Consider the following 72,089-nt stretch of genomic DNA (forward strand, 5'->3'; position numbering starts at 1 on the left):
CATCGTGTTTACGTAAGATCTTCTAAACACTATTCCATGACAGCAATAAGGCTAAACAGCATTGTACATGTTATATAAACATCTTTACACAATATGTTTTTGTCAATTACCGTTCGCTTTCAATAACTGAACAATGTAGAACATAATTATAAACATTACATATTTATTAATATTAAAGCAAAGTTGATGAATCATGTCAGGGCCACACAACATTTTGAAAGAAAACTTGTCTTTATGAAGTTTCACTATTATGAAGAGTTACTAGTTACTACCTGTCATCAGTTTTAACCTTTAATATACAGAATGCATGCGATTGGCTAATATGGCTTCAATGTAAAGGTTATGTCGCCATCTGCTGTTTTAGCAGGGGATCAACAGCCAGCCGATGGATTCTCATTTAAACGTCCCAAAGAAATGTTCACAGTTCCAAGCCACACAACCATAAATGTAAACCAAAACTGTCTACAGTGATTGTGTACGCTTTTGGCTTTGACTTTTGACTTGAAGTCAGGTGACTTGCGTGCGCTCTTGCGTGTTTGTGCAGTAGCAGACATGTGCGACATAGACGTATCGCCTACAACCTGATATTTTCGTTCCGAAAAAAACTGATGCCATCTTACCGTTTTGAAATAAAAATGATAATGTAACACTTTTGCAACACTGCTAAGAGTTTAGGGTTGTATTGCATAGATAACTGATAAATATTCCTAAGAAATACATAACTAGTGATGGAAAGTTAATACTTGGTTGTTGAGTACAGTGTAATACTTCAAGTAGTCCTAAAAATAAGATTAGATTATAAAAAGGCTTCTTTCAGTTGAGTGCAAAACTTGTCATGCACGTTCCCGTGGTGGCTGAAAAGTTAATAGTTGGTTGTTGAGTACAGTGTAATACTTCAAGTAGTCCTAAAAATAAGATTAGATTATAAAAAGGCTTCTTCCAGTTGAGTGCAAAACTTGTCATGCACGGTTCCCGTGGTGGCACAGAAGTGGGTCGGTTTAACAACATACTCCGTACAGTAGATGGCATCCTAGCTTTGCATCAATACAGTGATGTATTAGATGTACATGGGATTAAATGATATTAGATGTATAGCTTTTGCCCAACAGCAGTAATTGAAACATCCCTGCAGAATGATCACACATGAACTCTATGCTATCTGTACACGACTGAAACATGACAAATAAATAGAAAAAACATGAAAAAGGAATATTATAATAGTATTTGAACTGATACTGACATTTTGCCCGGCGTTACCCTTGACCTGCACCCGTTTACCTGGACCTCGACCGAGAACTGGAGCTGGATGAGCGCGAGGACGAGCGGGAACGGGACGACGCCGAGCGGCTGCCCGCCGCCTTCTTGGCCTGCTCATTTTCCTCATCGCTGGCGTCCAGGTCGTACTTGGACAGGTCACCGTCCTCGTCATCTTCGTCATCATCCTGTGTGGATTTTCAAAACATCGTGCTACAAAGAAATAACATTTGATTTTTTGTGATGGCAGAAGGAGAAAGAAGCGGATTCTTACGTCTAGTTTATACTTGGACAGATCGCCGTCTTCTTCATCCTCATCCTCTTCTTCCACCTCTACCTTTTTTGCCACTTCTTTCTTTTCGCTTCCTTTTGAGGACGACGTGCTGCTGCTCTTCCCGCGATACTTTTTCTTTTTCCTGCCAAACTGTATCAGAAACAGAAACACAGGAAATGTTTATTCTACAGTGTTAGCATGTGTCCACAACCGGGCCTAAAACGAACGATTATTTTCTTACTCGATTAATCTGAGGCTTGCTGTTTTGAGTAATCGGTTAGGCCTATATATATATATATATATATATATATATATATATATATATATATATATATATATAATAAATATTCCCATACTATTTTGACTCCATTCCCATACTATTTTGACTCTATCCTTGTCACATTATTAAGGGAAAAAAAGGCCCAAATAATAAAGTAAAAATATATTTAAAAAAAACAATAAATGTTATGAGAATGTGCCATTTTAAGGAAAACACATAATTTGCGTTTATGGTTCAAAGGAGGATTAACACACCTCATCGTATTCACCGTCAGATTCCTCACGTTCAATGTACTCCACATTTTCCCTTTCATTAAAACCTCCACCGTATCCTGAAAGAGCATTGCAGAGAAAATGACAACAATGCATTCCATAACAGAACACGGCATCAAACATTACCTGTTCTCTCTTCTAGCTTGGCATACTTTGGAGTGTTACACATGTTGCACTCTGACCTCCGCGCCCAGTTAACGTTACCGCATCTTCACGAGGAGCACAGAAAAGAAAAACAAACATTTATGACATGATATACAACATAAGGTGGCCAGAAATATTTCGATATTGAACAAAGCAAAATATGTTCAGTCAGAAATCACTCCACACTCTTTTACTCTCTGCTTATACCATATCTTACTTATTGTGTGGAAATATGGGCTAATAACTATAAAAGCAATCTTCACTCGCTAAATGTACTGCAAAAAAGGTCAGTAAGGATAATTCATAATGCCGCCTACAGAGAACATACTAACTCCTTATTTCTAAAATCACAAATACTTCAACTTGCTGATATAGTTCATCTTCTAACAGCTAAAATAATGCATAAGGCTAAAAATAACCAATTAGCTAAAAATGTCATCCAATACTTCTCTACAAGAGAGGAGAAATATGATCTCAGGGAAGAAGTACATTTGAAACACTTCTATGCTAGGACTACGTTATGCTAACCATAGCATTTCAGTATGTGGAATCAAACTATGGAATGGATTGAGTAAGGAAATCAAACAATGCACAACGATGAGCCAATTCAAGAAACAATACAAGCAGTTGATGTTTGCTAAATACAAGGATGAAGAGTCTTGAACCAGTCATGATGTGCTATATATATCACTATATTGACGGTTACTATGGTACCCATTATGGCATTGGATGCTCATATCACCTCCTACTTTGGTACGGGTCAAAAAATGTAAAAACAAAACAAAACCCTAAACTATATTAGGAAAGCAGGAAGTGAACAAATGTAACAGTTACTGATTGTAAAAGTACCAGATGGAGGGGTAGGATTTAATAAGCTTTGCTTCTTCCTACTCCTTTCAGACATGTGGAACTGGGAACTGATTATGGCATGCACTCAATTGTAATCTGATGCATGTTCAAATTTAAAATTAAACCATTACCATAACAAAAATTCGTGGGTATTTTATGATGTGATGGACCTACGTTTTACACTGCCAATCGTTTGCGCTGAAAAGGCCTCGGCTCTTCTCCGCCAGCGTCTTCCCAATCTCTGTTCCTCCTGCTTTCATCATCTTGGCCTCGGTGGTTTTCTCTGTAGAAAAAAAAAAAAAATTGTTCAATAATCTGATCTGCTTTTACCATATCAACTCTCGCGAACCCTGCGGTCCTCCGGCACTAGCGTTTTAACTATACCAAAACCCAGAACAAAAACCCACGATGAGGCAGCATTTAGCCACTATGCCCCCCCCCCCCTGTGGAACAGCCTGCCGGAGAGCCTCAGGACTGCAGAGACTGTTGACATTTTTAAAAGAATATTAAAGACACACTTTTTTTAATCAGGCTTTTAACTCATACGTATTTTAAACTCTTCTTAGGTTTTTATCTTTTTAGTTCTATTTTATGCTTTTAGTCTTTAGCTTTTAACTCCAGGGTTTCCTCAAGGGGGGGGTCCTCCACACTGGGGGCTGTGTCGGGTCTGCTGATGTGGGTGCCGTCATTGGGTCCCTTCGACCCGGCCGGCTGGGGGTTCCTCCCTTTGATGTGGGGGTCCGCCTGTCTGTCGGAGTCAGGGGCCACGGCCTGCGGCTCCTCCCAGTGTGGACGGCCCCAAAGGTGGCGTTTCCTTGATCCTCAGTGCCATACCATGTCTCCCCCTACTGTGTGTGATTGTGTGTGTGTGTAGTATGGAGGGAGGGGCATTCTTTGTAATCGTTTTCTTTTTAATTGAGGTAATTGTTTTTAATTCTGTAAAGCACTTTGCACGTTGCATGTCATTGCAGGAAAAGTGCTCTATAAATAAAGTTGATTTGATTTGAATAATGCAATGAGATCAGCAGCGGTCTCACCTCTTCCACATCTATTACAGCTTGTTCTCCTTGCAAAGTTGACATTTCCACACCTGAAAGAGCAGCAGATGCAATGCAAATACTTGAATGCTACAACAGAGGTGACTTTGTGCAACACCGTGAGATCTTTCATTCGACGACAGCCAGTAGCAGAGCTGGGGAATAGTAGTGCAGTTGTCTGTCACTTGAGAAGGTTCAAAAGCGTCTGACTTGCATACTTTGGGCATGCCGCTTGTGTCCTGAGGTTCACTCCCACGACACTTTAGCCTCCACGCCATAAAAAGCACGACCTACTACTGCGAGCTAACGACAGCTACCTTGCAAATTTGACCACATAAACAAACAGTCACACTATTAAACATTCCGCTACCTTTCAAAAGTATATTTCATAAGTCATTTGTCATTCGGCGCCTTCATTTAATAACTTGAATGACACAACCTAGCTCGCAAGCTAGCTAATTGCTAGCGGCGGAGGGCCTAGCAAGCTAAAGAAAGTTGACCTGTTAGCACAAGCAGGCAGCGTCTTTAAGATATACTCTAACAAACAAATACGTCATACATTGCTTTTATTCGAGTGTTTGATGACTTACTTTTTATCAGGACATATCCAGTCCCCGTCGCTTACCCGAAAGCTCTTCCCCGACATAATGGTGCGCGTTAACGCCGAGTGGCTAGCTAGTCAAATGCGCACAATGTTGATGACGCGGCCGCCCACCCCGATGCTGCCTTCACGGGCTGTTCGCTATCTGTATACTCCAATTGGATCACTCTTCTGATGACGGCAACATACATTTTATAAACATTTAGTGTAAATTAAAGTTACTACATTACGAAGACAATATTTATATATATTTCATACTAGTAATTTCCAGGGAACCTGAAGTGCATATAGGTTCTTACACAAACTGTTTTAGAAATGTCTTAAAACACGTGAATACATCATTATAATACTAATAAACACTATATTTAACTTTTAATTAATAGCGATTTTTAAATATTTATTTTACACCATAGAATGAAAATTGAATAAAATATATGTCGTGTCTCCTCAATTTGATGATAAAAAAACACTTTCACAATTGTCCACTAGATGTCACGTGATGCTCACATTTTCACATTATCATCATTGTTGTGTTGAGATAATTGGTAACTAAATCCCCCAAAATGTTTTTAGTCCTTATTGCAGTCACAGCACATGTTGGGAGTTTTTGACCAAGGTACTGCTAGTCGTCTCTACAATACCTGACATTTTCAGGTTGTATCAACCCTGAAAACAAAAGTTTTAGGCATAAAATATTCTCCCCAAATTATAATAATCATGAAAAACTCTTTCATTGTGCAAATACACATCGATCGATGTATGAGGTGATGTGTAGTGCTGCCTAAACAAGGTCATTGACCTACTACTTTTCTATAAGAAAATAACATATATAAGAAATATATATGTATACATATATAAGAAAATAACATGCAATAGAAGAAGAAAATTGCAAGAGCTAAAGACATTAATAGTACTATAATAGTACAATAAGACATACTTCGATTTTGAATGATTCCGGTTCCGATTTATCGTTTCGATTCCAGTTCAGTGTGTATGTGCATAGTTGGACGTGTTTTGCCTTAAACATTCCTGTGTCAGCTAACATGCAGTGTCTGTCACTCACACATGTCAAACCATACTATTATCATACCGATGGTGAGTCACACCTTTTTGGACTTGGACTTTGATGTTGTGTTTTTCTTCTTACATATATCAACAGATTACTAGCATGACATTATTATTGAAGATGCACAATATCCTTTTTATATCTTTGGCAACAGTGTTAATAACAATAAGAACTACAAGATGCAAAAGCAAGAAGGGGCAGTGTACAAAAAGGAATTTACTGAAAACAGTAATTAAAGTGAAATAGGCTGTTTAACATTGAAAGGGTGAATGAAAATGCATTTCTGGGGATCACAATGAATGAAAATATGAAGTGTAAACCTCATATTACAAATATAGTACAGTACATATAATACAGTAAGGATAATTCATAATGCCGCCTACAGAGAACATACTAACTCCTTATTTCTAAAATCACAAATACTCCAACTTGCTGATATAGTTCATCTTCAAACAGCTAAAATAATGCATAAGGCTAAAAATAAGCAATGAGCTAAAAATGTCATCCAATACTATATTTCAAACACTTATATGCTAGGACTCCATTAAAAAGCCATTGACTAAAACTAAAACTAAAACTAAAACTAAAACTAAAACTAAAACTAAAACTAAAACTAAAACTAAAACTAAAACTAAAACTAAAAATAAAAATAAAAATAAAAATAAAAATAAAAATAAAAATAAAAATAAAAATTACAAAAAAAACCCAACTTAAACTATATTAGGAAAGCAGGAAGTGAACAAATGTAACAGTTACTGTGGACATGTGGAACTGTGAACTGATTATGTGATGCACTCAATTGTAATCTGATGCATATTCAAATGAAATAAAACCATTACCATTACCATTACCATCATCTGATCAAAAGTTGAAGACCATCGTTCCAAAAATAACAAAAAACTCCGCAAACCAGAACAAAAACATTCTCAGGATGAATGAGTAGCTTTACCATTCTTGTTAATCGCTTCAAAAATTTATTTGGACATGCTTGAGTGTTTCCAGGACGATGGGCATCAAGTGTCTGGAACTGATGGCTATTTTTATCAACATCCCTTGCCATCAATCCCCAAATGTTCTTTGTGGTATTGAAATCAGGGGAACATGCATGATGGCCCAAAAGAGTGATGTCATTCTCCCTGAAGAAGTCCTTGGTCAAGCCAGCATTGTGATGAAAATGGCCACCATTTGACACCTGAAGTTCTAGTGTGCCACTGAATGAAAAAGCACCACGGATCATAATGGACCCCTCTCTACTGTGCCAGGTAGAAAACATCTCAGATGGGATCGCCTTGTCATGCCAGTAAGGTTGGAAGCCAGTAAGATTGGACCGTCAAGGTGACATTTTTTTCTCATCGGAGAATCAAACTTTTTTCCACCTTTCAATGTCCCGCAGACAGTTTTGTGGCGTTGAAGGAGACCAGGTCTTTGAATTTGTTTTTTGATTTTGAAACCCTTTTTTTGCCCAGATGCCAACTGTTGGTTAGTCGGCAGTCTGCATCAGTAAGGTCCTTCATTTGGGTCCAGGACCACCCTGTGTCTTGAAGGACAGCCAATTGGATCATCCGGCTGAGTGTGATTTTTGTGGCTCTACCATTTGACTTTTTGTTCCGTAATGCTCAGGATCTTTCCAAAAATGTAGAATGACTTGTCTTACGTGTCCAACCGCCGCGGCAGACCCTTCTTATGCAGTTCCACCAAAATGAAAATAAAAACAAAAATGAAAGTTTTAAGCAGATTTTTGGCATTTTTAGCCTGTGGTCTTAAACTTTTGATCAGGCAATTTCTTAGTTGGTCTTAAGATTTTGATCAGGCTATATTTAAAAATAAAGATTGATGCAACTCATTGACCTTGTTTTTTTTAATCCATCATTTGTGTCTGATTTTGGTGTTGTCTTGGTACATGAAGGTTATTTCTTTCACGCTGACCATTAATGGGGATGAGGCAATGTTTATGCTCTCACATACCTGGGGCTTCTCCACTGGCGACCATTGAGTGGCAGTGGGCGTGGTTGATTGACTGGGTTGGCCACGCCTTGGTAGTCCAACAGATAAGCGACACTTCCTGAACTGACCGGGTGACACTTCTGAGGAAAACTGCAAGGCCAAAACATGTCCAGGTAAACACCATCTAATTTAACTAAATACCAGTCTATGTATAAGATGCTTAGTATATTAATAAGAAGGTGTGATATTGACTGTGTCAACTAAAGGGCTCTTAGGTTATTTGAAAATAATTCAAATAGTTCAACAGACCACTGCCTTTTTGGAGCATTTTTTTGCGATTCTAAATGCATATAAGCACCTATAAATCAGGGGTCTCAAACACGTGGCCCGCGGGCCAACTATGGCCCGCAGGACACTACTTTGAGGCCCCCGCCTTGATATGAAAGTTTAATGTTAGTGCGGCCCGCGCAAGTTTGATATGGATGCTGTATGGTATTATTAAGTACCATACCGTATTATTAAGTTTGATTAATGTTCATGTTAAAGGTTAAATAACTGCTAATAGTTATCCTCCCTGTCCGTGTGGAAGTGGTAAGTTTTTGGCTATTTAAGTTTAAAGGAAATAACTTGAAGGCTACCGTTTAGGTCGCTAGCTCTCTAGTTTGCGAGTTAGCATGTGTCTCAAGACCCTGCAGTTGTGCAATATGTTGTAAATAAAAAGAGTATAAATGTGACTATAGTCGTGTTTTGTCATGTCTACAGGGCTCTAATAATGCTTTGTTCATTTTAATTTGAAAAAAATAATTTGTCTACTCACCAACTATATGTGGTTTCTTAAGTTTTTATTTTTGCTGTTTTATTATTATATTTGTTTTGTTTGATTTGTTTATTTATTTTTCATCTTACTTTGTGTAGAAAAATAAATAGTAAGATATTTGAGAACAGTGCAATGATGAAACCAAACCAAAGCAAAGTTTATTCATTTTTCTGTTTTTAATAAATGCGTTTTTTTTTTTTGAAAACCTGATGCGGCCCAGTCTCGCCCAGACCTTAGCTCCAGTGGCCCCCAAGTAAATTGAGTTTCACTAATTAACCTAGCATGTTTTTGGAATGTGGGAGGAAACCGGAGTACTTGGAGAAAACCCACGGCTGGGATTGAACTTGGGTCTCAGAGCAGTGAGGCGCGCTAACCACTCAACTGCCGTGCAGCCCCTATCAAGCATGTCCAAATATATTTTTGAAGCGATTAACAAGAATGGTAAAGCTACTCATGACTGAGTCCTCCTGAGAATGTTTTTGTTCTGGTTTGCGGAGTTTTTTGTTATTTTTGGAACGATGGTCTTAAACTTTTGATCAGATGATGGAAATGGTAATGGTTTTATTTCATTTGAACATGCATCAGATTACAATTGAGTGCATCCCATAATCAGTTCACATGTCCAAAAAGAGTAGGGAAGTAGCAGTTAGAGTCACGGCGTGTAGTAATAACGCAACATATTGTACACTATCCAGAAAAATGTACTTAAACCAAGGCAAAATGTTGGTTAACCAAAAAAACAACACTAATCAGGTCATCCACAAACCGAGGTACCATTGTATTTATTTTTGACTTGTTTATTGTAGACTATTCGAGTTCTCACGGTGAAATAATGTGGACAGAATGAAACAACCATAACAATAAACATAAATCCCCCATCAAAATAGCCTCCACAAACCATAACCTATAACCATAATCCCTTGTTTGGTATTCAGTATTGCCCAAAATGAAATGGATTTTTTTTTTTAAAGCATTTTACAATACCTGATACCCGGGTATACCCAGATGTGACTTGATATATACCACATACCAAAGAAGTACTAGCATGACCGTAATGATCCATAATAAATCCTAAAACTAATCAAATATGATTACCGATGACGTGTCTTGTTCTTTTTCAGCAACTTCCCACTGAAGCCCACCAAGCCCAAACTCAGCCAGTCTCAGGCTGAAGAACTTTTGAAGAAACACTACAACCTGACGCCCTCTGAAATTCACCATCTGCCCAGTTGGGGGGACCAGAACATTTATTTTAGGGCCGTGGAAGGGGGCCAGTACGTGCTGAAGATTATGAACTCAGAGGACAGTAAGAACCCCACCGTGGCTGATGTGCAGACTTGTGCCATGACCTTCCTGCAGGAGAATGGACTCCCAACCCCAAAAGCCCTGAAAACAACCACGGGACAGGTCATGTTCCTGGAAGGAGTTGGTAGGATACTTAAGACGTCTTTGCATTTGTCAATCATGAGCATGAGCATCGGTTTTGTGTGCGAACCTGAAAACTCCAAGTCAAATCATCTCTATATACGTATTTAGAACCAACTCACAACAGAACTATGCCCCCGAAAGGTGGGGTACACCATGGGCTGGTTGCCAGTCAATCACAGGGCACATTACAGTATTCACAAAAATCATCATACTGTACCTATGGACAATTTAGAGTCAACAATTAACTTATGTACGTTCTTAGAAAGTGGCAGGAAACTGGAGTACCCGGAGAAAAAAGATGCCCAACGGAGATTCAAACCCAGATATTCCAGATCTCCTTAATGTGGCCAACATGCTACCCACTAGACCACCGACCCTAATGTTTTCATATATTTATGCTAACAATGCTAACATTATTAGTAGTCGCAGGCAAAGGCCAATATATTGAAATTGTTGGCTTATTGTCTTTGGTAGAGTGTGGCCATGGTTTACAGAAGTTCCTGGTGCGCCTGTTGACTTACTTGCCAGGGATCCCCATCGCCAGCGCTCCCCTCTCACTGGAGCTGCTGTATGACGTTGGCCAGATGGCGGCCAGAATGGACAACATCCTCGGAAAGGTAGAAAGAATTCTATTGGTCAGCTTTTACATTCTTCTCCAGCCACACAATTCAACAACTTTTTCTGTCTGTCTGGTTACTTCCATCCGTCCATCCATCCATGCATCCATCCATCCAATTCAACAATTTTTTTTGTCTGGTTAATTCCATCTGTCCATCCATCCATGCATCCATCCGTCCAATTCAACAACTTTTTTGTCCGGTTACTACCATCCATGCATCCATTCATCCATCCATCCATCCATCTATCCAATTCAACAACTTTTTTGTTTGGTTACTACCATCCATCCATCCATCCATCCAATTCAACAACTTTTTCTGTTTGGTTACTTCCATCTGTCCGCCCATCCATCCATCCATCCATCCATCCATCCATCCACCCACCCATCCAATTCAACAACTTTTTTGTCAGGTTACTACCATCCATCCATCCATCCATCCATCCATCCAATTCAACAACTTTTTCTGTCTGGTTACTTCCATCCGTCCATCCATCCATCCATCCATCCAATTCAACAACTTTTTTGTCCGGTTACTACCATCCATCCATCCATCCATCCATCCATCCAATTCAACAACTTTTTTGTCTGATTACTACCATCCATGCATCCATTCATCCATTCATCCATCCATCCATCCATCCAATTCAACAACTTTTTTGTCCGGTTACTACCATCCATCCATCCATCCATCCATCCATCCATCCATCCATCCATCCAATTCAACAACTTTTTTGTCTGATTACTACCATCCATGCATCCATTCATCCATCCATCCATCCATCCATCCATCCATCCATCCATCCATCCATCTATCCAATTCAACAACTTTTTCCGTCTGGTTACTTCCATCCGTCCATCCATCCATCCATCCATCCATCCATCCATGCATCCATCCATCCATCCATCCATCCATCCATCCATCCATCCATCCATCCATCCATCCATCCAATTCAACAACCTTTTTGTCCGGTTACTACCATCCACCCATCCATCCATCCATCCAATTCAACAACTTTTTCTGTTTGGTTACTTCCATCTGTCCGCCCATCCATCCATCCATCCATCCATCCATCTCAACAACTTTTTTGTCCGGTTTCTACCATCCATCCACCCATCCATCCAATTCAACAACTTTTTTGTCCGGTTACTACCATCCATCCATCCATCCATCCATCTATCCAATTCAACAACTTTTTCTGTCTGGTTACTTCCATCCGTCCATCCATCCATCCATCCATCCATCCATCCAATTCAACAACTATTTTGTCCGGTTACTACCATCCGTCCATCCATCCATCCATCCAATTCAACAACTATTTTGTCCGGTTACTACCATCCATCCATCCATCCATCCAATTCAACAACTTTTTTGTCTGATTACTACCATCCATCCATCCATCCATTCATCCAATTCAACAAATTTTTTGTCCGGTTACTACCATCCATCCATCCATCCATCCATCCATCCAATTCAACAACTTTTTTGTCTGGTTACTACCATGCATCTATCGATCCATCCAATTCAACAACTTTTTTGTCCGATTACTACCATCCATCCATCCATTCATCCATCCATCCAATTCAACAACTTTTTTGTCTGGTTACTACCATGCATCTATCGATCCATCCAATTCAACAACTTTTTTGTCCGATTACTACCATCCATCCATCCATCCAATTCAACAACTTTTTTGTCCGGTTACTTCCATCCATCCATCCATCCATCCATCCCATACTGAAGTGTGTTTTGTTTTTTCCAAGATGAAACATCCTCAACTGTCAGCATTGCAGAGGGAGGAGTTTATGTGGAGTTTGTCAAAAGTTCTTCTTCTGGAAGAATACATGAGCGTCCTTGATGGACACCCCCTCCAGGAGGATGTGAGGTCTGTCCTCCAGCAGTACAAAACCTATGTGGCACCCAGATACTCCAGCTTCCGCAAATGTAAGTATGGCGTTGATCTTGCCATCAGTTCATTGTAAGTTCACTCTATCACAGAAATATGATTATTTCTATTATTATTATGAATATTATTCGTATAAGAATTGATGAATAATACGGCATATGACTGGTAAAAAATGTTTTGCCTAAAGGGCTGTAATAATTTAAATAACAATAAAAAAAGTTTTCTAAACGTTTCTAAAATGTTCCATTTACATATGGAATACTAAATTACAAATAAAGAATCACAAGTTTAAATGTGACTATAGGGGTGTTATTCTATGTCTGGAGGGCTCTAATAATGTAAAAAAAGCATAAATAAAGAATCCTACTTTGATTCTGGAACCAATATAAACAAGGGTTTACTGTATATCATTTTGCCGTGACTATAGGGGTGTTATTCCATATCTGGTGGGCTCTAATAATGTAAAAAAAACAAAAAAAAAAACAAACATAAATAAAGAATCCTACTTTGTGGAAATCACAGTTGAGTTTGGAACCAATATAAACAAGGGTTTACTGTATATCGTTTTGACGTGACTATAGGGGTGTTATTCCATGTCTGGAGGGCTCTAATAATGTCAAACAAAAGTATAAATAAAGAATCCTACTTTGTGGAAATCGCAGTTGAGTCCGGAACCAACATAAACAAGGGTTTACTGTATATCATTTTGACGTGACTATAGGGGTGTTATTTCATGTCTGGAGGGCTCTAATAATGTAAAAAAAACATAAATAAAGAATCCTACTTTGTGGAAATCGCAGTTGAGTCTGGAACCAATAGAAACACGAGTTTACTGTATATCATCTTGACGTGACTATAGGGGTGTTATTTCATGTCTGGAGGGCTCTAATAATGTAAAAAAGCATAAATAAAGAATCCTACTTTGAGTCCGGAACCAATATAAACAAGGGTTTACTGTATATCATTTTGACATGATTATAGGGGTGTTATTCCATGTCTGGAGGGCTCTAATAATGTAAAAAAGCATAAATAAAGAATCCTGCTATTTTTACATAAAAAAATGTAAAAAAAAGCATGAACAAAGAATCCTACTTTTTTTTTTTTACATTATTAGAGCCCTCCAGACATGGAATAACACCCCTATAGTCACGTCAAAATGATATACAGTAAACCCTTGTTTATTTTGCTGAGTGGTTCATGCTGGGGAAGGTTGTTACATTGTGTTGTACTTTTGTCCCTCTGCAGGCCTTGTTCATGGGGACTTAAACCATCTCAATGTGCTTGTGCAAGCTAACGGGCGCAATGGCTACAGCATTTCTGGTATCATTGACTTTGGGGATATGAACCTTGGTTATTACGTACATGAGCTGGCCATCAACATCACGCACATGATGCTTGCCTATCCCAACCACATTGAGGTGGGCGGAGCTATCCTAGCAGGCTGGGAAAGCATCTTTCCACTCAGCGAGGCGGAGAAAGATTGTCTCTTTTGGTTGGTCCTGTCACGCTTCTGCCAGACGTTGGTGCTCTGCAGGCACACTTTGGCTTTTCTTCCTGAAAATGAAGAATATCTCATGCATGCAACCAAAAACGACAGTGTGATTTTCTGTAAACTTTGCAAAATGGGAAAGCAGCAAGTAGAGAAGGTGTGGTTCCAAACTGCTGCTCGCTTCAATCGTGCTGTACAAAGTGAGAAGGAAAGTAGAAGTAGTGTATGACCTCCATGTGCTTAAACTCACTTAGTTTATTAGTTTAGGTTATTACATATTAAATATTTGGTGGTGACCATTTGTGTTTGATTCTTTTTTGATAATGAATGGGTGTGTAGCTTGTAAACTTGTCTGCATAACATTCAGTCTAAAATAGTAAAACATGGCAAAATATACAAAAATTATTTCAATTTGTCTAATCAAAATATGAATTATTGGGTATTAAATGCCAAACCATACTGAAACATAAAAGCGTTGCAATGTTGATATTATGTAAGACAACATGTAGATAGTTAGTTATATATTTCAAGAAAAAAATGCATCTCAGTTACCAATTAGTATCAATTTCAGTCCCATTTTTTCTTTTTGTTCTTAATTTCACAAAATTTCAACTATTCTTGAATCTCAAGTTTTGAATAAATTATTTTCCTCATATTATTATTTATTGTTAAAGTGCAAATTTTTTTCTTGTTGGAATATTTTTTTTCTCTTAATATTTTGATTTTATTCTCATCATATTACAGTTATACAGTTATATAACTATTTTTTTAAATTTTTCTCTTGCAATTATGAATGTTTTCCCATATTTTTACTTTATTCCTGTAATATAACTTTTCCTCCAAGCTAATGTTCAGACCACTACTACTTTATTTGTCGTTTTGTTTGTTCCTCATAATTGTTAGGGTTGGCCACAGCTAAAAACACTGGATCCCAAGATGCAGAGGCGAGGCAGTTCGTGGTAAGCACTGAGCGAACAAGATGCTGAGAGGAGCGGGGAACAATCTGGCAATGAGGACAGCTTAAGAGCTGGGCTAGGTGCTAATTGCTAACAAGTAGATTCAAACAGCACACAAATCACAACAATATTATTAATGAAAAAAAACATCTCTTTTCTTTAAAGGTAAAAAAATGTCTTCATTACAATTGATTATTTTCAAGAAATTAAGACTTTTACTAAATTATGAAATCATTAGTAATTTCATAATAATTATTATATAATAAATTTATATAATAATAATAATTATTATTAACATTATTCCTTTGCAATTAATAATAATAATTATGATTCTAATAATAATAATAATAATAATAATAATAATAATAATACTAATAATTATTATAATAATAATAATAATAATTATTATTATTATTATTATTATTAAATTAAAATGTTATGTAACAAAAATTATTCATTATTTTACATTGATTATTATTAATAATAACAATAATAATAATGATTAAATTGTTATTGTTATTAAATTAAAATTTTATAATAATAATAATAATAATAATAATAATAATAATAATAATAATAATAATAATAATAATAAATTACAATTTTAAACTTTATTTCAAATATTGTTTTCTTAATATTTTGACTTTATTCTTGTATAATAATTTTTTTCCAATTATAAATTTTCCAATTATTTGTTGTCCAGTTGTTTTCTTTTCTTTCTATTTGACACGTACACAATGTTTGAATTCATATTACCATTATTTATGTATTACCAATTTATTCATGGGGTTTAAACTTTGGAAATACTTATTTGGTGTTTGTGTCTTCATAGGTTTTGTCACCTTTAATTATAAAAAGAAGGAAAATCAGTTGAAGCCTCCTTAGGTAGGCTGGGTGAGGACTAATAATGTCATCCATTGGGTGGCTGGTGTGTAGGTTCACTTTAAAGTGGAGTAATACTGCCCTCATGTGGTGTACCGTAAGTACTGCTTGGTGCCTGAAGTTCGAGGTGGTCTTCTACATGGACACCCTCTGCAGGACGATGTGAATTTCTGTCTTTTTGGGGTTAAATGTTGAATTCTATTTTACTTTTGTCTTTCCACACATCCACGTTGAGGTAGGTGGAGTTATGCTATCAGAACGATTGTCGCTGGTTACCCTTTGACCTTGCATCCTGAACATGGCACCAACAGCCAAGCGTGAACCGCAGCATGTCCTGTCTGTCTTGGACAAGGTAGTTCAGTTTAATTGAGTGCACTCAAGATGAATTGAACAGGAATTTTTAATCATACATTGTTTTAATCATCGTGTATCTGTTAGGGAGACGTTGGCTTGATTTATGAGGCCTGCATGAGGTTTATTAGGACAAGGGGGCTAGCAGAGATGGTATCGGAGGCACATTTTATGATGCCGCCTCTTTCTGTTGAAGGAAATGACTCCTGGACCGTCATTCTTCACATCTTTCACATCCTTCACCAATATCAGTCTGCAATAAAAACGATCCTTTTGTTTACGTCAGGAGTGCAAACGGAGTAAAATCAAAGGATACAGTGGCCATGTTGATATTTTACATTTTCTAAACCAAGCCATGTAGACATACTAACATGTTATATATATTTGTCCACTTTTGCTGTTGTCAATTTTATACATATTTCAACATACAGTGGTACCTCAGTTAAAGTCCTTTCCGGTTAGTGTGTTTTAGTTATCATCAACATTTTTGCAAACATTTTGCCTTTGTTTACAAAATACTGTCCAGTTTGTTTACACTGGATGCTTTGCTTTGGTTAGAGTCCGTCTTGGTTTGAGTTGGACATTTTGGAACAAATTGATGATCTTAACCAAGGCACTACTAATCTTCTTATAGGGCTGCAGCTATTGAATGTTATAGTAATTGAGTATTCTATTGCAAATTTTGTCAATTAATTGAATCTGAAAAAAAAACACAATGTGGGAGGAAACCGGAGTACCCGGAGAAAACCCACGCATGCACGGGGAGAACATGCAAACTCCACACAGAGATGGCCAAGAGTGGAATTGAACTCAGGTCTCCTAGGTGCGAGGCCTGCGTTCTCACCACTCACACGCCGTGCAGCTCCTTTGCTTACATTCGTCCCAAAATACTGTCCGGTTTGTTTACACTGGAATATTTGCTTTGGTTAGAGTCCGTCTTGGTTTGATTTGTACATTCTGGAAGAAATTGATGATCTTAACCAAGGCACTACTAATCTTCTTGTAGGGCTGCAGCAATTGGATATTATAGTAATTGAATATTCTACTGGAAATGTTGTCAATTAATTGAGTCTGGAAAATCTGGAAAAAAAACACAATTTTGCTTGGTAAAGAGCAATAATACATTCACAAAAAGAAAACATTTCTCTAAATAATGAACAACCAATTGGTTTCATGTAGGGATACAGAAATGGCCAAGGGTGGAATTGGACCCAGGTCTCCTAGCTGTGAGGTGTGCGCGCTAACCACTCGACCGCCATGCTGCCCCTTCGCTTACATTCGCTTACATTCACCCCAAAATATTCTCCGGTTTGTTTACACTGGAAAATGTGCTTTGGTTAGAGTCCGTCTTGGTTTGAGTTGGACATTCTGGAACAAATTGATGATCTTAACCAAGGCACTACTAATCTTCTTGTAGAGCTGCAGCTATTGAATATTATAGTAATTGAATATTCTACCAAACATTTTGTCAATTAATTGAGAAATCTGAAAAAAAAAACACAATTTTACTTGGTTAAAGAGCAATAATACATTCAAAATAGAAAACATTTCACTAAATGCCCCTTCGCTTACATTCGCTTACATTTGCTTACATTCACCCCAAAATACTCTCCGGTTTGTTTACACTGCAAAATTTGCTTTGGTTAGAGTCCGTCTTGGTTTGAGTTGGACAAATTAATGATTCAATTAATGATTAATCATTAAATTGACATTGCGCATAGTTTACCTAGTGGTCATTTTTTAAGGCTATATTTTTATACAGTACCGCTCAAAAGTTTGGGATCACTTGGAAATTTTTGGGGCTTTTTCTTGGCAGTCCTGCTATGAAGTCCAGCATCCTGAAGTGGCCGCTTCACTGTTGACACTGACACTGGTGTTTGACGGCTACTATTTAGTGCAGCTGCCAGGTGACGACCTGTGAGGCGTCTTTGTCTTAAACTACACACTCTCACATATTTGTCTGCATCGTTTTTCTGTCCTTGCTAGACCCAGTTTGTGCTATTGTTGAAGATTTTTTTGTCTTTCATGATTACAGTCACCCCTGGTTTAATTAATTGGTTACAGAGCTGACAGCAATCAATTAATTTCCACGATATAGGATTCCAAGTCAATAAATGGAATATTTTTGTAGTTGGAGCACGGAAAATCTGTTTGTGACTTTGCAAATACGAGGGATTTATGTTGCCGATTTTGATACCAATCATCCATGAGGGAAATTGACCGATTCCGACACCGATCATATGGAATAATTCTTGTTTGTTTCTTTGTTTCTTCTTGCACAGTTGTGCAGCGTTTTTCTGTCCTTGTTAGACCCAGTTTGTGCTGCTCTCTGAAGGGAGTAGTTAACAGCATGGTAAGAGATTTTAGTTTTAGTTAGGATTTTTAGATGGCTTTTCTAATCATCTATTAGCCTTATAAAATGATGAATGTTTATGAAATGCATGAAAATGTGTTTTTCTTTGGAAAACAAAGAAATTTGCAAGTGATCCCAAACTTTTGAGCAGTAGCGTACACTATATGAAATTTGACTGCATGCAGACGAAAGGAGTCAAACTGGGGTGTTTTCTCTAGCTCATTCAATCTTCCCGTGTCTTCAAACACATCAAATATTGTTTGAAATCCGGGTACTCAAATTTGAATAATCGATGTGTTTTCCCCCTCATGGTATTACCATGTTATGCAGGGAAATTAGTGATTTTTTTTTTTTTATTTACTCGGATCTTCCAGAATGTGCACCTATACCAGCAGTATATCCTTGGATTTCCGAAATGCTCTATTTTAATTTAGTCCACCCATGGAAACCGACCTGAACCCAGACTTATCCTTTTCACGGCCGTCTGCGTTTCAAAGACAGGCCTCGCTACCTTTATCTCAGCAGAATACACGCAACTCGACAAGCCTTGCTGCCTTTAAAAAAAAACAAAAAAAACGGAAAAAACAGCATGTGAGCCCTTTGACAAATGGACAAGCTGCCATCTGGTTAGGTCCATTGTCAATACCGCGGCTGTCGAGCAAGGTGCTTCATGGGTGTCAATGAGGCTTTGGCTGAGCTGATGCTGTTCTGGAGTGCAGTGGTGGGTGATGCCTTTGGGGTCATGGACGGCAGTCATGGATGGTGGTAGGTCGGTGAACCACCAGGGCTTTGCTATTACTGAGACATGGCAAGGATCTGCACTGAAGGCATCATGGTAGATGTCGGTGGTACATTTTTTTAAACGATTTTTCATCTTTCAAGGCACACAGAATATTGTGTTTTTGGGTTATAGAAACATGGAAAATACCAAAAAAGCAAGATTAGACTCTTAAAGTTATTTTCTACCTTTTTCCATTTTTTTGTAATCAGCAGTGCATAGGTTAGTTTCTGGAAAATATCAGTTCCCGACTAAAACAGGGTTGTTTTGCATCAAAAATAATAATTTACAAATATTACACCATAAACTACTTTGTGAGACTGCATGTGTTAATATTTCCTTACAGTGCGGAGCCTTCTGCACGCTTCACTCCTGGTTAAGATCATCACTTCCTGTCATGTGTGATTTTTTTCCATGTATGATCTCTGCCGAGCTGTTAAATGCACTTCGGCCACCTTGTGGCCCTTTTTATGGCTTAAAGTGGGCCCTTTATGCTCTTTATGGGCCCTTAATATTGAGTTATGGACTCCTATAGAGCAGCTACACATAATAACCACACATACTGTATTCTGTATATTTTGTATTTTCATTTTGTATTTTCATTTTTTAATAGATGTCTGCACCTACTTCACCAAAACAAATTCCTAGTATGTGTTTGATCATACCTGGCAATAAAACCATTTCTGATTCTGATTCTGAAAGCTTTCTAGGTCTTGTAAAGTCTGCACCTATTCCAGCTGTATAGTATATCCTTGGATTTCCGGCCCACTTCTGGGCACACCTACTCCTCTGTGGTTGGTCACACTGCGTGTTATCACTTCAAAATGGGCAAACCTCATTAACTGAAACTTTGGCATCGTTTAACACAAGAATGCAACAACTTGCTCTGAAAGTGATATGCATTAGTGGAGAGTTGCATCATCACCTCTTTTTGCTTCTTGCGCACAAAAAGGTGAAAGACGTACTCTACCGCTCAGAAGTTTGGGATCACTTTGAAATTTTTTTGTTTTACAAAGAAAAACACATTTTTATGCATTTCACAAACTTTTTTTCAGAAACTTCTTTTTTTAAATCAATTTCATCATTTTAGATCATTCGCAAACTCTATGTCGCACCGTCCGACCCAGCTACACTACCGCTCAAACGTGCAAATTTTTTGGTTTTCCAAAGAAAGACAAATTTTCCTGCATTTCACAAACATTTGTATCCATTTCACAAACAACTAAAATGAATGAGATGATTTTCATTTTTGCATAGAGGCCTACTATCAACAACTGTCAGTCCTCTGCATCAATCTCCTGGTATGGCTGCTAATCCAAGTTCATCATTTTATAAGGCTAATAGATGATTAGAAAAGCCATCTAATAATCTAAACTAAAACTAAAATCTCTTACCATGCTGTTAACTACTCCCTTCAGAGAGCAGCACAAACTGGGTCTAACAAGGACAGAAAAACGCTGCACAACTGTGCAAGAAGAAACAAAGAAACAAACAAGAATTATTCCATATTATCAGTGTTGGAATTAGTCAATTTCACTCATGGATGATTGGTATCAAAATCAGCAACATAAATCCCTCGTATTTACAAAGTCATAAACAGATTTTCCAACTACAAAAATATTCCATTTATTGACTTGAAATCCTATATCGTGGAAATTAATTTATCGCTGGCATGTCTGTAACCAATTAATTAAACCAGGGGTGACTGTAATCATGAAAGACAAAAAAAATCCTGAGCAATAGCACAAACTGGGTCTAACAAGGACAGAAAAACGATGCAGACAAATATCTGAGAGTGTGTAGTTTCAGACAAAGACCTGGCACCTGCACTAAATAGTAGCTGTCAAACACCAGTGTCAGTATCAACAGTGAAGCGGCCACTTCAGGATGCTGGACTTCATAGCCGGACTGCCAAGAAAAAGCCCCAAAAGTTTCCAAGTGATCCCAAACTTTTGAGCGGTAGTGTATAAATACCTTGTTGGGATTGGGCAGGCATTTTATTGAATGAGTTAATGAAAATCAAACATTCTATGACAACAAGCCATATCCTGGCAAAGCAGGACGTTTTTGGTCACCATGTTTTACATCCGCGCCGTCTTTATTTTCATGCACATTTTTAGAGGACACCGTGACATTTTCCGGCCATGGTAGGTGGAGCCGCAAGGTGCGAGTCGACCCCATCAGAGTTCCATAATGCAGACGAGTGCACAGCGAAACAGCTTGCGCTGGCAGATGTGCTGCTGCATTGTGCCGTATCTTTCGCTCCTCTCATCCGGTCCTTATCGCAGAAGCACATTCATTTGGGAAACCAGAGTGCTCATGGTGCTTTCTTTTAAAAAAATGCAGTCCACAAAGCGTAAGCATAAAAGTGAATCCTCCTGCAGTGTTAAAAGTCACACATGTAAGATGAATTGAGTCATTGTGATGATCGTTTTTTTTTCTATTGGCGCCGCAAATTTGAATTGATCACCTCTCATCTGCTTGTAATAATAAGTTATAGGCGTTCATATCCAGCGCTCTCGCTTCACCCACCTCAAAGTGATTTGTAATGCTGTAAGTCCACACTTTATAATGCAGGTAATGTTGGGCTGACATAGCAATACGTCCAACCCGGCCGGTCTTCACTGGGAAGTGATGCTCTGATCAGACGCTTTTAATAAGTCAGAAAAATCCACAAAAAATAGTGTTTGGTGCTGGGAGAAAAATCACTGATGATGACCCCTGTGTGTTATGAAATTACCGTATTTTCCGGACTATAAGTTGCACTGTTTCTCACAGGTTGGCTGTTCCTGTGACTTATACTCCAGAGCGACTTATAAATGAAAAAAGTGTTTATGTTACATAAACACTGGACACCTTTTCTGTTCATGTTTATTTTTTGTGTAGCTGAATAAGCATTGTGTTAGCATATCTTACACCTATTCAGCCTGTTCTCTATTCTTTTATTGGTAGAACTTGCCTTCCAAGAGGATGTAATGTCTGTTTTGGTTAAGTAGTTTGGAAAATTAATCACCCGCAAAAAATGCGACTTATACTCAAGTGCGATATATGTATGTTTTTTTCTACCAAATTATGCATTTTTGGCATTGTGCGGCTTATACTCCAGAGCGACTTATAGTCCAGAAAATACGGTAAATTACCCTCAAAAAATGCAACTTATACTCGGGTGCGATTTATGTATGTTTTTATCTACCAAATTATGCATTTTTGGCCTTGTGCGACTTATACTCCGGAGCGACTTATAGTTCAGAAAATACAGTAAATTACCCACAAAAAATGTGACTTATACTCTAGTGCGACTTATGTATGTTTTTTTCTACCTGATGATGCATTTTTGGCCTTGTGCGACTTATACTCCGAGCGACTTATAGTACAGAAAATACGGTAAATTACCCGCAAAAAATGTGACTTATACTCCAGTGCGATTTATGTATGTTTTTTTCTACCAAATTATGCATTTTTGGCCTTGTGTGACTTAAACTCTGGAGCGACTTATAGTCCAGAAAATACAGTAAATTACCCCCCAAAAATGTGACTTATGCTCCAGTGCAACTGATGTATGTTTTTTTTTCCACCGAATTATGCATTTTTGGCATTGTGCGACTTGTACTCTGGAGCGACTTATAGTCCAAAAAATACAGTAAATTACCGCCCAAAATGTGACTTATGCTCCAGTGCAACTGATGTATGTTTTTTTTCCACCGAATTATGCATTTTTGGCATTGTGCGACTTATACTCTGGAGCGACTTATAGTCCAGAAAATACGGTAAATTACTCGCAAAAAATGCGACTTATACTCCAGTGCAACTTATGTATGTTTTTTTCTACCTGATGATGCATTTTTGGCCTTGTGCGACTTATACTCCGAGCGACTTATAGTCCAGAAAATATGGTAAATTACCCGCAAAAAATGTGACTTATACTCCAGTGTGATTTATGTATGTTTTTTTCTACCAAATTATGCATTTTTGGGCTTGTGCGACTTAAACTCTGGAGCGACTTATAGTCCAGAAAATACAGTAAATTACCCACAAAAAATGTGACTTATACTCCAGTGCCACTTATGTATATTTTTTTTCTACCTGATGATGCATTTTTGGGCTTGTGCGACTCATACCCCAGAGCGACTTATAGTCCAAAAAATACAGTAAATTACCCCCAAAAAATGTGACTTATGCTCCAGTGCAACTGATGTATGTTTTTTTTCCACCAAATTATGCATTTTTGGCATTGTGCGACTTATACTCTGGAGCGACTTATAGTCCAGAAAATACAGCAATTTTCACAAATCACCATATGGAATGGGATGGAAAGGGAAAAAATAAAATCAAAGTTCATTAACCACCGGTAGCCAGAACAGGAAGTACCTTCTGCCAACCTCTTTGTACCTCTACATGAAATAACCAGTTCAAATTCCCAAATCCCAAAACTTGTGTGAAGACATTGCGTGTGAAGAGATGAAGGGAAAACAGAAATGAGCAGGAAAGGCGTGAGTGTCAAAAATAGTATGAAAATGTCTAAAAATGTGAAAAAAATGTCATGTGAAAAACAGGTAGCCTGAAAGCATTCGACAGCTGGACAACGGAATGGCTTGACCCCGGGCTCGGAAGTAATACAAGTAATTGATAATAGTTTTCGTGACGATTTGGACGATATCCAACATTGGACCCTCAAAGAACAAACAACAATTTGAAGTAATTAATGGTATTAAATAATAAAAATATGAAAAAAGATACATGTTTGTACTTACTTGTTGTATAAAGTAAAAAGGCAACAACCCCCCCCACAAAAATCACAGACACCATGCTTATGCAGGTAAACTCGACTATTTTTTACAAGAACTTCCTGTATGCAGGGCGAGTTACCGCGTGAACATCAGCTCTTGCGTGTATTCCTTCTGGAGCCGGAAAACTTTTTAAATTCCCATCTATTTCAACTTTGTAATTATGACTTGATTCCCATAATATTTTCACTTTTTTCATGTTTTTTTACTTCCCACAACCTGATGACAATTTTGTTTTGTTTTTTTCTCTTTGTTTCATAACTTAAAATTGTTTTGTTTAATTTTTTCCCACTAAAATATTTAACATATTTAACATATTTTTTCTTATTAAATTGCAGTTTTATTCTTGTACAATTAGTAGTACAAAGTTTTCTTGTTAGATTGCAACTTTTTCTCCTAATAATTTGACTTCTTCTTTATTAGTGTTGATTTTCCTTTTTTTTTTTTTAAGTTTTTTTGGTGAAAAAAACAACTGCTGCTGAGAGAGAAGCAGGATTGGGATGCTGAGCCGTGAATGAGTGTGTCATCAGCATAGAAGTGCAATTTTTTTTTTGGGGGGGGTGTTATTATTATTATCAATACCTCAATGGAAGTGTGTTTTTTTTGCCATTAATATTCATCCGATGCGTCGTGCTGTATCAGCCACAGCGATCAAACATCATTTATCCAGCAAGCCATTTTGTTGATTATATGTGATCAAGAACAACCCAACTGTATGTATTCTCAAATCCACGGGGGGGCTATTTACGGTAAACAATGCACAGAATGTAATTGAGCTCCCTGGATTCAATTGGATGCGCTTTTACACACGTGATGCCAAGGTTCTTTACCTAACCTCCCATAACTCCTCTTGATTTATCTCCCCTCACACCCTCACTGCTAACTATTCCCGAGGCGCTATTTGGATTCCTATATAACGGTGGCTAATGCAAGTAAATGGGAAGCGGCTTCCTTGCAGCCCGCTCTATTTGTCACCACGCTGTGCTCCTGGCAGTGACACAGTCCTGGCAATAAGGTGATTAATGTGATAGGTGGAATTTGTCTCGTTATGTTGACGGCGGCTAATAAATGTCTTGTAAACAGCCGGTCACAGCTGTTAATGCATCATCATAATCCTGGATTAGGCGGTGCCAGGAATGACCAATCAATGCAATTAGTTAGGCAGTGACAAAATGGATTCGCCCGTGCTCTTGACTTTCCTGCATTATTTCAGTCTATTCGCAAACTCTTGTGTCGCACCGTCCGACTCAGGTACACTCCCGCTCAAACATGCACATTTTTTTGTTTTCCAAAAAAATTAAAATTTTCCTGCATTTCACAAACTATTTTTTTCAATTTCACAACCAATGAAAATGAATGAGATGATTTTCAAAGAAGGATGTACATTTTTGCATAGAGGCCTACTATCAACAACTGTCAGTCCTCTGCATCAATCTCCTGGTATGGCTGCTAATCCAAGTTCATCATTTTATAAGGCTAATAGATGATTAGAAAAGACATCTAAAAATCCTAACTAAAACTAAAATCTCTTACCATGCTGTTAACTACTCCCTTCAGAGAGCAGCACAAACTGGGTCTAACAAGGACAGAAAAACAATGCACAACTGTGCAAGAAGAAACAAAGAAACAAACAAGAATTATTCCATATGATCGGTGTCGGAATCGGTCAATTTCACTCATGGATGATTGGTATCAAAATCGGCAACGTAAATTTCTCTTATTTGCCAAGTCATAAACAGATTTTCCGTGCTCCAATTACAAAAATATTCCATTTATTGACTTGGAATCCTATATTGTGGAAATTAATTTATCGCTGGCAGGTCTGTAACCAATTAATTAAACCAGGGGTGACTGTAATCATGACAAAAATCAAGACAAAAAAATCCTTAACAATAGCACAAACTGGGTCTAACAAGGACAGAAAAACAATGCAAAATCTATTAATAAATCATGCTGGAAAAGCCATCTAAAAATCGCAACTAAAACTAAAATCGCTTACCATGCTGTCAACTTCTCCCTTCAGAAAGCAGCACAAACTGGGTCTAACAAGGACAGAAAAACGATACACAACTCTGCTGATGATGGATGACTAAGGATCGGTTTTAAAATAAAAAAACATTAATCAAATACCATACACTACCGCTCAAAAGTTTTGGATCACTTGCAAATTTCTTTGTTTTCCAAACAAAAACACATTTTCATGCATTTCACAAACATTTTTTATTGACAATGAAAATGAATGAGATGATTTTCAAAGAAGGATGTACATTTTTGCATAGAGGCCTACTATCAACAACTGTCAGTCCTCTGCATCAATCTCCTGGTATGGCTGCTAATCCAAGTTCATCATTTTATAAGGCTAATAGATGATTAGAAAAGCCATCTAAAAATCCTAACTAAAACTAAAATCTCTTACCATGCTGTTAACTACTCCCTAGCCAGTATATCCAAATAATTATTATTTTATTTTGGGGTTCAAATTAAAATTTGGGGTTCCTACCTCCGACTTGATATTATAAGTCCCAACATGGATGTTGGCGTGCCTTCGTCCTCCAACTGGGGTTAGGGTTTCTGAATATGGTTCGCGTTAGAACAGCTAATTAAGGTTAGGGCTACAAATTCCAATTGTGTTTAGGGGGGTCCCTGGTTAGGGTTAGGGCTGGGCCCAGGCTAGGGTTAGGGTTTAAGCTGGCTAGGGCTAGGGTTAGGGTTAGGTTTAGAGACAGCTACTTCCCCCTGGCCATCAGACTGCTGAATGTCAAATAAGACCCTCTACCTGCCCACACGCAAACGCAAAACTTTAAATTCATTCATTCATTCATTTTCTACACATTACTATTCTTATTATTTATACGGGAGCCAGGCGACGACATTTCGTTGGCAATTTCACTGCTATGTTATTGTGTAATGACAAAAAATGACAAAAAAAAATATTCAGAGAGCAGCACAAAAGAGGGTTTAACAAGGACAGAAAAATGCTGCACAACTGTGCAAGAAGACAAATATCTGAGAGTGTGTAGTTTAAGACAAAGACGCCTCACAGGTCGTCACCTGGCAGCGATAATCGGTATCGAAATGGGCAGCATAAAACCCTGATGGGAGTATTTAAGGTACTTAAATCGAGTCCAAGTCGGGTTCCGACAGCTGGGAAAATGAAAGAAAGTGTGATTCTTCAACTATGCTTTCATCGCAAACCCGAGTAAAAAATGCAGAACGACCGTCGAGCTAAAAGTCACGATGTAAATGCTGCTTTTTTATTCCTACTTCCAGTGTCTCGGCGAGAAAAGACGGGTGACTTTTAAATGTGAGCGCTAAGTAAGGAGGTCGCCAAGCAAGCCATTAACATGCTGTCACTTCCCTCATCTTCATAATGCCTGGCTGGTGCAAGCTTGCATGCGTTTCTTCTATTTCCAGCACCTGTGCTTAAAACGTTTTTGTACATATTCTTAAACCCGGAGCATCCTGTCAGCTCATCCTATTACCAAAGTGACGGTCATTGGAGATGATCAATTTGCATAATGGAGCATTAAATTGGCGCCCATCAAAGCCACCTCTCAGCAGTTTGCTGGCATGGAAAGCTCCCTCAGACTGGCAATTTCGACTTGAAGGGGTGACATGAATCCTCCTTACTGGAGTATCCTTAAACTACACAGACGGGAAGCATTTGACTGCTTGAAAAACACGCCGCCTTAGCTGGTATTTGTGAGTAAACTTTTTAATGTTGCTGAACAGAAACATGAAGGCAAACTGAGAATAAACACAGTTCTGTACCGGGATTTACTGTATTAATACTACTTTATGGTTTATTTGCAGTGCAACTCCTGTGACATTCATTGTACTGTATGACCGTGTATGTGTACGCCTCCTGGGATGAGACCCACTTGCTCCAACTGTGCCATAACCAGAGGGTTTTACTGCGATTATGCAGAGACACAAGCAGTGTTGGGCATGTTACTTTAAAAAAACGTAATTACTTACGTAGTTTCTAGTTACTTAAAAAAAAAACGGAGTTACTCCACTAAAAAGCCATAGCATTTCAGTATGTGGAATCAAACTATGGAATGGATTGAGTAAGGAAACCAAACAATGCACAACGATGAGCCAATTCAAGAAACAATACAAGCAGTTGATGTTTGCTAAATACAAGGATGAAGAGTCTTGAACCAGTCATGATGTGCTATATATATCACTATATTGACACTTACTATGGTACCCATTATGGCATTGGATGGTCATATCACCTCCTACTTTGGTACGTGACAAAAAAATTAAAATTAAAATTAAAATTAAAATTAAAATTAAAATTAAAATTAAAATTAAAATTAAAATTAAAATTAAAATTAAAATTAAAATTAAATAATTATTTATTTATTAATTAGTTATTTTTTTAATTATCAAAAAAAAATAACTTCATGTACTATATTAGGAAAGCAGGAAGTGAACAAATGTAACAGTTACTGATTGTAAAACCAGATGGAGGGGTAGGATTTAATAAGCTTTGCTTCTTCCTACTCCTTTTGGACATGTGGAACTGTGAACTGATTATGGGATGTACTCAATTGTAGTCTGATGCATGTTCAAATGAAATTAAACCATTACCATTTCCAACTAGTTACCAACCAGTAAAAGTAACTATTGCCCCCCTCCCCAAAAAAAAAAGACTGGGACCATAACAGACGTTTGCATTTATTGCAGTCGACAGATGTTTCTGTGGGTTTCAGTTGCTCACACAAGACGTGGACAAAGTTTTTTTTTCGAGGACATAATGTACATTTTACCCGCCCACTCAAGTTCTCTGATTGGCTGAAAACGCAATTTTATGAAACCTAGCCAACCCTCATTGCTTATGTGCTCTAAACACCCACCCACTCAGGTTCTCTGATTGGCTGAAAATGCAATTTTACTAAACCTTAGCCAATCCTTGTTGCTTACACTACCGCTCAAAAGTTTTGGATCACTTGGAAATGTTTTTGGAGCAGTCTGAGACATGGCTTTTTCTTGGCAGTCCTGCTATGAAGTCCAGCATCCTGAAGTCACCGCTTCACTGTTGATACTGACACTGGTGTTTGACGGCTACTATTTAGTGCAGCTGCCAGGTGACGACCTGTGAGGCGTCTTTGTCTTAAACTACAAAAAAAAACTGCAGTGTTTTTCTGTCCTTGTTAGACCCAGTTTGTGCTGCTCTCTGAAGGGAGTAGTTAACAGCATGGTTAAGAGATTTTAGTTTTAGTTAGGATTTTTAGATGGCTTTTCTAATCATCTATTAGCCTTATAAAATGATGAACTTGGATTAGCAGCCATACCAGGAGATTGATGCAGAGGACTGACAGTTGTTGATAGTAGGCCTCTATGCAAAAATGGACATCCTTCTCATTCAATAATTAGTTAGATTACCTGTTACTGAAAAAAGTAACGGTTTTGTAATGAAAATAACGGCAAAGCCTTTGGGATCTGTAGCCAATTGCGTGTGACGAGGCGCCGAGATGCGAGGCAGGCGGGCCTGTGATTGATGTGTGCTGTTGTGTGAGTGGCAGGGGGAGAAGGAGACAGAGCCATCATGGCCTTCTCCTTCCACCATGTTGCCTTTGTGCCATTCTCTTTCTCTGGGGAGAATGCTGTCAAGAGGACAATGGTCCTTGCTGTGCGGGTTTTGTTAACTGGACGCTTTAGGAAGCCATATTTGAGTCAAGCTGGAAGCAAAAGCACATTCACCAGACCTGAAAGATGGATGGATAAGCCAGACAATTTGAAGTTATGATGGTGTGTAGGTCCGCATCCGTGCTTCTAAGAAAAAGACAAAACAATAGATAAATAGCGATAGAACAAATATTGGTGAATAACATTCAAATTCATGCAAAAAATACCACTGAAGGCCTGTATTATTTTATAAGTATAATTACACAAGTACGACTGTATGATTTTACACGATTACCGTATTTTCCGGACTATAAGTCGCACTTTTTTTCATTGGTTGGCTGTTCCTGTGACTTATACTCCAGAGCGACATTGAAATGAACATAAACACTGGACATCTTTTCTGTTCATGTTTATTTTTTGTGTAGCTGAATAAGCATTGTGTTAGCATATCTTACACTTATTCAGCCTGTTCTCTATTCTTTTATTGTTAGAATAAATTACCCGCAAAAAGTGTGACCTATGTATGTTTTTTTCTACCTAATTATGCATTTTTGGTCTTGTGCGACTTATACTCTGGAGCAACTTATAGTCCAGAAAATACGGTATATACACTATATATGGCAACTGGACTGTTTAGGTTGCCTTGGAAGCCATTTCCATCGCTGCCCCCACCCACTGGAATTATTTGCCCCATTCACTCCGTCCTTGCCCCGACCATCACGCCTTCAAAAACCAACTAAAAAAATCTGGTTTTGATGTCTAACTTTGGCAACTGCTGTGCGCCACTTTTAGCTTTGTTTTTAGCTCTGAATGAATGTATGAATGTTGTATTTTAATACATCTTTGCAACTACGTATAATGCAACTCTATTTTTCTACATTGTAAAGTGTCTTTGAGTATTTTGAAAAGCGCTATATGAATAAAATGTATTATTTTTATTACTATTATTATTTATTATTTTATCAAGTCAGAGGCCTCTACCTTTGGGGGTGAATGCAGTCGCCCTTTAGGTACAGTGTGTCTTCTGAAAGCTCAATATTTGTGTTTTGTATGCTTGAAAATGCTTAATTTAGGCGGAAAACATGTACAATTTGCCATAGGCTGTAGTCAATCTCGAAAGCTGCCAAAGTCAAAGCCCAAAGTGATGAGGGACGACTATACTCGGATGTCCTAACTAGTCTTTTAGCATGAACTGATGAAGCCCACTCGGATTAAAGGCAACAGGTCTTCGGTTGCGATCGTTTCGATCGAGTACCAATCTAAACATTGCCATGTGCTTTGTCTAATACCGTATTTTCTGGACTATAAGTCGCACAAGGCCATAAATGCATAATTAGGTAGAAAAATACATACACTACTGCTCAAAAGTTTGGGATCACTTGGAAACGTTTTAGGTCAGTCTGAGATATGGCTTTTTCTTGGCTATGAAGTCCAGCATCCTGAAGTGGCCGCTTTACTGTTGATACTGACACTGGTGTTTGACGGCTACTATTTAGTGCAGCTGCCAGGTGACGACCTGTGAGGCGTCTTTGTCTTAAACTACACACTCTCACATATTTGTCTGCATCGTTTTTCTGTCCTTGTTAGACCCAGTTTGTGCTGCTCTCTGAAGGGAGTAGTTAACAGCATGGTAAGAGATTTTAGTTTTAGTTACAATTTTTAGATGGCTTTTCTAATCATCTATTAGCCTTATAAAATGATGAACTTGGATTAGCAGCCATACCAGGAGATTGATGCAGAGGACTGACAGTTGTTGATAGTAGGCCTCTATGCAAAAATGTACATCCTTCTTTGAAAATCATCTCATTCATTTTCATTCAAACTTTTGAGTGGTAGTGTATATAAGTCGCACTGGAGTATAAGTCGCATTTTTTGCGGGTAATTAATTTTCCAAACTACTTGACCAAAACAGACATTACGTCCTCTTAGAGGGCAAGTTCTAACAATAAAAGAATAGAGAACAGGCTGAATAGGTGTAAGATATGCTAACACAATGCTTATTCAGCTACACAAAAAATAAACATGAACACAAAAGGTGTCCAGTGTTGATGTAACATAAACACTTTTTTCATTTATAAGTCGCTCTGGAGTATAAGTCGCAGGAACAGCCAACCTATGAAAAAAAGTGCGACTTGTAGTCCGGAAAATACGGTAATGGTAACACGGAAATGAAACCAATAACAGCAAAAATGAAAAAAAAACTATACATTTTACAAGAATGAAGTGAAAATATAATCTAATTTGTGCAATTTTAGTAGCAGAAAGTTCGATATTAAAGTCCTAATATTATGAAACACAAACAACACAACAAATAAAGTTGCAATTTTTGGAATATTAACTGCAGGAAAACATATACCGTATTTTCTGGACTATAAGTCGCTCTGGAGTTTAAGTTGCACAAGGCCAAAAATGCATCATTAGGTAGAAAAAAACATACATAAGTCGCTCTGGAGTATAAGTCGCAGGAACAGCCAACCTATGAAAAAGTGTGACTTATATACAGTAAAATATGGTATATGTGACACATGTTGGTCCTATGCTGTCCATGCATATCTCGTCTCTGATTGGATGTGATCACAGCCATCTTGCTCAAAACTAACTGGCATTCTCATTTTAACATTTTTCTTCTCAGTCTATGTATTTCCCGCCTGTTTGGTCGTAAGATGACGTTATGAGATGCAGCATGAATGATTTAATTGCCCCCCCTCGTCTCATTCCCAGGCGATGATGAAACCCATGTGAAGGTTTCGTTCCCGTTCAACGTCTGCTCTGGTTAGTCTCACGACCGCCTCTGACACCGGATTAAAAACATTCCCGGCTATCTGAATGAAACACTTTTCTTCATCCCATTTTAAATGTCACGCCTGAAAGAAAACTCAGCTGAGTGTTTGGCCCTCCATGCTCCAGATCCATGCCATTAGCATAAACGCACAATCAATTATTTCAGCCCTGATGGAGCCGATTATGCAGAGAAAATAAAGGCAGGAAGAAGGAGTCTTAATTACAGGGTGACCTTTATGGCCTTTCCTGCATCACCGGTGTACCGGGGAAGACGTCGCTTCTTCACGGACGAGTCACTAATTGCCTGATCGTAACTGCTGAGGAAGTGGCGAAGCGGATCGAGCTCTTTCAAAAATAGCACACTTACGCAGCAAAAACTCAGCTCTTTTTTTCCCGTTTCGATGCCAAATGTAACGTGTGTGTGACACTCGTAATAGCGCCCTAATGACTATATCCAATGTGCTCCGGGGCGACTTGCGGAATACGATGCAAACTCGTCTATCTCCTGAAGCAGAGGTGCAGTGAAAAGCCACCTGGTTGCACAACCAGTGCAGAGAAAAGTGAGGCTTACTGCTTCCATGTCACGCCTGTCAGAATGAGAGATGGGCTGAAAGAGAGGCAGATACGCCGAGCAAGGGCGATATGAGCAAATGAGTAGCGGGGGTTGGTGAGTTGGGGGGGAGGGGGAGGGCGATGGACCAGCTGCTGGGTTTATCTCTGATGCGGCTGATAAACAAAAAGACACCGTTGCTGCTGGAGAATATCGTGGCGGTTATCCATCCATCCATCGGCACCTGAACACAGCACAATTTCCAGTAATGACAAAATCATAATAATAATCTAATTAACTTATTCAATACCAAAGACATAGTAAAACTTTTTGGGGTTTATACACTACTGCTCAAAAGTTTGAGATCACTTTTTTGGTCCAGTCTGAGATATGGCTTTTTCTTGGCAGTCCTGCTATGAAGTCCAGCATCCTGAAGTGGCCGCTTCACTGTTGATACTGACACTGGTGTTTGACGGCTACTATTTAGTGCAGCTGCCAGGTGACGACCTGTGAGGCGTCTTTGTCTTAAACTACACACTCTCACATATTTGTCTTCTTGCACAGTTGTGCAGCGTTTTTCTGTCCTTGTTAGACCCAGTTTGTGATGCAAAATGACTAAGGATAGGTTTTAAAATCAAAAACCATAAATACCATACACTACCGCTCAAAATTTGGGATCACTTGCAAATGTCTTTGTTTCCAAAGAAAAACACATTTTCATGCATTTCACAAACAATTTTTTCCATTTCACAAACATTTGTATCCATTTCCCAAACAATGAAAATGAATGAGATGATTTTCAAAGAAGGATGTACATTTTTGCATAGAGGCCTACTATCAACAACTGTCAGTCCTCTGCATCAATCTCCTGGTATGGCTGCTAATCCAAGTTCATCATTTTATAAGGCTAATAGATGATTAGAAAAGCCATCTAAAAATCCTAGCTAAAATTAAAATCTCTTACCATGCTGTTAACTACTCCCTTCAGAGAGCAGCACAAACTGGGTCTAACAAGGGCAGAAAAACACTGCACAACTGTGCAAGAAGAAACAAAGAAACAAACAAGAATTATTCCATATGATCGGTGTCGGAATCGGTCAATTTCACTCATGGATGATTGGTATATACAAAGTCATAAACAGATTTTCCGTGCTCCAACTACAAAAATATTCCATTTATTGACTTGGAATCCTATATTCTGGAAATTAATTTATCACTGGCAGGTCTGTAACCAATTAATTAATCCAGGAGTGACTGTAATCATGAAAGACAAAAAAAATCCTTAGCAATAGCACAAACTGGGTCTAACAAGGACAGAAAAACGATGCAGACAAATATCTGAGAGTGTGTAGTTTAAGACAAAGACGCCTCACAGGTCGTCACCTGGCAGCTGCACTAAATAGTAGCCGTCAAACACCAGTGTCAGTATCAACAGTGAAGCGGCCACTTCAGGATGCTGGACTTCATAGCAGGACTGCCAAGAAAAAGCCCCCAAAATTTCCAAATGATCCCAAACTTTTGAGCGGTAGTGTAGGTATAGTGAGGAAGCCATATTGGAATATAGCGTGGGACGACTCTAAGTCTGAACAGTTTCCTTTAACTGCGTGATGGCAAAGATGATGCAAGGTCATTTGGATGCTTATAGGCAAGTTAATCCTGCATGCACACATATACAGAATCATCCCTCCAATCTGTTGTGAAAGCTACGCTACATGTAAATACAAACATAACAGTGTTATTCATAAACGTTATACAAAACCATACTTTTGGTGGGTAATATGAGCAGCGAGCAAGGCAGCCTAGCACATAATGAAGTTTTATCACCCGTCTGGTACATACTTTGCAAAGTTGAGGTGACATGCTGTTTCCTTGATGGACAAATAAATATGACCTAATGATGCGGTGGGAAGTCAGATTGTTGCAAACTGAACCCTCTTCTGGTTGCATCCGCATTTCCGAGTGTCTTGCAATTTGCTGCCACCGACGCAGACAGCTGGGCACGATTGTGTTTGGCAGATGTCAAGGCATGCTGGCAAGGCAACACAAACCTGACACAGTTGGACTCTGTCAACTAACAAACAGAGCAAGTTGTCACTGCGAGCCGCCACCAGAGAGCACTGTTGATGTATGCACCCATACATTGTACAGTATCATTTTCTCTTCATATTTCCCACACTTGCATTTAAAAGCGCATGTTTTAGATAATATGTTTTTTATGATAAATAGAAGACAGAGAAACGAAACAGTCGACTTGGTGCTTGTGGAAATGAGATCACTGAGCATGTCTTGGAGTTACAGTCATTTAACTCTAATAACCTCTGTTGAAATGAGCATTTCAGGTACCGAGATAAGAGATGGTTTTTCACTGTGTGTTATGGTGATAAGCTTGCCAGCAAAAAAAAAAAAATGTGACACAGAGGTGTGGCTAATAATGAATGTAAAAATCAATTTGAGCCAAGCCTTTTCAGCCGCTGGCTGGCAGCGTGACACAATAATATCCTCTACTGATTCCTAAATGACTTTCTGCCATGTTGACACTCCTACAGCTTTTGTTCAGCGCCTTGGATGTGAATGCAGATGCCTAATCACTGAGAAAAACCCTAATAGGGCCATTTGTATTGTTCCCCTACTTCCCGTAACTACTCCTAACCCTTATACTCATTTACACGCTGGCAGTAATTCCTCACCTACACACATCCTGGGACTGGAATTAAGCTGAAACAACTGCTTCTCTTTCTTTCGTCACTAATATCGGAATATATGCAATAGTATCGATGATTAGGAATATATTTCCTGGTTTTGTAGGAAAAAACAGCGTTTTTCTGTCCTTGTTAGACCCAGTTTGTGCTGCTCTCTGAAGGGAGTAGTTAACAGCATGGTAAGAGATTTTAGTTTTAGTTAAAATTTTTAGATGGCTTTTCTAATCATCTATTAGCAACAAAAGGAAGCAACAGTATTGATGATTAGGAATATATTTCCTGGTTTTGTAGGAAAAACCAATAAGTTAATAACTAATAGTCACAGATGGTTGCATGGCTACCCTAAGGCGATCACATGCATGGGAGGTCACAGACAATGAATACTTTAGTAGTACATAACCCGCAGTAATATCCACCCGTATTCATGTCATTGAATTCGGAGGAGTGGGAGTTCAATATGTGAAGTACTTACAGTACTTATAGTAATCCCTCATTTATCACGTGAATCGGTTCCAGACCCGGCACTGATAAGTGAATTTCCCTGAAATGGGATTTCCTATTCATAAGTCAAATATCTCAGTTGGTAGAGCATAGAAAATCTGTTTACGACCTTCTAAATGTGCTTTTTAAAATTATTAGACCCCTCTAGACCTGCAAGACATCCCTTTGGATGTGTATTTGTATATTAGGTAGCCATTTTTTTGCTTGAACATGTTTAATTTAGGCAACATTTAGGCAACAAACACGTACAATATACTGCTCAAAAGTTTGGGATCACTTGATATCAGATATTTGTCTTCTTGCACAGTTGTGCAGCGTTTTTCTGTCCTTGTTAGACCCAGTTTGTGCTATTGTTAAAGATTTTTTTTTGTCTTTCATGATTCCAGTCACCCCTGGTTTAATTAATTGGTTACAGACCTGCCAGCGAAAAATTAATTTCCACGATATAGGATTCCAAGTCAATAAATTGAATATTTTTGAAGTTGGAGCACGGAAAATCTGTTTATGACTTTGTAAATACGAGGGATTTATGTTGCCGATTTTGATACCAATCATTCATGAGTGAAATTGACCGATTCCGACACCGATCATATGGAATAATTCTTGTTTGTTTCTTTGTTTCTTCTTGCACAGTTGTGCAGCGTTTTTCTGTCCTTGTTAGACCCAGTTTGTGCTGCTCTCTGAAGGGAGTAGTTAACAGCATGGTAAGAGATTTTAGTTTTAGTTTAGATTTTTAGATGGCTTTTCTAATCATCTATTAGCCTTATAAAATGATGAACTGAGCGATGATTTATTCGTTTGTTTATTATTTATTAATTAATAGCTCCAAGTGTGAAGTGGAGAGGATTTGCTGTACTGTACAGTGTCCACCTTTTTTCTCCCTCCTTGTTACATTAATAGATGTTAATGCATTTCATAAAAACATCATGTTCAAACTGTGCAACAAATATTCTGCTCCCCTGAAGGGAGAAATGAAGTTGCCCACAACTTGACTCAAGTTACACGATACTGCTGCCGCTGATTTTTATTGGGACTTTAAACGCACGTAGCTTTTAATAGCATTTTTCATTGGTCACCGGACCTACACCCAGCTTTAAAAAAAAAGGAGCTGTGTTAGCTAACGACTGTGCTAAAAATGCATTTTTGTGTGACTTGAGCATGTGTGTGGTATTTCCGGATAATCCATCTAGCAAATTTGGCAAGGATGGGCTCAATATTGATACCAAACGTCCTGATTTCAGTTTAATGTTAGACAGTGACAATAATGTCCTGGTTTCCATTGCTTTTCATTGGGCCATTAATAATATAGCTAATATAGCTAATATTTTTATTTCTTTAGTTATCTGTCAGGGCTGCACAGTGATCGAGTGGTTAGTGCACAGGCCTCACAGCTAGGAGACCTTAGTTCAATCCCACTCTCGGCCATCTCTGTGTTGAGTTTGCATGTTTTCTCCGAATACTCCGCCTTCCTCCCACATTCCAAAAACATGCTAGGTTAATTGGATAACTCCAAATTGTCCATAGGTATGAATGGTTGTTTGTCTATATGTGCCCTGTGATTGGCTGGCGACCAGTCCAGGGTTTACCCCGCCTCTCGCCTGAAGACAGCTGGGATAGGCTCCAGCATCCCCCGCGACCCTCGTGAGGATAATCGATAAAAAATGAATGAATATCCCACATTGCCAAATACAGGGGTCCCTCACAATTCCGCTGTACCTAAATACAGTTTTGAACATTATTAGAGCCCTACAGACGTGAAATAACACCCCTGTAATCACTTTAACACTCGTATCACCAAATATACAGTAGTCGACATGATAAAAGAAAATAAGACAAGAATTTTCTAAATAACAAAAAAAAACCAACAAAAATGAAACAATCAGCCACAATTTTGCAAGAATAAAGTCAAAAATATTGACAGGAAAAAATGGCAATCCAACAATGAAAAAGTGTAATTTTAAGACAAAGTCGAAATATTGTTAGGAAAAATAACATTATTTTAGCAACATAAAGTGGTCATTTTAAAGTCATAATATTATGAAAAAGGCTGCACGGTGGATAAGTGGTTAGACCTCACAGACAGGAGACCAGGGTTCAATTCCACCCTCGGCCATCTCTGTGTGGAGTTTGCATGTTCTTCCCGGGTTTTCTCCGGGTACTCCGGTTTCCTCCCACATTCCAAAAACATGCTAGGTTAATTAGCGACTCCAAATTGTCCATAGGTATGAATGTGAGTGTGAATGGTTGTTTGTCTATATGTGCCCTGTGATTGGCTGGCCACCAGTCCAGGGTGTACCCCGCCTCTCACCTAAAGACAGCTGGGATAGGCTCCAGCACCCCCGAGACCCTTGTGAGGATAAAATGAATAGTTATTTTGTCCTCCTGTAAGACCTGAAACGAGAGCTATTATTTTTCACAGGCAGATATTTCAAATATACTAGAACATACATTATTTATGTATATCATTACTTCATTACAGAGGTATTTAAGTTATTTATGCAGCGTTGAAACTTGCAAAGAGATATTTATACATTTACAACCGCCACTGAGCTTCCCATTGCATATCCATTAATATCCATACACTCAAAATGGCATACTTCTCCCTCATGCAGATCCATTGACATTGATGCCAAACCTGAAATGAAATGTCAGGATTCCACAGGTCTTCAATGAGGTAAGGAAGTAGAATATGTTACACTGTTGCTCCCCAACCTCTCTATGCCACTCTGTAATAGTCAATATGCTTCCAATCCGTTTTCCACTTGTGCTCTTTATCACACAGCAGATAGCCACGGATGCATGAGCCTCCTCGGTATTCAGGAGGTATGGAAGTGTGTGCACGGGGAAGAACTACACAAAATACACACTCACCAGTCCCAACTTCAGGTACATGTATACAATGAATTCCGATACAAGAATTCTTCTTTGAGGAAACCCAGCAGCCATCAAGCAAGCCCTTCTTACAACCCAGAAGGGGTAACTTTTTACGGCAAAACGCAATTCTCTACCATCACCTCAAAGAGAAACCTTTGGGGACAAAAATGTACAGACAAGACAGATGGTTTGAAAGACGATTTGGGGAAGCCACCTTAGTCAAGGTTGAGAATTCATCTCTGAACAGAGGGAGAGGTCTACGACATTTTACCTCTCCCCTTTCCGTCATTTCAACCTTTCTGAAAATACACACTACAACTCAAAAGTTTGGGATCACTTGGAAATTTTTGGGGCTTTTTCTTGGCAGTCCTGCTATGAAGTCCAGCATCCTGAAGTGGCCGCTTCACTGTTGATACTGACACTGGTGTTTGACGGCTACTATTTAGTGCAGCTGCCAGGTGACCACCTGTGAGGCGTCTTTGTCTTAAACTACACACTCTCAGATATTTGTCTGCATCGTTTTTCTGTCCTTGTTAGACCCAGTTTGTGCTATTGCTAAGGATTTTTTTTGTCTTTCATGATTACAGTCACTCCTGGATTAATTAATTGGTTACAGACCTGCCAGTGATAAATTAATTTCCAGAATATAGGATTCCAAGTCAATAAATAGAATATTTTTGTAGCACGGAAAATCTGTTTATGACTTTGAAAATATGAGGGATTTATGTTGCCGATTTTTATACCAATCATCCATGAGTGAAATTGACCGATTCCGACACCGATCATATGGAATAATTCTTGTTTCTTTTTTTCTTCTTGCACAGTTGTGTATTGTTTTTCTGTCCTTGTTAGACCCAGTTTGTGCTGCTCTCTGAAGGGAGTAGTTAACAGCATGGTAAGAGATTTTAGTTTTAGTTTAGATTTTTAGATGGCTTTTCTAATCATCTATTAGCCTTATTAGTCTTGGTACTCACTTGTTTGGAATTCACTTGTGTTGCCAGATACACTACCGCTGAAAAGTTTGGGATCACTTGGAAATTTTTGGGTCTTTTTCTTGGCAGTCCTGCTATGAATTCCAGCATCCTGAAGTCGCCGCTTCACTGTTGATACTGACACTGGTGTTTGACGGCTACTATTTAGTGCAACTGCATCGTTTTTCTGTCCTTGTTAGACCCAGTTTGTGCTGCTCTCTGAAGGGAGTAGTTAACAGCATGGTAAGAGATTTTAGTTTTAGTTTAGATTTTTAGATGGCTTCTCTAATCATCTATTAGCCTTATAAAATGATGAACTCTGATTAGCAGCCATACCAGGAGATTGATGCAGAGGACTGACAGTTGTTGATAGTAGGCCTCTATGCAAAAATGTACATCCTTCTTTGAAAATCATCTCATTCATTTTCATTATTTGTGAAATGGAAAAAATTGTTTGTGAAATGCATGAAAATGTGTTTTTCTTTGGAAAACCAAGAGATTTGCAAGTGATCCCAAACTTTTGAGCGGTAGTGTAGCCCTAAAACACAATATTGTATGTGCCTTAAAAGAGTGATCGAAAATGGCCAATACTGGAGGGGAGGCTGGAATTGAATGGCTTAATAACATACCACAAAACAGCATGATATATTCATAGATTTTGCATCGTTTTTGTGTCCTTGTTAGACCCAGTTAATGCTGCTCTCTGAAGGGAGTAGTTAACAGCATGGTAAGAGATTTTAGTTTTAGTTACAATTTTTTGATTGCTTTTTTAATCATCTATTAGCCTTATAAAATGATGAACTTGGATTAGCAGCCATATCAGGAGATTGATGCAGAGGACTGACAGTAGTTGATAGTAGGCCTCTATGCAAAAATGTACATCCTTCTTTGAAAATCATCTCATTCATTTTCATTGTTTGTGAAATGGGAAAAAATGTTTGTGAAATGCATGAAAATGTGTTTTTCTTTGGAAAACAAAGAAATTTGCAAGTGATCCCAAACTTTTGAGCGGTAGTGAACACTCATTTAACCTCCTTGGAGGATCCTGCAACATCTTCTCTGACTTGTCTTCAGCGTGAACTGCCTGGATGAGAGGTGAACTGTCTTCTATATCATCGATAAAATGCCCTTTCAGTTCAATGATACCGCAGTTCCAAACTATACGGTTGTGAAGTGCCCATTCTCACATGATGGACTCATGACGTCATGACGTCATCTCACGCCTCACGTCTCACTCTGAGTTTGAAGAACTGAGCTTTTGGAAGAAATGACGGAACTCGGATCCACACTCTGCATGCATGGACGCAGCCTCCTTCTTCTCCGACTCAATCACTTCAGTTTGAAGTGATTACTCATGTTGGAAAGAGTCGGTTACAACCTCTATAATCCAGTGATGAATAATCAACCAAGCTTTCAACGAGCCCTGGAGAATTTGACGGACGGACTAAGGTTTCGGAAATTTGAGCTATTTGGTTTCTACCAATGGGACTAAAGAGAAAATTATGACTATTTTTGGGGTAAATTTCTAAAAAAGGCATACAGTATGTTTGTGAGAACATCCAGTCTTCCAGTAGTGTGGATCAATGCGGGTAGTTAGATGTGGTCTTGGGCTCATAATGTCAAAATGTGACCAGCATGATGATGAGGTTCTTTAAATAGCAATTCAAATCCAGCCAGGACATTTATTGATCCATTCATGGATCACACGATTGTCAATTTTACCATTCAGTTAGAGGCTGCACGGTGGTCGAGTGGTTAGCGCTCAGACCTCACAGTTGAGAAACCAGGGTTCAATTCCACCCTCGGCCATCTCTGTGTGGAGTTTGCATGTTCTCCCCGTGCATGCGTGGGTTTTCTCCGGGTACTCCAGTTTCCTCCCACATTCCAAAAACATGCTAGGTTAATTGGCTTACTCCAAATTGCCAATTAACCTAGCAAAAGTGGTTCGCACGCAGACCTCACAGCTAGGAGACCCGAGTTCAATTCCACCAATTGCATGTTCTCCCTGTGCATGCGTGGATTTTCTCCGGGTTTCCTCCCACATTCCAAAAACATGCTAGGTTAATTAGCGACTCCAAATTGTCCATAGGTATGAATGTGAGTGTGAATGGTTGTTTGTCTATATGTGCCCTGTGATTGGCTGGCCACCAGTCCGGGGTGGATCCCGCCTCTCACCCGAAGACAGCTGGGATAGGCATAGGGATAGAAAATGAATGAATGAATGAGTTCCTTGTTAGAGAACGACAAGTTGTGACAAAACTACTGAAACATTCAATGGTGTAAAACAGCAAAGCTATTGGTTGCCTGAGATGTTTGGCCAGGAATTTCTGGGTTAGGTTAATCCGGGGTCAGCAACCCACGGCTCCAGAGCCGCATGTGGCTCTTCAGTCTCTTTGTTGTCGCTTCGCAATGCTCTTTTGAACACCTGAGTTAAAAAAAAATCTGACTTGATGTGAGACAATCAATGAATCCTGGATAATCCTTATTTCTAAATGACAAAAACTTGTTGATATAGTTAATCTTCAAAACAGCTAAAATAATGCATAAGGCTAAAAATGACCAATTAGCTAAAAATGTCATCCAATACTTCTCTACAAGAGAGGAGAAATATGATCTCAGGGAAGAAGTACATTTGAAACACTTCTATGCTAGGACTACGTTATGCTAGCCATAGCATTTCAGTATGTGGAATCAAACTATGGAATGGATTGAGTAAGGAAATCAAACAATGCACAACGATGAGCCAATTCAAGAAACAATACAAGCAGTTGATGTTTGCTAAATACAAGGATGAAGAGTCTTGAACCAGTCATGATGTGCTATATATATCACTATATTGACACTTACTATGGTACCCATTATGGCATTGGATGCTCATATCACCTCCTACTTTGGTACGGGACAAAAAAATTAAAATTAAAATTATTTTATAATTATCAAAAAAATATAGCTTAAACTATATTAGGAAAGAATTATTTTATTATTATTATTATTATTATTATTATTATTATTACTATTGTTTTATTTTATTTATTTATTTTTTTAAATAAAAACAAAAAAAAACAAAAAAAACCCTTAAACTGTATTGTGGAAAGCAGGAAGTGAACAAATGTAACAGTTACTGATTGTAAAAGTACCAGATGGAGGAGTAGGATTTAATAAGCTTTGCTTCTTCCTACTCCTTTTGGACATGTGGAACTGTGAACTGATTATGGGATGCACTCAATTGTAATCTAAAATAAAACCATTACCATTACCATGGATACCCCCCCCCCCCTCCAAAAAAAAAGGAGTTGGATTCGGAGTTTTAAATTCTGCAAGGACAGATGCTTTTGGTTTCTTTGCTTCTTTGGTTTACATTTATGCTTCACATGTGTCGAGAAACAACAATTTGTTGCATTCTGCTGGGGTCAAATTTTATGAATTTTATAAATTTAAATTTTTATATAAAGTTTATAAGATAGAATTTATGAGATATTGTTTTTAAATTGTTTTGCGGCTACAGTCTATTTTGCTTGAGTGAGTGTGGGGGTAAAATTGCTCTTTTGATAGGAAAGGTTGCCGACCCCTGGGTTAATCCAATGTGCATGAACGGGTTGGGATCAAATTATTATGGTATGGCCACATTTCTCACATCGTTACTATGCAAGTTGAAATGGATTGCGTCAATGTTTCTGTGTGTGTGTGTGTGCAGCGTGTCTCAAACTATCCTGGCTGTCATTTTGGCTCAGGACCAGGTTGCTGCATCCAAACAGTCACGGCTGTTGTGACTGCCCTCAAAGGCAAGCATGACACACTTTCATCGACGCACTCGCTGTTAATTCTGCTCCTATTAGGCACTAAATTCTGCTTCCTCTCGCTTCAAGAGGAAGACGAGGGAATAGCTGAACACAGGGGCGTCACTCGGTTCTGAGGACAAGGGGGGGCTTAGCCCCATTGAGATGCACAGGTTATGAATGAATGTAGTAGACATTCAAAAAAATCCAAAAAAACAAATAAGGAACAAGAACCGGGATATAACTTTCCCACTTTTGGACAGATTTAGTAGAGATACTCAATTGTTTTAGGCCGACATTAAATGTACACAAGTACACACAATCTATACTGCAAAACCACTGCTCAAGATCTGCAAATATTCTGTCCAGTGGACATGATTGTTACATCATTGATGACAGTCATCAATGATGTAACAATCATTATTATATTATTAATTAACTCATTATTATTACTATCATCATTATTCTTCTTCTGATTATTACTACCACTACTCCAAGAAGTAGTAATAAGGCTAGTACTAGCCTGCTTATTGGCTTGCTTATTAGCCTGCTTTTGCCCTATTGTATGATATTTGTCAGAGATTTTTTTTTTTGTCAAAAAAAATCAATAAAAAATATCCAATTATTTAGAGGGCTGAAGTTTGGGCTCACTTGCAAATTTCTTTGTTTTCCAAAGAAAAACACATTTTCATGCATTACACAAACATTTGTATCCATTTCCCAAACAATGAAAATGAATGAGATGATTTTCAAAGAAGGATGTACATTTTTGCATAGAGGCCTACTATCAACAACTGTCAGTCCTCTGCATCAATCTCCTGGTATGGCTGCTAATCCAAGTTCATCATTTTATAAGGCTAATAGATGATTAGAAAAGCCATCTAAAAATCCTAACTAAAACTAAAATCTCTTACCATGCTGTTAACTACTCCCTTCAGAGAGCAGCACAAACTGGGTCTAACAAGGACAGAAAAACGATGCAGCTGCACTAAATAGTAGCCGTCAAACACCAGTGTCAGTATCAACAGTGAAGCGGCGACTTCAGGATGCTGGACTTCATAGCAGGACTGCCAAGAAAAAGCCATATCTCAGACAGTCCCAAAAAATTTCCAAGTGATCCCAAACTTTTGAGTGGTAGTGTACATGAAATTTGAGATTTTTTTGTAAAAAAAAAAAAAAAAACATCAATAAAAAATATCTGAAGCCCCCCTAAAATATGGACCCTAAAATAGGACTGCTAATAAACCTCACGTGTGAATTTCGATGCCACCGGATGACAGACAGAAAACATTTGAAAGACAACCTTTGCTATTAGCTTATCAATCTTAAACTGATCAATCATTTAAATGCAGTCTGTGCAGATGCTAAGCACAGGGGGAAATTCAAAGCACTTGGAGCACCAACTGCAAAATCTACATGAAGTTAAATGGAGAGGAAACCAAATGATTTGCTGTCAAATATGTAATTTTGATGACAATAAACCAGAGACACTGTTATAAAATATACTGTCTTTCCTCTCTGCAGTTGTAGTAATCGGCAGCAATGTGGTTGCTGTACCGGACCGTCATGGTGAAGATAGAACTTGACATTAAAGACGTAGAAAGTCATGGTGTGTAATACAGGTACATGTTCCTGCAACACTTTATTATTAGCGACATGCTGACAAAGAGAAACTGGCAGGCACCACGATCCAACTCAGACGGTATGCAGCACTGGAGTGCTAAGCCGGGAAAAGACGCTTGCCTCTTCTTTCCTGTGTGCAAATTCAGCAATTTTTTATTGACGGAAACGTTAAAAACGATGAGAATCATACAGAAAAAACACTCCCAACCCCTGCATCCATCCAGACCCACTGAGGCACTGTAATAAACAGTTTATTATGCAGAGATGGCTTATTTTTAGGAGCATCCATTCCAAAAAAAGAGAGCTGTCTTCATCCAGGACACTTTGACACATTTCAATCTGGGGCACTTGATTGCGCTATTCCAAGCAATCCTCATGGAAATAATCTTGGATTATCTCTGTGCAAGGCTTTCCCCAAGATGCCAACAAGCACACGGCCACCAACTGCAGTGCGTGTCATCTGCTGTGCCATCACTGTCCATATGTGATGGAGATACTTGGTGCCAGCATGGCCGAAGATGAGTGCTTGGTCTTCCGGGACCAGAGGCTAGGAGCGATGGCACCGGACCAAACACCGGAGCATATTATTTATGTCAGTAGCCACGTATACATGGACCCAAATATTCCAATTGCATTTGGTTTATTTGCTCAAACGGACAGAATGTAACCTTTGTATACACCTCACTCCGAAAGAAAAGTGCCTATCCGAATGAATATATAATGGGATTCCCAGGGGTGGAATATTCCGTTCCCCAATCCGATTGAGGTATCTTGTACCCACTCAATCGGAAAGTTGTCAGACTTGTGGTGTTTTTCTTCTTCTGTTGTTTATTGGCGGTTGGCAAGCAGCTTTCGTGTGCATTAGCGCCATCTGTGGAACAGAATCTAAACCCTTCTATATGCCATTCACAAGTCCAGTTTTATTAAAAAAGACAATGCATATCTATATAAAACATGTGCCAAGTTTAATTATAAAATATTAGCAAGATTGAACATTCTTCAGTTTTTAGAATGGAGGCGAACAATCGACACTGGACTGCTGCGGAAAGTTTATTTTTGATCCGAACTAATTTCAAGACTGGACGAACAAAAAACTGGCAATACGGAGTTATTCCAACAAGTGAAAGAAAAACTTGAGGAAGTTGGTATCATGTGATGTTGATGTTTACGTTTTACTGGGCATGCCCCATTGACTATTCTGTTTGATTATAGCGGTGCATGTAGACAAGAGATTGGAATATTCCTTTCCATGTATACCATTGTTTTCGGAAAGGTCATTCGGAAAGAGAAAAACTCTTCATGTCAATGTGGCTAGTGAGTTGTTTGCCAAAGGGAACAAAAAAAAGCATAGGTATGGTACTGTGAAGGTCACTGTTGACATGTATTTATACTACCACTCAAAAGTTTGGGATCATTTGGAAATGTTTTTGGGCCAGTCTGAGATATGGCTTTTTCTTGGCAGTCCTGCTATGAAGTCCAGCATCCTGAAGTCGCCGCTTCACTGTTGATACTGACACTGGTGTTTGACGGCTACTATTTAGTGCAGCTGCATTGTTTTTCTGTCCTTGTTAGACCCAGTTTGTGCTGCTCTCTGAAGGGAGTAGTTAACAGCGTGGTAAGAGATTTTAGTTTTAGTTTAGATTTTTAGATGGCTTTTCTAATCATCTATTAGCCTTATAAAATGATGAACTTGGATTAGCAGCCATACCAGGAGATTGATGCAGAGGACTGACAGTTGTTGATAGTAGGCCTCTATGCAAAAATGTACATCCTTCTTTGAAAATCATCTCATTCATTTTCATTGTTTGTGAAATGGATACAAATGTTAGTGAAATGCATGAAAATGTGTTTTTCTTTGGAAAACAAAGAAATTTGCAAGTGATCCCAAAAATTTCAGCGGTAGTGTATCTTCTTTCTTTTTAGTATGCAAAACATCGTTGTATTGACCCCAATATTAGATGACCCTGAATATAAAATCACAACTTAGGACGACTTATTCAACTTATTCACACTGCAGGTCAATTCCAAGTTTTTATACTGGAAATAGGCAAGTTTCTCCAACTGTGGGGAAAAAAAGATTTTTTGGAACTGATGACTGACTTCGATGTCAAACCACTCTTGACTCCGACTCCTCACCCACATGCTTCTCAGGAACAAACGCGGCAGCAAGTTCCCCATTGGCAAAGTTCATGCCCACTCCTTTCTTAATGTCATACGCAAAATAATTTGGTTCAGGAAATTTTGACTCCGCGAGCACAAAATCCTTGCAGTTGCCAGAAATGCACCAGGACAGAAAGCACAAATTGGGGCTATGTTTACTTCTGCAAACACACTGCATTGCATGTACACACAAGCTACATTTTTTTTGTTAATGTGAACGACTATGGTAACAGTAATGGTTTAATTTCATTTGAACATGCATCAGATTACAATTGAATGCATCCCATAATCAGTTCACAGTTCCACATGTCCAAAAGGAGTAGGAAGAAGCAAAGCTTATTAAATCCTACCGCTCCATCTGGTACTTTTACAATCAGTAACTGTTACATTTGTTCACTTCCTGCTTTCCTAATATAATTTAAGTAAGGTTTTTTATTTGTTTATTTTTTAAATAATTTATATTTATTTATTAGTTTGAAAAATTATTTTACATTTTTTATTAATTAAAAAATATTTTACATTTTTTTAAATTAATTTACATTTTTTAATTTTTATTATTAATTTTTGTCACATACCGAAATACGAGGTGATATGACCATACAATGACCATAGTAACTGTCTACATAAAAATATTAACAAATAATCAGAATTAGGCATCATCGCCAGTAGTGTTTTTGTTTACTCGTTTCTGAACCTAGCCCTTGCACAATATGCTGCATGGTTTGAAATTGAATGTCATATTTTTACACAACTTCTGAGGCATTTTTTCTTTCAAATTACAGATCCTATGACGTCAGGAGCATTTGGCTGAAGAGGCTTCACTGAATTGAAGCGTAATCAATCCTTCCAAGTTTTTGTTTACTCGTTTCTGAACCCAGCCCTTGCGCAATAAATTTAAATTTAAATGTACCGAAGTACAATGACATAATGGGTGTCATAGTAACTGTCTACATAAAAATATTGTATTTTAACAAATAATCAGAATTCCGCATCATTGCCAGCAGTGTTTTTGTTTACTCGTTTCTGAACCCAGCTTTTGCGCAATATGCTGCATGGTTTAAAATTTTATGTTATAACTTTGCACAACTTTTGAGGCTTTTTTTTCTTTCAAATTACAGATCCTATGACGTCAGGAGCATTTGGCTGAAGAGGCTTCACTGAATTGAAGCGTAATCAATCCTTCCAAGTGGCCTCAAGACAAACAGATTGTTCTCGGTTCCCCTTGACTAACGCGTCAAGAGACCGGTGGGAAGAGATGGATCAGGGATTAACTTCAGCAATCTCCTCCTCGTCATAAGTTGTCCTGGGAGTCATGATGGGATCATTCAGTGTGCGTCATTGACTCGTCGAGGATCATAACACGACTAAATGTCGTCGACGTCGACGGGTTCTTTTAGCGTAATTGTTATCGTTCTCTTCCTCTCATGAAAACAATCGCAAATGGCCCTTTGCGATCCTGATGAGCGTGTGTCACACCGTTTTGGAGCTGAGTCGGATGTCGACGAGCAGCTTTTTGCTCCCGGTTCCCTCATTCCTCACTTTACCTTGTACCTCCCTCTCTCTCTCTCTTTCTCTTCTGCACAATCCTTCCAAGTCTCCCAGGCATGCTGCACCTGTCCCCGTACCAAAAATACAGAGGGATGACAGCAATCTGTCACCTCCAGGGCCTCCAAGACGAGGATCACAGCTAAAGACGATATTTGCCCCCTTAGCAAGTACATGACTCCTTCTTTGCTACAATTGTGATTTGTGAGCATCCTTGTTGTGTAAGTGGAACACACTGGTGACAAAACAAGAAGCAATGTTTCCTCCTGAGACCTTTTTTTTTTTTTTTGTCCTGTACTATCTACAGGCAGAAATAGCCGAGTGATTTTAAACGAACGGCATCATGTGATGAAGACCGATTATTGGAGTGTCAAGATTAAAAGCCTAAATGTAAAACACTCTTTGCTCTCTTTTGTGCTGTCTTCGTCTGGCACCGAGTGGGATAATGGATTCTCCTGAGCAAGCAGAGAGGCAGGCAGCGTTGTGAGTGCTTCTCAACATAAAGTGCATTTACCACAGATAAGAAAAGAACACTTCAATCACACATCACAGATCTTTATCCAAATCTTTACTGATTGCACAGATTGCATACACTGAGAAGAAAATACTGCAAAATAATGGAACAATGGGAATTTCAATCACAATCATTCATTTTCTACCGCTTTTCCTCACAAGGGTCGCTGAGGTGCTGGAGCCTATCCCAGCTGTCTTCAGACGAGAGGCGGGGTACACCCTGGACTGGTGGCCAGCCAATCACAGGGCACATATAGACAAACAACCATTCACACTCACATTCATACCTATGGTCTCCCACCTGTGAGGCCTGCGTGCTAACCACTCGACCGCTGTGCAGCCTCCTTCACTTACTTTCATCCGGTTTGTTTACACTGGAAAATTTGCTTTGGTTAGAGTCCGTCTTGGTTTGAGTTGGACATTCTGGAACAAATTGATGATCTTAACCAAGGCACTACTAATCTTCTTGTAGGGCTGCAGCTATTGAATGTTATAGTAATTGAGTATTTTATTGAACATTTTGTCAATTAATTGAGAAATCTGGAAAAAAACACAATTTTGCTTGGTTAAAGAACAATAATAAATTCACAAAAAGGAAAACATTTCACTAAATAATGAACAACCAGTTGGTTTCATGCATTCATTCATTTTCTATGGCTTTTCCTCACGAGGGTCACAGGGCTGCTGGAGCCTATCCCAGCTGTCTTCAGATGAGACGCGGGGTACACCCTGGATTGGTGGCCAGCCAATCACAGGGCACATATAGACAAACAACCATTCACACTCACATTCATACCTATGGACAATTTGGAGTTGCCAATTAACCTAGCATGTTTTTGGAATGAATGAAGGCTAATGAAGGGGGAAATAAAGTGGTTTTGCCACCCTGAGCAGCAACAATTGCAATCAAGTTAACTTGCAATGATTCCATTCACACTCACATTCATACATTCTCCCACCTGTGAGGCCTGCGTGCTAACCACTCGACCGCTGTGCAAACCCTTTTACTTACTTTGGCCCCAAAATACTGTCCAGTTTGTTTGCACTGGAAAATTTGCTTTGGTTAGAGTCCGTCTTGGTTTGAGTTGGCACTACTAATCTTCTTGTAGGGCTGCAGCTATTGAATGTTCTAGTAATTGTGTATACTATTGGAAATTTTGTCAATTAAGTGAGAAATCTGGAAAAAAAACAAAATTTTGCTTGGTTAAAGAACAATAATAAATTCACAAAAAAGAATATGAAAATAATGAACAACCAGTTGGTTTCATTAATTCATTCATTTTCTACCACTTTTCCTCATCAGGGTTGTGGGGGTGCTGGAGTCTATCCCGGCTGTCTTCAGGCGAAAGGCAGGGTACACCCTGGACTGGTGGCCAGCCAATCACAGGGCACATATAGACAAACAACCATTCACACTCACATTCATACCTATGGACAATTTGGAGTCGCTAATTAACCTAGCATGTTTTTGGAATGGGGGAGGAAACCAGAGAACCTGGATAAAACCCATGCATGCACGGGGAGAACACATAAACTTGAGGGTGGAATTGAACCCTGGTCTCCTAGCTGTGAGGTCTGCACGCTAACCACTGGACCGCCCTGCAGCCTCAATCACAATCAATGTAAAAATAATCAGAATGTGTATGACCTCCACTTGGCTGATTGGACTCCCTTCAACATCTGGAGATTCTGGAGGTCTTCTCCCAGACCAGGATCTCAGCAGCATTCGGCTCCTGGATGGACAGCAGTGGGATATAGTGGCGGTGGGTTCAATGACACACGATGTTTCTGAGATCCTTGATTGGACTGGGCAATATCCATCTATCCATCTTTTTCTTCTTATCCGGGGTCCGGTTGTTGGGGGTAGCAGCCCAAGATGAGAAACCCAGACTTTCCGGTCCCTGGTTGCTTTGTCCAGCTCTTCTGAGTAGATCCCGAGGCCATTCACAGGCCAGTTGACATACATAGTCTCTACAACGTGTTCTGGGTCTTCCCTGAGGGCTCCTACCTGAGGCATGTGCCCTAAACACCTCCGGTGTCCGGGAGGCATCACGACCAGATGCCCGATCCACCTCGCTAGGGGGGAACATGTGACCCATTAAACTGAATCAATGTCTTTGTTTTCTAGGAACTGATGACACAACAGAGCTGCACGTTGGCCTGAAAGGAACTCTGGGTCCACTGCACCAGTATGCAGCATGACAACATGTTTGAGGATTGATGCCGGCACATATAAGAAGTTTGGGTACATTGGGTACCATCTTCTGAAAGTCAGCTTGTGCCCAACAAACTGACTTTCAGATCTTGATACCCAATGAGTACATTGGAGTACACAGGAGTACATTGGGTACAAAGTGAGGTGGATCGGGCATCTGGTTTGTGCCCCACAAACAAAGTCACAGGAGTACAAAGGAGTACATTGGGTACCAAGATCTGAAAGTCAGTTTATCGGGCACAAACTGACTTTCAGATGTTGGTACCCAATGCACTCATGTGTACTCCAATGTACTCCTTGGATACCAAGATCTGAAAGTCAGTTTGTGGGGTACAAACTGACTTTCAGATCCTGGTACCCAATGTACTCCTGTGTACTCCAATGTACTCCTTGGGTACCAAGATCTGAAAGTCAGTTTGTGGGGTACAAACTGACTTTCAGGTCTTGGTACCCAATGTACTCCAGTTCTTCCATGCGGAAAGGGGCAGATACCAGTCCTTTGACTGCTGACAGTCGTCTCAGTAAGGAAGCCCAGACCTCCAGGTCTACGGCAACGTCGTCTAGCTCCGCCAGGGAGACATCAAGGGCTTCCCAGGCCACAATGTCACAAAGCTCCTGATCATAGGTGAAACCGGGAACATGAATCGACGGGTAGCCTTCTGGCCCAGTTCTCTCTTCACCATGACGGTCCGGTACAACAACCACATTGCTGCAGATCTTCTTGAGATACTTGAGGCAAGATCTCCCTCCTGACCTGGAAATGTTTCTTTCATAAACATAACCTGTTTGGCATTGCCGAAAGTTTCTTCCACCCTGTCGGCAAGATATGAAAATATGTGCTAAATACAAAAATCCCTGGCTTTTGCTATGAAAGATTTCCTTGTGAGGCTGTTGCCTGTGGAAAAAGAACACATTCTCTTAAGCTAGGCTCAATTCATTTCAGATGGAAAATGCATTTATACTTCAGTAGTGCTAATGGATAATTGATGCAAGAGCGAGTCGGAGAAATGTCCCATGGAGTCGTCGTCAGGACCTTCCTGAACGCAACACACACACAGGCAGATGTTCCCTTCAGGCGATCGATCTGTAAATCACATTTTACACTCGTGTGCTGCAACGGCGGCACGGACAATAGAAGTTACGTTTATAAAATGTCTCCTTCGTTAGCACAGGTGCCGGGGCAGACAGGTGAACCGGGGCAGTAATGAAATAAAAAGTATAAAAAAATCCTGCGGTCCCAACAGAGAAAGATAAGCTTGGCCTCACTCTAACTTTCACAGTCTGCTGTATAATTAAGGCTCTCTCATCTCGCCCATTTCATATTGCTCCTTTTCACCGCCAGACTATAAACTCCACTGTGACTGTATCCCATTTTCTGGATGAAAGTGCCTGAGAAAGGCAACGCCTGCCACCCCCTCAATCCTCCAATAATGGGGCGATGCCCCGGCTCGGCAGCCTCTTGGGGATTACGTTTCAACAGCGACCTGCCAGAGTAAAGGTCGTGGCAGTAATTAAAACCAAATATTTAAGAGCTGGCCAGCAGTCATACACAACATTTCTACACCAGTGTGTGCCAAGACCAAAGACCTTGTTGTGTGCCCCCGCGGTGAAAGTCAAACTGATGAAGTCACCTCAACTGCTGGCCAAAAAGGCTGAAATGATCCTGCCATCTCCGATTTGGATTCTTTTCATATTTGCTTAACAGAGAAATGCTCACAATATTGGTATGTTCACTGAATGGTAAAAAGAAAAAGTCGGATTTGGCAACAAAGCGTATTGAATGCCATCCCTGCAGGAACTGGTGGAGAATTTTATGTGATTTTTTTTTTTTTTTTGGAGAGGGTGTTTAAAAGCTGCTGTCACACCGCAGCTAGCCTGGAGCGACGTGCATGCCAGAACCCATTCAACTGGGAGATAACACCAACCTCATGTGGTGATCAAACGTGTGCATCCTACAATACGGGGGTGTCCGAACTTTCTGCAGCTTTGTGATATACGGTCGCTCTTTGTTTTTTCACATTTTTGCTTTCTTCTTCGATAATCTTAATTAATAATCGGAATTATATTATAACTTTATTGGTAGAATATTTTGACTTTATTCTTAGAATTTAACTTTTTCCTTATTTTTCCCAAATTGCAATTTTACCAATTTTTTTGACTTTTTCCTCTTAATATTTTGACTTTATTTTCATAAAATTTGATCAGTTTTTTTTGTCTGATTGCAAAAAAAAATCTTGCATCAATAATTGGAATTTTTGTGTCATTATAACATAACTTTATTGGTAGAATATTTTTACTTTATTCTTAGAATTGAACCTTTTCCTTATTTTTTCTCAAATTACAATTTTAATTGGATTTGTTTGGTTTCATAATATTAGGACTTTTTACACCGGGAAAAGGCTAATATTGGTATCAACTTCGCTCTTTGTTTTTTCCCATTATTGCTGTGTTTTTTTCAACTTTCTTCTTTAATAATCTTAATTAATAACCAGCATTTTTGAGTCATTATATCATAACTTTATTGGTAGAATATTTTGACTTTATTCTTAGAATTTAACCTTTTCCTTATTTTTCCCAAATTACAATTTTATTTAGTTTTGTTTGTTTTCACAATATTGCGACTTTTTACACATTTTTTCTCCATTATTTCAACTCGATGCTACTAAAATGAAATTTTTTTTCTACAAGTTGATTTGTGTAAATTTGCGACTTTTTCCTCTCAATATTTTGACTTTGTTTTCATAAAATTAGATCAGTTTTTTTCTTTGTCTGATTGAAAAAAAAAATCTTGCATCAATAATTGGAATTTTTGTGTCATTATAACGTAACTTTATTGGTAGAATATTTTGACTTTATTCTTAGAATCTAACCTTTTCCTTATTTTTTCTCAAATTACAATTTTAATTGGATTTTTTTGCTTTCATAATATTAGAATTTAACCTTTTCCTTATTTTTCCCAAATTACAATTTTATTTAGTTTTGTTTGTTTTCACAATATTGCGACTTTTTACACATTTTTTCTCCATTATTTCAACTCGATGCTACTAAAATGACATTTTTTTTCTACAAGTTGATTTGTGTAAATTTGCGACTTTTTCCTCTCAATATTTTGACTTTGTTTTCATAAAATTAGATCAGTTTTTTTCTTTGTCTGATTGAAAAAAAAAAATCTTGCATCAATAATTGGAATTTTTGTGTCATTATAACGTAACTTTATTGGTAGAATATTTTGACTTTATTCTTAGAATTTAACCTTTTCCTTATTTTTTCTCAAATTACAATTTTAATTGGATTTTTTTGCTTTCATAATATTAGGCCTTTTTACACCGGAAAAAGGCTATTATTGGTATCAACTTCGCTCTTTGTTTTTTCCCATTTTTGCTGTGTTTTTTTCAACTTTCTTCTTAGATAATCTTAATTAATAATCAGAATTTTCATGTCATTAATTATAACTTTATTGGTAGAATATTTTGACTTTATTCTTAGAATTTAACCTTTTCCTTATTTTTCCCAAATAACAATTTTAATTTGATTTGTTTGTTTTCATAATATTAGGACTTTGAACATTTTTTGCTGCATTATTTCAACTTGATGCTACTAAAATTACTTTTTTTCTACAAGTTGATTTGTGTAAAATTGTGACCTTTTCCTCTTAATATTTTGACTTTATTTTCATAAAATTATATCAGTTTTTTTCTTGTCAAATTTTTTAAAAATCTTGCAACAACTTTTACAGAATTATGTTTTTTTCTTGAATATTTCAGCTACATCTTATGATTTTTTTCCGTTTTGTTGATGTTCTTCTGTCATATTCTTTCTTCTTTCATATTAGATAATTTTTGTAGAATGTGCCGCGGGCCAAAAAAAAAAAAATACACCGGCCGCATTTTGGACACCCCTGTACTTGTACTTGTACTCATTGCAAATAGACAGCACTTCCTCGTGCAAAACAAAGTTATTTACAGTTGTTGTGCCACATTGAAAGTTCTGTATTAAATTAGAATCATAACTTCTTGCACAGCCTGTATTTTTGGTGTGTGGGAGTGACGGAAAGAAAAGCTCTGACTCATATGGTGAAAAGTCATATGGTATAAACTGCTGGTTTGCGTGTATAAATCTCATCTTTGTCAGCCTTTTTCCAAGGGAAAGTGTCCATTTGTGTTGGTTATTGACTACGGCTATCGCTAATTTATGTAGGCCTGTATTCTCCATGTCCTTCCAAGGAGAGTCGCTTTTACACCTGTATCCAAAAGTGGAGATGTTGAGCAGCAAAACCAGGTTAGAATCCCATCCTCAACTTCAAAAGTATCTTTTGAAACTTATGTCTTTTGAAAAAATAGTAAAAAAAAAGCCTTACAGTAACGCAGAATTTGAAATCACAGGACAAGTGCCAACTCCACTCTTTGGCAGACGTGTCCTGGAGGCGGTGAGTAGGCTGGTGGAAAACATCCTTTGAGGATCATCACATCTTCTGCACTATTTCTTCGAGACACCAACCTGCCGGCCAAAAACCCAACAACAAAGTCCATTTATATTCTCCATTTTACAGCCTTTGCATGGCTGCAACTTGTGGCGGCTGATGAATAATGTAAATTCAAAACATTAAACAGGAAGTCCTCTTTACCAGCAGTGAAAACATAGTTCATGACTTAAATATATTATACTGCATCCCCACTGAGTGCAAACATTAGTGAAGTAAATGTCAAATATTTGTAGAAGAACAAATTGCGGAGACTCATCCGGTTGAAGATTATCGTGAGGCGACTCTTCCGGTTGAAGATTATCGTGAGGCGACTCTTCCGGTTGAAGATTATCGTGGGGCGACTCTTCCGGTTGAAGATTATCATGAGGCGACTCTTCCGGTTGAAGATTATCGTGAGGCGACTCTTCCGGTTGAAGATTATCGTGAGGCGACTCTTCCGGTTGAAGATTATCGTGAGGCGACTCTTCCGGTTGAAGATTATCGTGAGGTGACTCCCTTCTTCAGGGAGTGCGTCTCATCGCATCACATGCCCCCCCCCCCATTGAGTGTCATCAGCTGCTGTGCTGATTTGTCCTTGTTGCCTGACCTCTCCAGATGCGGCTCACCACGCTAGCGGAGACGAAACAACTTCACTGATCTCTGGGGGCGTTTTAAAGAAGGAAAATGATTTTTGCATTACCAGCGGACTATTTATTTGCTCTGACTGTTACATCCTGATATATCAACCGCTTACATTTCATCATCTCTGCACTTGGTGGTATGCCGTGTTTCCATAGTCACGCATTTGATATCATAATGTTTATCTGCTTGGGGAGCGTCGTACCTAAAGAAAACAGACCAATTCCTCTGTTGCATGCTGTTTCTTAAGTGTAAGTGCACAAATATATACACTACCGCTCAAAAGTTTGCAATCACTTGGAAAAGTTTTTGGGCCAGTCTGAGATATGGCTTTTTCTTAGCAGTATATACTATATATCAAAATATATATAAAGTCGTTCCTGGTTTATGGTGGTTTTTGGCCCCATACAGGACCGTCAGTAGGACCGACAGTAGGATTCAATATGAGTACATAGAATTTTTCATAGTTATCTCAGAGAAAAACTGTTTACAATCATTTTTAACATTATTAGAGACCTCTAGACGTGAAATAACACCCCTATAGTCACTTTTACATTTGTATTACCCAATATAGTACATATACACAACCGCGCAAAAGTTTGGGATCACTTGGAAATGTTTTTGGGCCAGTCTGAGATATGGCTTTTTCTTGGCAGTCCTGCTATGAAGTCCAGCATCCTGAAGTGGCCGCTTCACTGTTGATACTGACACTGGTGTTTGACGGCTACTATTTAGTGCAGCTGCCAGGTGACGACCTGTGAGGCGTCTTTGTCTTAAACTACACACTCTCAGATATTTGTCTGCAGCGTTTTTCTGTCCTTGTTAGACCCAGTTTGTGCTGCTCTCTGAAGGGAGTAGTTAACAGCATGGTAAGAGATCTAAGTTTTAGTTAGGATTTTTAGATGGCTTTTCTAATCATCTATTAGCCTTATAAAATGATGAACTTGGATTAGCAGCCATACCAGGAGATTGATGCAGAGGACTGACAGTTGTTGATAGTAGGCCTCTATGCAAAAATGTACATCCTTCTTTGAAAATCATCTCATTCATTTTCATTGTTTGGGAAATGGATACAAATGTTTGTGAAATTGAATTTTTTTTTGTGAAATGCATTAAAATGTGTTTTTCTACCAAAAGAAAGGTTGTTTCTACCTTTTCTGTTCTCTAGTAATCAGCAGTAAAACATCGGTAAGTTTCAGGAAAATATCAGTTCCTGACTAAATATTCCTGGCACAAATATTTGTTGCTTTTGTGGAAGCTGAACTATCTAAACATATACAGTGAAGAAAATAAGTATTTGAACACCCTGCTATTTTGCTATTTCTCCCACTTAGAAATCATGGAGGGGTCTGAAATTTTCATCGTAGGTGCATGTCCACTGTGAGAGAGATAAACTAAAAAGAAAAATCCAGAAATCACAATGCATGATTTTTTAACAATTTATTTGTGTGATACAGCTGCTAATAAGTATTTGAACACCTGAGAAAATGAATGTTAATATTTGGTACAGTAGCCTTTGTTTGCTATTACAGAGGTCAAACGTTTCCTGTAGTTTTTCACCAGGTTTGCACACACTGCAGGAGGGATCTTGGCCCACTCCTCCACACAGATCTTCTCTAGATCAGTCAGGTTTCTGGGCTGTCGCTGAGAAACACGGAGTTTGAGCTCCCTCCAAAGATTTTCGATTGGGTTCAGGTCTGGAGACTGGCTGGGCCATGCTAGAACCTTGATATGCTTCTTACGGAGCCACTCCTTGGTTTTCCTGGCTGTGTGCTTCGGGTCGTTGTCGTGTTGGAAGACCCAGCCACGACCCATCTTCAATGCTCTGACAGAGGGAAGGAGGTTGTTCCCCAAAATCTCACAATACACGGCCCCAGTCATCCTCTCTTTAATGCAGTGCACTCGTCCTGTCCCATGTGCAGAAAAACACCCCCAAAGCATGATGCTACCACCCCCATGCTTCACAGTAGGGATGGTGTTCTTCGGATTGTACTCTTCATTCTTCTTCCTCCAAACACGCTTATTGGAATTATGACCAAAAAGTTCTATTTTGGTCTCATCTGACCATAAAACTTTCTCCCATGACTCCTCTGTTTATTTTCTTCACTGTATACCAGGGGTCGGCAACCTTTCCTATCAAAAGAGCCATTTTACCTCCTTGCTCAGTAAAGGAAAATAGACTGGAGCCGCAAAACTAATTCAAAAACAATATCTTATTAACTTTCAAAAGTTTATACCTGATGCCTGAAGAAAAGACTGCCAGATTTAGTGCAAATTTTGGGGTATCAAAGTATAATTGTTTGTGAAATGGATACAAATGTTTGTGAAATGCATGAAAATGTGTTTTTCTTTGGAAAACAAAGACATTTGCAAGTGATCCCAAACTTTTGAGTGGTACAGTAAAAATATGAACTCATGCAATCCCAAAGATGTAGTACTTTTAATGAAGCCCAACTCCAAATCCCAACAATGTATTAATTCGTCTTTTACATTTTTTTTTCAATAGTGGAAAAAAGAGGCAAGGATGCAACTCCCCACTTGTGTATTTCACCTCAGAGCAATTTTCAGCCATAAAAACGGCCACAAGGGGGCAGAAGTGGCATTTGATAAAAACTGGGCAGACTATTAAGGAGTGTAGCATGAGGAAGGTTACTCATTGTAGGGACAGTTTAATGCCTTCACATGCCCAGTGGAGATTCGAACGCAGATTTTATGATTGTGAGGCCAACATATTAACCACTAGTCCACCATGCGGTGGATTAGAAACTCGAGGCTGACTTTCTCACACCTATATTTGCTATTTATGGATTTATTTTTACTTTTATTGACACACTTTTTTAAAAACCCACCATAAAACCAACCCAGGAGTGTTCCGGTGTTAGCGCCTCGTTCTGTTAGTCAGCGGCCCAGGAGCGGATGGATTGTTTTTGGCTGTTGTGGTTGCTCCTTCACCTCCCCACTGGCTTCTTTTGCCTTAGGCTAGCTAATAACCAGCTAATTTGCCCGTGCCGTTCATGTCGGAGCCTCTAACTGTGTTTCCTCCTTTTTTTACCTGTTTCCTAAATTAGCTCGAAGTCAGCAAGCTCAGCTCTGGAGTCTGCTGTCTATTTTTGGATTTGCCCAGCCTTCATGAAAGAACGCAACCTTGACTGTTCTGTGCGTTAGGGGGTCTAGACGGACACTAAACATCACACATGCATTATTTCCGCTGAATTATGACAGCTTTTTAAGAAAATATTCAAAATTCATTGCAAAGTAATACATATTTTGAAAAGAGGGAGACCTTTTTAAATATAATAATAAACAGTAAGTAAAAAGCAAACAACAAGAAAGAGATATTGCATTCTTTTCACTTCATAATGTCGTTGCGAAGTCGCGTGTCGAATGTCTGCTACGTGAAAAACAAAGCCGGAAAGTTCCAAGGGAGAGAAAGCAATCATCTCGTTGTCTTCGTCTCATTGCTTCAATTTGACTTGTTTTGATATTTCTGGCCATGCAAGACATAAGATGCAAATAAGCTCCACGTACGGTCTTTATAATTTCCGTATTTTGCATTCCATGATGGGAAATGGCAAATGTCCAAATTACTAATATAACTCTGGTTCTATTTTTCCATGCATTCGTGAAATTTTAGCTAACGACCCATCCTGAGGTGTGAACAGCCTTTTCTTGTTATGTAAGATGGGAACTCCGACATCTAGAATGCAAGCCAAAAAACAATTTCTTGTTCGGCGACTTGTGTTTGTGTGTGCGTACGGTCAGAACATTGTTGGAAAATTCAAACACAACAATCAACTTCTCTAATTTTTTTATATGTGACCATAAGGAATTGTTTGGGACCACCCCCGACTTCCAGCGACTTCCGGAAGTGGACGTAACCTTCGAAAAACATCAGTATCTCCGGAACCAGAAGTTGTAGAGAGTCGATTTATGGGAGGCGGACGTTGGTCCCAAGTGGATACGACCTTCCATTCAGGAGTTATTTCAAAAACGTCGTCCATTGAGATTGCATTGTTGTAATGCAAGTAAAATTTACGACCCGATACGAACTTCTGTTTGGGCGTGTCACAGGGTCAGACCATTCTGAATTGATTGGACCCTACTTTTATTATGAGGTTTTTGGACCTCAGTTAGGGTCAGGATCAGGGTTGGAGGGTTAGGGTTAGAGGTTAGGGTTACTTTAGGGTTAGAGGGTGAGTGTTAAAGGTTAAGGGTTAGAGGGTTATTGGTTAAGGTTACAGTTTGGGTTAGTGTTAGAGTTAAGGTTAGAGTTAGGGTTAGAGGTTAGTGTTAGGGTCTAGGGTTTAGGGTTGGCTTACAGTTAGGGTTAGAGGGTGAGTGTTCGTTTATGGTTACAGGGTTAGTGTTAGAGGTTAAGGGTTAGGGTTAGAGCGTTAGTCTTAGGGTTAGAGGTTTAGACTTAGAGGTTTGGGTTGGTTTAGGGTTAGGGTTAGAGGGTGGGTATTAATTTATGGTTAGAGGGTCAGTGTTATCATTAAGGTTAAGGTTAGAGTTAGGGTTAGAGGTTAGGCTTAGGGTCAGGATTAGAGGTTAGGGTTGGTTTAGGGTTAGGGGGTGAGTGTTAGTTTATGGTTAGAGGGTTAGTGTTAGGGTTAAGGTTAGAGTTAGGGTTAGCGTTAGCGTCAGGGTTAGGGGTTAGGGTTAGAGGTTAGGGTTATGGTCAGGATCAGGGTTAGAGGGTTGGGCTTAGGCATTAGAGGGTGAGTGTTAATTTATGGTTAGAGGGTTAGTGTCAGGGTTAAGGTTAAGGTTACAGTTTGGGTTAGAGGTCAGTGTTAGGGTTTAGAGGTTAGGGTTGGTTTAGGGTCAGGGGGTGAGTTTTAGTTTATGGTTAGAGGGTTAGTGTTAGGGTTAAGGTTAGAGTTAGGGTTAGAGGTTAGCGTTAGCGTCAGGGTTAGAGGGTTAGGGTTCGAGGTTAGAGTTATGGTCAGGATCAGGTTTAGAGGGTTGGGCTTAGAGGTTAGGGTTGGTTTAGGGTTAGGGGGTGAGTTTTAGTTTATGGTTAGAGGGTTAGTGTTAGGATTAAGGTTAGAGTTAGGGTTAGAGGTTAGCGTTAGCGTCAGGGTTAGAGGGTTAGGGTTCGAGGTTAGAGTTATGGTCAGGATCAGGTTTAGAGGGTTGGGCTTAGGGGTTAAGGTTGGTTTAGGGTTACGTCTAGAGGGTTAGTTTCGGGTTAGAGGGTTAGTGTTAGATTTTCTATCTGGAAAATGTACGTCATAATCGCGTACATTTTCTACGTTAACAACAAACACAGTAACCAAGGTTCCACTGTATTATTATATAATGTCCAATAATATTTGGGATGAACAATTGCTTCCTGGAACGTTGCATAAAGCTTCCTTTTGGCTAGCGTTACTTACACCTGTGGAAGACGTGACCCCATTTAGTTTGACGGACTGCACCCCAGAGAGCGTGTGCACTCTCCTCTTCCTGTTAGACCAAATCAAAGCAGGTCAGCGCTCTAAATGATGTATCTGGGTTGCCAAAAGTCCACTGTGGCCGCATGTAAACACCCGATCACGGTTAACTATCCTCGACATCGCTCACGATGGCTCAACCGCACTTGCTTTAGCGACGCAGGAGCAAGTCACTGGACAGACATTAACACAATACCTGACTGGACTTGAATTTAATGTGCGACCCCTTCCAGTGTACCATTGACATGATACAGTGGTGTACAGTCACGGCCAGCAAAGCCTTCTCTGCTGGCCTTAACACCGTCAGAAGTACTGACCTATATTTACAACTCCAGCGTGTTTATGTTGGATTTTTTTTTCTTGTCCAATTGGATTTGGGTGCTTATGTGTTTCTATGTTAATGTAAAATGCCCAAGGCCTTCAGAATCAGGAGTGCTGGCCTGTCTATTGACAATAAGACTGTTTTTTTCAGATTAGCCTCACAGGTATTGTCAGCAGTTTTTCCGTTCTGTGATTGGTTGAAAGCCTATCCTAAAGTATTCTAAAGTTACCTGAATGCATCATCACATGCAGCACTACACTGATACTGTTCCGACATAAAGAAAGGAGACAAACAGTGTTTTTTTCATTGTTCTATGTGCGTTTTATGAATAAATAAGTAAGTATATATATACCATATTTTCCGGACTATAAGTCGTACTTTTTTTCATAGGTTGGCTGTTCCTGCGACTTATACTCCAAAACGACTTATAAATGAACAAAGTGTTTATTTACATAAACACTGGACACCTTTTCTGTTCATGTTTATTTTCCATGCAGCTGAATAACCATTGTGTTAGCATATCTTACACCTATTCAGCCTGTTCTCTATTCTTTTATTATTGTTAGAACTTGCCTTCCAAGAGGACGTAATGTCTGTTTTGGTCAAGTAGTTTGGAAAATAAATTACCCGCAAAAAATGCGACTTGTACTCCAGTGCGACAAATGTATGTTTTTTTTCTAGCTAATTATGCATTTTTGGCCTTGTGCGACTTATACTCCAGAGCGAATTATTGCCCAGAAAATACAGTATATATTTTTATTTTTATTTTTATTTTTATTTTTATTTTTATTTTTATTTTTATTTTTATTTTTATTTTTATTTTTATTTTTATTTTTATTTTTATTTTTATTTTTATTTTTATTTTTATTTTTGCTTCATTCACATTGCTGGTCAATTGAGATTTTTTCAGTATCAAAAAATGCAGCTTATACTCCAGTGTGACTTATGTATGTTTTTTTTCTACCTAATTATGCATTTTTGGCCTTGTGCTACTTATACTCCGTAGCGACATATAGTCCAGAAAATATGGTATATATTTTTATTTTATTTTATTTTATTTTATTTTATTTTATTTTATTTTATTTTATTTTATTTTATTTTATTTTATTTTATTTTATTTTATTTTATTTTTATTTTTATTTTTATTTTTATTTTTATTTTTGCTTCATTCACATTGCTGGTCAATTGAGATTTTTTCAGTATCAAAAAATGCAACTTATACTCCAGTGTGACTTATGTATGTTTTTTTTCTACCTAATTATGCATTTTTGGCCTTGTGCTACTTATACTCCGGAGTGACTTATAGTCCAGAAAATATGGTATATATTTTAATTTTCATTTTCATTTTCATTTTCATTTTCATTTTCATTTTCATTTTCATTTTCATTCACATTGCTGGTCAATTGAGATATTTTTCAGTATCTGATTTTGTCAGATAATACTTTTCATCACAATTCCAATTCAGACCTAATTTGCATGTAGATCTAAATCCAATATGAATCCAATCTACTATGAAAAAAATATTTTGAGAAAAAACAATAAAACCCCCAAATATTGTCCTAGAACATGCAGGCCCCTGATGCTGAATAGTGATCCATTGTACATTGATAATGCACTGTGCTTCATCCATGGAAAAATGGCAGCATCTTGTGCTGGGTAGATTGGCGTCTCACTGGTTCCTTGTGCCTGGTAATGTGCATGAGGGTGTGAGGTGGGGGGGGGCACGGTTCTGCCAGAAAGCCCTGTTCAGACGTGCAGAAGTCATTTGGAACAGCGTGAGTAAATTGCTGGCACAAAGCATCACATTGTTCATCAGTCACCGCCGCCGTGCTCGCTGAATATTTCCAGTCGTCGGTCCCAACTCGGGTCTCTCTTTGCTTTCCTGTCGGGTGCGGCGGCGGCGGCCAGAGGATGTCACTAACAACTTCACAGTCCTGCCACTTGAGTTTGTGAAATGGGCTGCGTGTTTGCAGCAGAAGAAGAAAAATAAACTTTGTTTGGCGAGAAATTTACGAACGCACTCAGCTGTCTTTTTATGCGTCTTGATAGCAAAAAACACGGAAAAAAACTGACCTCTTTTTAACATCTACACTTATTTTGGGCTATGCTTGCAGGAATACGGAGCGAGGTTCCCGGCCCGACTCCATTAGACGCTCTATGCTGAAGCTCAAGGTCATCTTGAAGGTCTCTGTAACGACCTCAAATGTTGGCTGACTGGAACTCCTGTTTGGTGACAGTGTCAAGAGAGAGATGGGTTCTTGGGTTCTTATGCCCTCGCTGTCACATGCTCAGTGGATGGAAAAGGGGAATGAGTCCGGTTGCTAGGATACAGGGGTTCTTCAGAATAATAAGAACACATCTTTCTTTTATTATTATGGTTTCTTTATTTCATAAACCTTGTTTTTTTTTAGGAGGTCAGGAGGTTTTGTAAACCGGCAAATGAGATTTACGTTCACAGGTTTCAGTTTTGCTAAGAAAAAATCCTTTTTGTTTGCAAATGTTTTTTTTCCTGCAACTCCATTATTTTTGTTTGCAACTATTTCTTGCTTTTTTAAATTTCTTTTCTTTGATTGGATAAAAAGAAACAAATTTCTCTCCATACTTCTGGAGGTCCATTTAGCTTTTATCAAGTTGTTATAGACATTCACTACTGCTCAAAAGTTTGGGATAATTTGCAAATTTCTTTGTTTTCCAAAGAAAAACACATTTTCATGCATTTCATAACCATTTTTTTCCATTTCACAAACATTTTCATGCATTTCACAAACAATTAAAATGAATCAGGCAATTTTCAAAGAAGGATGTACATTTTTGCATAAATCCTCGTATTTACAAAGTCATAAACAGATTTTCCGTGCTACAACTATAAACATAGCCCATTTATTGACTTGGAATCCTATATCATGGAAATTAATTTATCGCTAGCAGGTCTGTAACCAATTAATTAAACCAGGGGTGACTGTAATCATGAAAGACAAAAAAATCCTTAGCAATAGCACAAACTGGGTCTAACAAAGACAGAAAAACGCAGCAGACAAATATCTGAGACTGTGTAGTTTAAGACAAAGACCTGGCAGCTGCACTAAATAGTAGCCGTCAAACACCAGTGTCAGTATCAACAGTGAAGCGGCCACTTCAGGATGCTGGACTTCATAGCAGGACTGCCAAGAAAAAGTCCCAAAAAATTCCAAGTGATCCCAAACTTTTGAGCGGTAGTGTACAGTACGTCTATGTTGATCGTATATCAAACCTTCTGTTCTCGTGAGTCATGCTTGCCTGCTGTCAATCTCAGCATTTATTTTTGTCAATATTTTAGACATTTGTTCCTCTCAGCATTTTCCCATTTTCCCTACCAAAGCGTATTATAATAGCAGGTTACATGTTCCTATTTTCCGTGGCCATTGTAACTATCCATTCATTTTCAATGAGAAAAATATCACAGAAAATATTGATTCATGAATGAGCTGAAATTTTGATTTTTAAATTGTTTGAAGCGGTTGAGAAATGTGGGAATATTTAGTGGACAAAAAACGGTGGGATTTGGAATGTTGCAATGTATAAACCAGACAAGGACTGAGACGCAAACCAGTAACCAGTGGCTTGGGAGGCGACCGATCTGCTACCAAGTCACCCTGTCAAGGAAGTGGAATATTACAATAATCTTAAATTAAAATAATTTTTCACCATTTAATTTTAACAAACGAAAACATTGGCTGAATTTGAAATGTTGAAAGCAAGCTGAATGCAAGGTTACTAAGTCAAATGATTACAACAGGATCGAACTAGCAACGACCGCCTGGGTAACATCCATTCTACTAATGATGGGAAAAATGCAAAAATTAGTATTCGCTAGTAGGGGGTTTAATTTGTCCAATTGTTGCTGGATGCTAAAATGTATCAATAAGTTGCGTGATTACAAGAGGATAGAACCAGCAGCCACGAGTCTAAAGCAGCCACTTGAAATATTAGTCATGGAAAATGTAGGGGGCGCCAAATAAATTGATCATTCATTTTCAATGTCACACAGAAATATTGAAGTCAAGATGACAAGTATGACTTTTTTTAGCCTTAAATCTGCAGTCCTTATATTTTTCAAGTTTGGGTAAATGCAACAAAATTAAATATAAATCAAATATTGAAAAAAATTATCCAAAAAAATGGCAGTTTTCACTTTTGCAAGGAGAGCGAATGATTCAAAGTAAAAAAACAACAATCTCATCTAAAATGCATTGCTGGTATTGGCATACGTATATGAACTGCGCGAGGCACCATCATTAAAAGGTGATTAAGGAAAGTGTTGGTTGCGATGCGCTGCAGCCAGGTGCTCGCAGGTTCCCGGCACTTTGTTAAAGTGACTTTTTCTTCCCATCAATCAAAAGCACCGGTGACCCCAAAACCCCCCACTGTAATTGCCCTCGGGATTAAAACAGATTGGTGAAATCCTGCATGCATTCCCATTCCTTTTTACGACCTGAAAGTATTAAAAACAAAACAGATACAGGATCAGGCTAAAGGATCTCACACATTTGTAGGTTAAATAAAAAGCAAATAAAGTAAAGATAATTTTTGAAAAGTACATATACAGCCATTTTGCTTTGTTTCTTTGTTTTTGGTTTCTTTTTTAGTTGCTGCCATGAATTGGAATGGTAAGCATCGCGCTTTCATTGTGGAAACGTTTATCAAAACAAACAAATCTGTAACGGCAATGCAATGAGCGTTCCGTTTGCACTTCAATCTTGGTAGACATGATCCTGTACCAGCTCCAAACACCAACTTCAGAGCTACTGGATCTGCATTGAAACCAAAATTAACTGGCCAACCTCGCACTGCCAGAACTGATTTAATTTTTAAAACATCATGGTATTATTTGTAGTTTTTGAAAATAAAAGCACTGTTTTTTTATTTTTATTTTTATTTTTATTTTTATTTTTATTTTTATTTTTATTTTTATTTTTATTTTTATTTTTATTTTTATTTTTATTTTTATTTTTATTTTTTGTTAAAGTGACTTTTTCTTCTCATCAATCAAAAGCACCGCCAGAACTGATTTAATTTTTAAAACCCCATGGCATTATTTGTAATTTTTGAAAATAAAAACACTTTTTTTTCTTTATTTTTATTTTTATTTTTATTTTTATTTTTATTTTTATTTTTATTTTTATTTTTATTTTTATTTTTATTTTTATTTTTTGTTAAAGTGACTTTTTCTTCCCATCAATCAAAAGCACCGCCAGAACTGATTTAATTTTTAAAACCCCATGGCATTATTTGTAATTTTCGAAAATAAAAACAATTTTTTTTTCTTCATTTTCATTTTCATTTTCATTTTCATTTTCATTTTCATTTTCATTTTCATTTTCATTTTCATTTTTGATATTTTATTTTTATTTTGTGTAACCCACAAAAGATCATTTTGCCTGATTTTGTATATGCGGACCGAAAGCATAGGGACACCAAGCACGAAGAAATACAAGTACGGCCATTTTTTTTCCCTTCATGAAGAAAGCATGTTTCTTGTCAGCTCATTTTCCACGTAGCGTTTTCCACCGAAGTCAACATGACGGCCACGTTCCTTTCGGCGTGTATTGAATAATGAATGGAGCCGCCACAGAGCGATAGGATCATTCACGGTGCTGTATTGTCTCAAGCAAGCGACAGATGTGATTACATCAAACATTAGATTGCATAACATTAGATTACAGTTGGTCCCTATTATGAATACAGAGAAGGTCAAATGACTCACTAGATTGCCTGTAATATGATTACAGCTGAGTCAATGGAGGATAAGCATCCATGCAAGCAAAATGATGTTATCAAGTGCATGTCACAGAAGCAGCCAGTTGTGGCTGGAGAAAGCCAATTAAGAAGATGCACAGTGAAAACAAGCCGCATCACAAGGCGCGAGCTATTTGCATATTTATGACACAAAGAACCATTCCGATATTGCTCACACATTAATTGGGGCTGAGCCTTCCAGGCCGTAAATAGAAGGCGCAGATTACATGGCGCATGTTCCACCCAGTCATTAGCGATTGTTTACTCCCCTCCTACTGTCCAATGTATTGTTTATTTATTCGCAGGACCGCCGGTGCACCACGCTGGGCGGGGCTCGTTCGACTTGGGAGACATGCGCTGAGCCCTTGTGCTGCAGTTAACCTCCATTGTGTGCACTTATTACAAATAGGCTTTTAACCTATGCACTCAATTTATACTCCGCTGTGCCTGCGGTGAGAGCGCCGGAGAGACCGAAACAACATCAAGCCATCTCCATCCCATCCTCGAGACCGATGCTATTGACGTTTTCATCAGCCGTGGGATCGATAGACGCATGTGATCAGAAGGCAACCAGGCACAAACGCTTCTTAGTCAAATGTTCTACACCGTCTCATTTTAAATGTCAACAAACGCTATCCCAAAACAATAGCTGTTATTTGTATCTGTTTCAAAGCTTTGCTTCTGTGTTGTTGAACTGCGTTCAAAGAGATTTGAAGATGTGAGCGACGGGCGTTGCGTCCAGTCACTTGTCTACAAGCCAACGTGTCTGCAAAGGCACCGTGACGCATAACATTTGCATGAACTCTGTCTGGCAGCCTCATAAAGACCCTTGAATGCACCAGGCTGCACACACTGCTGGTACTTTTATTCCGCGGGCTGACAGTCAAATATGGCTTATATTTATGGCTGGCCTGGGGAAGTTTATTCAAACAGGTCATTGCTACATACAATATTCATTATTATATTATATAATTATATATATATATATATATACACTACCGCTCAAAAGTTTGGGATCACTTGACATTTTTGGGGGCTTTTTCTTGGCAGTGGCCGCTTCACTGTTGATACTGACACTGGTGTTTGACGGCTACTATTTAGTGCAGCTGCCAGGTGACGACCTGTGAGGCGTCTTTGTCTTAAACTACACACTCTCACATATTTGTCTGCATCGTTTTTCTGTCCTTGTTAGACCCAGTTTGTGCTGCTCTCTGAAGGGAGTAGTTAACAGCATGGTAAGAGATTTTAGATTTAGTTTAGATTTTTAGAAAATTTTTGATGTTAACCAAAAAACATGCTGCTGTACCAAATTTGTAACATCCCATCTTGTCCTACGCATCTTTTGGGCCATGACTGTATGCTAAAAAAATATCTCAGATATTTGTCTTCTTGCACAGTTGTGCAGCGTTTTTCTGTCATTGTTAGACCCAGTTTGTGCTGCTCTCTGAAGGGAGTAGTTAACAGCATGGTAAGAGATTTTAGTTAGGTAAGAGATTTAAATCATCTCATTCATTTTCATTGTTTGTGAAATGGAAACAAATGTTTGAGATATGGAAAAAAAGTTTTTTGAAATGCATGAAAATGTGTTTTTCTTTAGAAAACACAGAAATTTGCAAGTGATCCCAAACTTTTGAGCGGTAGTGTAGCCCTAAAACACAATATTCTATGTGCCTTAAAAGAGTGATCTAAAATGGCCAATACTGGAGGGGAGGCCGGAATTGAATGACTTAATAACATACCACAAAACAGCATGATTTAGCAATCGATTTTGCATCGTTTTTCTGTCCTTGTTAGACCCAGTTTGTGCTGCTCTCTGAAGGGAGTAGTTAACAGCATGGTAAGAGATTTTAGTTTTAGTTAGGATTTTTAGATGGCTTTTCTAATCATCTATTAGCCTTATAAAATGATGAACTTGGATTAGCAGCCATACCAGGAGATTGATGCAGAGGACTGACAGTTGTTGATAGTAGGCCTCTATGCAAAAATGTACATCCTTCTTTGAAAATCATCTCATTCATTTTCATTGGTTGGGAAATGGATACAAATGTTTGTGAAATGGAAAAAAAAATGTTTGTGAAATGCATGAAAATCTGTTTTTCTACCAAAAGAAAGTTTGTTTCTTCCTTTTCTGTTCTCTAGTAATCAGCAGTAAAACATCGGTAAGTTTCAGGAAAATATCAGTTCCTGACTAAATATTACTGACACAAATATTTGTTGCTTTTGTGGAAGCTGAACTATCTAAACATCTATACCAGGGGTCGGCAACCTTTCCTATCAAAAGAGTCATTTTACCTTCTTGCTCAGTAAAGGAAAATAGACTGGAGCTGCAAACATAATTCAAAAACAATATCTTATTAATTTTAAAATTAATTAATTTAAAATTTTTTTAAAAGTTTATACCTGATGCCTGAAGAATTTAGAGGGAATTTTGGGGTATCAAAGTAGTTCAGATGAGAAAAAGCAGAGTTGATCGAGTACTCTTGCTAGTATCGGATCTTGCTAATATCGAAGATAAATGTACATAAATATCAGTGTAAATTAAATGTAAACTCTGTTTACATATGTTTACAATAATGTTTCCTTCGGCCCCAACAAGTTCAGGTGTTAAATAATCAAACCCACAACCTTCAGGTTGGGAGACGACCACTCTACCACCTGAGCCACACCACACAAAAAAGGACTTTTACTTAAAAATAACAATTTATTTACAAATATAACACCATGTTCACATTTGGAACTGAACTGTGCCCGCACGGTGGACAAGTGTTTAGCATGTTGGTCATACAGTCAGGAGATCTGGAAGATCCAGGTTACATGCACGCGTGGGTTTTAACCGGGTACTCCGGTTTCCTTTCATATGTCCTTCAGTATGACTGTGAGTGTGAATGGTTGTTTGTCTATATGTGCCCTGTGATTGGCTGGCCACCAGTCCAGGGTGTACCCCGCCTTTCGCCCAAAGACAGCTGGGATAGGCTCCAGCATACCCGCGACCCTAGGGGAGGATAAGCGGCACAGAAAAAAGATGGGTTAATTTTTGATGTTAACCAAAAAACCCTAACCGGGGCGTATGCTAACCAAGGTTCCACTCTATTCTTTGTCTTTTGTTTTGACCATCCATCTATTCCTATTCTATTGACTATACTCCCATTATTGGAAGCCAGCATGCCTTCAAATTGATGTTTGAAAGCTTCATAAGATGTTTATGATTGTTAAAGTGTTGAGAGAAACAAGTGAAACTGTTTGTTGGGGGAGGTCAGGGGGTTTAGACTTAGCTTGTTATGCAAGTGCTTTCATGGCGTTTTCACATTTCCTGCAAGCGCTGACAGTGATTATATAGCACATCTTAGCCTGTAAACATTTCGAGCTGATACGTTGCAGCAGCGGGCTAGGAATGAATTTTATTCCCAAATGCTGGACGGATGCTGTGAGCTACAAAACATACATTTACATGTCCTTTGACAAGATAAACCTCCGTAAAAAGAAACCTAAGAAGCATGAAAGATAGGATAGGGGAGCACAGGGGGTG

At 38.5% G+C, this 72,089-nt stretch overlaps 2 protein-coding genes across 2 annotated transcripts in view; one reads left to right on the forward strand and one right to left on the reverse strand.

Annotated features, from left to right (window-relative positions):
• zranb2 (zinc finger, RAN-binding domain containing 2) overlaps positions 1-4,845 on the reverse strand; it is a 6,727-nt gene extending 1,882 nt beyond the window's left edge. The window contains exons 1-7 of the mRNA XM_058073958.2: positions 4,701-4,845; positions 4,111-4,163; positions 3,248-3,356; positions 2,207-2,289; positions 2,063-2,139; positions 1,529-1,678; positions 1,279-1,442 (exon numbers count right to left, since the gene is read on the reverse strand). Of these exons, the coding sequence (XP_057929941.2) occupies positions 1,279-1,442; positions 1,529-1,678; positions 2,063-2,139; positions 2,207-2,289; positions 3,248-3,356; positions 4,111-4,163; positions 4,701-4,756 (692 nt within the window). The 5' untranslated portion in view covers positions 4,757-4,845. The remainder of the gene's footprint in view (positions 1-1,278; positions 1,443-1,528; positions 1,679-2,062; positions 2,140-2,206; positions 2,290-3,247; positions 3,357-4,110; positions 4,164-4,700) is intronic.
• A 1,938-nt stretch (positions 4,846-6,783) lies between these two features.
• LOC131129829 (hydroxylysine kinase-like) lies at positions 6,784-44,008 on the forward strand. The gene is made up of 8 exons (XM_078789928.1): positions 6,784-6,928; positions 7,040-7,112; positions 9,660-9,967; positions 10,441-10,583; positions 12,347-12,527; positions 13,735-14,178; positions 14,882-14,937; positions 43,790-44,008. The coding sequence occupies exons 1-8, from the start codon at positions 6,784-6,786 to the stop codon at positions 44,006-44,008; spliced, it is 1,569 nt and encodes a 522-aa protein (XP_078646054.1).
• Positions 44,009-72,089: the final 28,081 nt, after the last annotated feature.

This window comes from Doryrhamphus excisus, linkage group LG4, assembly GCF_037039965.1.
Source record: "Doryrhamphus excisus strain RoL-2023G ecotype Guam linkage group LG4, RoL_Dexc_Guam_v1.1, whole genome shotgun sequence".
Lineage (NCBI taxonomy): Eukaryota > Metazoa > Chordata > Actinopteri > Syngnathiformes > Syngnathidae > Doryrhamphus > Doryrhamphus excisus.

Excerpts from the sequence above, each read along its gene's own strand:
- LOC131129829 (XM_078789928.1), top strand. The coding sequence starts at position 6,784 with ATGGGCATCAAGTGTCTGGAACTGATGGCTATTTTTATCAACATCCCT. Across the intron at positions 6,929-7,039 it reads TCTCCCTGAAGAAGTCCTTG|GTAGAAAACATCTCAGATGG; the intron begins GTCAAGCCAGCA and ends CTACTGTGCCAG. Across the intron at positions 10,584-12,346 it reads TGGACAACATCCTCGGAAAG|ATGAAACATCCTCAACTGTC; the intron begins GTAGAAAGAATT and ends GTTTTTTCCAAG.